Raw genomic sequence first — 72,089 nt, 5'->3', positions numbered from 1 at the left:
ATAATTACTACATGGCAGCACAGAAACCTATGCAATTAGCATCAGAATTTAACAATCAGTCCTGTAGCATCAGCTTATATTATAGGTCAATCTAATTTCTGATGGATAATTAGTGATGACCCCTAAGCTTAGCTTCTCAACAGCTGCTCAGAGCCCACTCAGAGCCCTTTTCAAGATGGTGACCCCCTGTGACAAGTTTGAAGTCCTGGATCATTGCTGCTATTGACAAGCTGAAACTTTAGGCTGGTGCAATAAGTGTAGTATATAAAATATGGCATTTTTAGCCACATTCATTTTTAGGCTCATTTTACTTCTCCTTTAAATATTATGCCCCCTAAGACAGTGCCATGTCACCTGGAGTTTACATGTATTGGCATCATTCCTTATACAAAAGCTATTATGTAGATTATACAGGTATGGAACCTGTTATCCAGAATGGTCAGGAGCTTGGATTTTCTGGAAAATTGATCTTTCCATAATTTGGATCTTCATACCTTAAGTCTACTAGAAAATCATGTAAACATTAAACAACCCCAGTTTTTTTGGCTTTTCCTCCAATAAGGATTAATTAAGGATCTTAGTTTGGATCAAATACAAGATACTGTTTTATTATTATAGAAAAAAGGGAATCAATAAAATGGGAGATGGCCTTTCCATAATTCCGAGCTTTCTGGATAATGGTTTTGCAGATAAAGCATCTCATACCTATGTCAGGAAAGACAGTCTTGTTTTCATGAAATTAAGGTTGCATCTACATGTAGCTTATCACTGAACACTTATCTAGAATGTCATACTTATTGTGCTGAATACTGCAGAAGAGGATGTTAAAGGGATACTGTAGTGGGAAAACATGTTTTTTTTCTCAAAATGCATAAGTTAATGGTGCTGTTCCAGCAGAATTCTGCACTGAAATCTGTTTCTCAAAAGATCAAACACATTTTTTTTATATTTAATTTTGAAATCTGACATGGGGCTAGACATATTGTCAGTTTCCCAGCTGCCCCAATTCATGTGACCTGTGCTGTGATAAACTTCAGTCACTCTTTACTGCTGTACTGCAAGTTGGAATGGAGTAGATCTAGATCTAGAACAGCACTCAGAAGTCAATGGTAGTGGTCCTATTTGCAATTTGAAGACATCATTATCTGAGCTGGGTTTTGTATGATAATCCAAACTTTTCGAGCGTCAAATCAGAAAAATTCATATTTTTGGTGCAACAATCTGAAAAAGTTGTGGTTTTCCCCAATTCGCTTTTTTCGTGTTTTTTTTTATGATAAATAAGGGTAAAGGTTTCTTGTTTGGTTGGACTTTTGTTTATTTAAAACATGAGCAAAATTCAGATTTTGATAAATAACCCCTTAAATGTACTGCTTATCTTTTCATGCATTCAGAATTTGCTTCTTTGTACAACATGTTTGTGCCCTATATATTATGTCCTTTTTCTTCTTCTGTTTGCCATCCTCCCTTCTAATAGCAAACATATTTATATTGTAAATTATTCTACTTGGTTTCCTTGGTAACAAATTACTGTCCCTACATGGCACAGATCCAAGAGTAGGAGTCAAGGAATTCAGATCAGTGTTCAGATTCTTCCTCCATCATATTAACCAGCAAGCTCCAGTGTTCATACAGTCCTCTTTTGTCAAGATGCCCCACACTATCAAAACAAAACCACAACGTTCCATTAATATGCACTTATTCATGGCACTCCTAGGGCTATAAAATCATTTATTTGCCACTACAATTCTCTTTATTGTTTGTATTTTATTCTCCAATAGAATTCTCAATATAAATGATAAATCCTAAGGTAGTGAGAACCATTAAAGCTGCAAAGGATGTGAACAGAGAGAGGTATAAGAGTAGGAATCCTAATACAAAGGCTGGCTACCTGTAGTAATCAAGAATCACTTTACTTTCAACTCAGAAGAATGATGTAATGTGATCATATTATGCCCTTAACCCAACTGTATTTTATATTCACCAGAAAGATTAGCATGGCACAGACCAATATCCGCTGAGAATGTGCAAGATAATGTTGAAAAAGCATTTGAACATTTCATTTAGTAAAAGCAAGTCAGAGACGAGGGATTTTTTTTTTTTTTAGCTATTGCCGACTTCACAATCACCCACAAGATAACAATGATTAAGGTTTATTTCACACGTGGAGATTGGGGGAGATTTTGTCGCCTGGCGACTAATCGCCTCGACTTCTGAGCGACAATCTCCCCGAACTGCCTCCTCGTGTCTTCCCATCCGCTATGATGAAAAGTTTCCTCGAGAGGCAACTTCGGGCGACTTCGGAAAACGCAGCGCCGTGTGTGCTATTGCGCAGGCGACTTTTCATTATAGCGGATGGGAAGACACGAGGAGGCAGTTCGGCGCCCAGAAGTCAAGGCGATTAGTCGCCAGGTGAAAAATCTCCCCGAATCTCCTCGTGTGAACTAACCCTTAAAATTGTCCTGCATTCATGAGAGTATTTGTTTTATTACAAAGACAGGGACAGGATAAATCATGTTCAGAGACTCTATTTGTCCATAAAGCGGGTTATTTATCAAGCTCCGAATATCCGAACCTCAAATAATTCCTACAAATGATTAGATATTTATTATTATAATCCGAAACCCTGGCATCTAAAAGCTCTCGAGGTCCTGTATAAGTCAACGGGGAAGGTCCCAGTGTCTACGCTGTTGTCCGTTATGATATCCGATGATTTCGGGGATTCGGAGCTAAAAAACTCTGAAAACTCGTAGTTTTCTTAGAATTGTTCAGAAGTTTTTGGAGTTTTGCCCGACCCAATTTTTTCAGGCTTTTTTCTTCATAAATAAGGTCCATTCGGGAATTCGGAGTTGCTCGAAGTTGGATATTAGGAATACTGAGATAAATTCGGACCTTGATAAATAACCCCCAAAAAGTTAAGTACAAAAGAAAACTGAAATAATGGAAAAGATGACCCTGCTCCAAATTAGTTACCATCTGTCAGCATAGATACACAAAAACAACAGAGAATTGAGATGAGAAACTAAATTTGCAGTGTTTTGTGCTTTGCTGAATGAAGAATCATTGAAAATGACAGTGAATGAATGCTTTCCCTAGATCCTAATGATAGTGCCCTCTAGTGACAGAAATCCTCATGAAGGTGAAGGTTTAGTACATGGTGAACACATCTCTCATATATATATAAAATGAAGTATTTTATCCTGCAGTAATAGGATATATTTCTTAAAGAAAAGTCCCTCATTGGTCAGTAATGTCCTTTTTTAAAAAAGTCGTTGTTTTCTTTGATGTAGTTATTTTACCAGCGAGAACCCATGGGTTTGTGCAGTTTATTCACCTTACTAATTTTTGGGTTGGCTAATTAGCACCTGTACTGTGTAAATAGTAGTTTGTTAATGACACCGTTATTAATACTATCTTTTATTTAGTTATAATAATATCCTGCAGTGCTGTATAATATAAACAAATCATTTTATAAAAATGTGTGTGCTACGTACAGTATAATGTGAGCTGGTGGGGTGTCTGAGGTTCTGTTGCATTTTATAAACCAGTAGGTGGTGCAGACAGTGTATGGTTCAAATATTACATTTATTTAGCAACATGTAGAGGTCCATTTATCAGGTTGAATTTTTTTACTCTAATAAATTCGAATATACTCAAAATTCGATTGGGAGGTTATTTGAGGAAAAAACTCAAACTAATATTACCGACTCGAAAACTCGAATCAAATTCGATTAAGCTCGAATCGAGTTTTTTTTCCAAAAAAACTCAAATGTCAGGGAGGCTGTTAACATCTTCAAATGGGTCACTGGACCTCTCCCATTGACTTATACATGAACTCGGCAGGTTTTAGGTGGCGAATAATCAAATTCAAATTGTTTCATGGGTCAAGGTTTGACAAATCTCGATTTTCTAAAAAAAAAAATTTGCCCGTAGTGTTTCATTATTACAGAAGTCAGTTTGTGTTCTGCATTACCACCTAGGTAACAAAGGTGCTGTAACTTTTAGGTGCAATGCACTGTAGCGTTATAATTATAGGTCATTTACTAAAAAAATTTTGATTTTTCCCAAGAGACCTCCTCTCTCTAAGGGCTCTTACTGACGAGCGGTTGAAGCTGCGATCCCCTGCGTTCTGCTCTGCTGTTTTTCTGCATTCAGCCGCAGTGGAGCGCAGGAATAGACGCATTAAGCTTTTTTCAATGGGGCTGTACTCACACACGCGCGTGTAGGTGCCGAACGCAGGAAAAATGCAGCATGTTGCGTCTCAACCTGCGTTCGGCACCTACACAAGCCTGTGTGAGACAGCCCCATTGAAAAAAGCTTAATGCGTCTATTCCTGCGATCCCCTGCGGCTGAACGCAGAAAAACGGAACGCAGGGGAGCGCAGCTTCAACTGCTCGTCAGTAAGAGCCCTAAAACTGTTACAAAAGTATCTAAGTATCTATTCTGGGCTCTCTGCCAAAACCCAATTAAGTTAGAAAATTTGTATCATTTTCTGGCTGTTCAGTGCAGGAGATGAAAGAGAAAGTAATCAAACACAAATAAGGGAGCACCACCCATCAATTGAGAGAAACAATAGATAGTGTGCAGGGTTAAGGAGATAAGTGGTAATTCAAAAGAAAGAAAGGGTTAACCCTTGAAATTGCACCACCCCATCATAGAACCCGATAACTCAGGGAACAGAATTAAAACTTAACTTTTACCAATAAATTAGATAAAATCGTGAGTCCAGGAGAACATTTAAAATAAAGTTAGGAACAGGGAGACGAAGAACCTAGATTAGGTTAAGCGATATATGCAAGACATAAGATGAGTATTAGGCTGATTCTGTAGTAAAACACTACAGTGATAACGTGGTGGCAATAAAGACAAATATATCATAGTCTATAGAAAATGGGTATCCAACCCAACTGCCAGACTTGGCAGAAGCTCATTTGTGAATCCCAATTGGTCCGCCACCCCTTCACCCTTGTTTAAACGCTCCCAGTTTCCTGGTACAAAAGACAGGTAAGTAAAGTGGCAACTACACGGATCGGTTGCACACAACCTGCCAATGAGGGTCATAGATTCTATTACACATTCCACCACCAATACACTTTCCAGCCTTAGTAATTCCACCACCCCTTCACCCTCAGGCACACCCTCCCAATTCCATAGAAGAGAAAGATGAAAGAGAAAGTCGGGACATTTCAGTAACAAGCTGGGACTGCGGGTTGAGCTGTCAAAAGCAGGACTGTCTTGCTCAAAAAGGGGACAGTTGGGAGGTATGTCAAACTCGTTTTTTAGCTTACACTCTTTTGTTGCCCTGCTAGAGAGGTTTCAAAACATGCCAGAATGTTCTATATTGTGGCATCCAGCCTGAGATAGAGTGCACATTATCGTACTTGTGTAATAAAGAATAGGACAAACAAACTGAGATATTTAGGTATCCTTGAGATGGCTGTATTAGTAGATTGGGGATGTTTAGTCTAATTCAGGCCTGCAGCAGATGTATGGTTATCGTTAGAGTATATTCACTCATCCTTTCTCCTAGCATTTTAATAAATTGTGGTGCTGTTTGTGAAGACAGCAAATTAGCCCTGGAATAATAGTGTTTGCTATCAAAGATGCAAAGCATCAAAAGAAATATACACAAAATTGCACTGGTGCTTTTCTCTACGAGACCGACATCTCTGGCTGTTCATTATGTTTTCTACCTTATAATCTGAAAAAAAGCGAGCAGTGCAGAATGTTAACCTGTTATGAACATGAGCTGATCTTAGAGCACTGTGGTCGATCAGCAACAACACAAAAACATTTTATTCCCATAAACGCTGTATACTAAGGGAGATGTAGAAGCGTGGATATGAAAAGCTCACTTTGTAGTTGCCATAATTTGACCATGGATAACGGAGCGATACAAAGCTTTACAGGGATGGGAGGAAATACATACTTTCCCTTAATAAATACATACTTTCCCTTAATAAATACATACTTTCCCTTATAAGATTTTGGGGTAATTCCAAGCCCCTCTATACACATGGAAGTAGAATCCACAATAAAGCAGCTATGGCCTCTGTTCTCTCCAGGCCTATTAATTATGAATAGTCACTGTTCTGTATTAATCCAATACTTACGAAAATAAACTGAATTCTAACATTGGTAACAGCTTTGGAAAATACCCCAAAGTGTGTATAAAAATCCCAGTAGGTGTTATAAAGGGTAAGTGCTTTGCATGTGTTTGGTTAACTTTGGGGTATGTTTATAAAGAAATATATAAATCAAAGGATAGGGTCTCCAAATAGTAAGTGATTACTCACCACATAGAGGAAGAGGCCCAGGTGCACCGCCATGAGCCCTCAGCACGGGGAGCGGACAAACCGAAAATTCTTTGGAGCAGGCACTCAATAAAGGCAATCTTCCACCAGGCAATTGGTTCAAAGTGAAAAGATAGTTGATTGTGTCCACAGCCTTACTAGTTTCGTGTTACAAACACTTAGGGGGTTATTTACTAAACTCCGAATGCAAAATCAGCAAAAACTCGTGAATTTTTTTTATATAAAATCGGACTTTTAAAAAAATCACGAATTTTTCGGAATTTATCAAACCCTGAGGATGGAAAAGTCAGAATCAGAAAATCAGGCATCTCAGACCTGTCGAGGTTGCATATAAGTCAATGGGAGAAGTCCCAATGATTTTTTGATGTGCGCTGGGTTTCGTGCAAAACCCCAAAGTTTTTGGGTGAAAATTCTGAAAAAATCGTGAAATTCGTATGAAAAAATCTGAAAAAAATTAAAATCTGATTTTTTTCCCGCAAAGCTAATTTTCGGGAAAATGTAATAATAAATAAGCGGAAAAAACCCAAACAGATTTGATTGGCGTTTGTAGCAGAAATTATTGAGATAAATTCAGACTTTGATAAATAACCCCCCTAATCATAGAGCCTATGATGGAGGGGGTTATTTCTGATTTCATCTCAACATTTTCTGCTGCAAACTCCGATCAAATCTGCTCAGGTTTTTTACCCTTATTTATTATGACATTTATTTATTATGACATTTTCCCAAAAATTTGCTCTGCGGGAAAAAATCCTATTTTCGCGATTTTTACGGATTTTTCACTCGAAAACTCCGATTTTTTCTGATTTTTCCCTCAAAAACCTCGGGGTATTGCACAAAACCCAGCGCACATCAAAAAATCATTGGGATTTCTCCCATTGACTTATATGCAGCCTCGACAGGTCTGAGATGCCGGATTTTCAGATTCAGACTTTTCCATCCTCTGGGTTTAATAAATTCCAATAAAATTGGGATTTTTTTCACAAAACACACATTTTTCGGGTTTTTGGCATTCGGAGTTTAGTAAATAACCCCTTTGTAACGTGTTTGTAACATGAAACGCGTAAGGCTGTGGACACAGTAAACTATTTTTTTCACTTTGAACCAGTTGCCTGGTGGAAGATTGGCTTTATAGAGTTCCTGCTCCAAAGAATTTTCATATTTATTGTGCACCTCTTTATATAGAATTTATGCCACATACACTTCAATGGTAAAGTTCACTGCAGTGAATGGGAGCAAAGCTCTGAAATTCTCATAAACTTTTAAATATTGTTAGTATTTTTGCATAAAAATGATTGTTTTTAAATGTGCCACTTTCAAATATGGCTTTTCCTAATGAATCTGAAATCAGAATGCGTTGAACAACAGCCGTATATCATTTGCTTGTCCCTATAACATAAGATGGAATTGAAATTCTGCAGTGTACTCTGAACACTTACTTCTATGAACTGTCACATTAATGAATGAACGTTTCTCTGTACATTATCATTTTATAATGTATTTAGAGCTGTTGGTTTTACATCAGGACCTTTTGCTGATTTTAACAGCTGAGACATCATTAAACCTAGGATGTTTTGTGTCTTTCTTGCATATTATGTTTATCGTTATAATGCCCACTTTAACTATTTAAGGCTCAGAGGGAAGTCATAAACATTGTACGGCAAAAGCCTTAGGCAACACTCCGGGTCACAAACAGTTAAACACTTTAATTGTTTTTGCAAATCATTATACTTAATGAAATGCACGGTCACTATTTGGCTTGCATATATAAGACAGAGTAATTAATTAGGTATTAAATGTCCTGATGAAGTGCCAAATTCATTGTAGAAATCTACTGAGACAGAGGTACATTTTGCAAAGCAGGGAAATTCTGCCCCACTGTGGACACCAAGGGAATATATTTTGCTCTGTGTATCTGTCTATTCAGCAAACTTGTAAAGATCTGTTGTGCTAACTACTCTGGAAAGCCTGGGTGTCATTAGCAATTAAAATGATTTCTTTAAGGTTAATGACACACGGGAAGATTTGTCATTTTTTAGGTTAAGGGCATATGGGGAGATTTAGTCGACTGGCGACTAATTGTCTCTTCTTCTGGGCGACAATCTCCCCGATCTGCCTTGCCCTAACTTCCCGCCGGCTATAATGAAAAATCGCCAGCGAGGAAACTTCGGAAAACGAAGTGCCGCGAGTGCCATACCGCTAGTGATTTTTCATTATAGCCGGCGAGAAGTTAGGGGAAGATTGTCGCCCCTTGAAGAAGAGGCAATTAGTCGCCAGCCGACTAAATCTCCCCGAATCTCCCCATGTGCCCTTACCCTAGAAAGCGACAAGTTGTTAGTTTTGTCGTCCCATAGAGGAATAAGCAAAACGTACATCCCTTTTTGGAGTGATTTATCAGAAATAGCATGGCCATTGAAAATATGCTCTAGCAAAACACACGAGGAGATTAGTAGCTGCGATAGTATGACAATTTGGTCGTACGAGGCATGTCGTCAGCACGTAAAAATGCTGAACGTAATCTCTTTGAGTTGTGCGGTGAAGAACACAGAATGTAGATTCTACCGCGTCAAGTACGTATTTTTTGAGGGCGCGAATTTTATTATGTTTCTCCAAGCAAAATAATAATAGAGGTATATAAGAACAAATAAAACAGCCAGATCACTATTTGCCATTTTGCCAAGAACCACAAGGAAACACGCCGAGACAAGAAGCCAGATATTTGCAGGAAATTAGCTTTGCGGGAAAAAATCAGATTTTCAATTTTTTTTTAGCTTTTTCACCCGAAAACTCAGATTTTTTGATTTTTCACCCGAAAACTCCGATTTTTTCGGATTTTTCACCTGAAAACTTCAGGGTATTGCACGAAACCCAGCGCACATCAAAAAATCATTGGGACTTCTCCCATTGACTTATATACAACCTTGAATGACGTATGCCGCCAGATATTTCTGCTTCCGATTTATTTCCCATGGAGCATTGCAGTACTCCCCGGTGGGCCCCTACAATGCACTATGGGATATAATTCACTTGGAAGCCAAAGTCGCCTGGAATCTTCACTTGCAAAATGACAATTGACTTGTCGGCAAAAGTCGCTTTTTAAAAAACGTGTGTCACTACCCTAAGACCCTGAAAACACTAGGGATGCACCGAATTCAGGATTCGGTTCGGTATTCTGCCTTTTTCAGCAGGATTCAGCCTAATCCTTCTGCCTGGTCGAACCAAATTCGAATCCTAATTTGCATATTCAAATTAGGGGTCGGGGAGGGAAATCTTGTGACTTTTTGTCACAAAACAAAGAAGTAAAAAATGTTTTCCCCTTCCAACCCCTAATTTGCATATGCAAATTCGAATTCGGCTCTCGGACGAATCTTGCGCGAAGGATTCGGGGGTTTGGCCGAATCCAAAATAGTGGATTCGGTGCATCCCTAGAAAACACTGGTCGATGACCAGCAACAAGTGCAATGGAAGCTAATATTGTCGTGGTTGGAAACCATGCTACACAGCTGTGCAGAATGGTGTTCAGGTAATCAGGCACCTTGTAGTGGTAGCTCTTAGGGCTCTTACAGACAAACGGTTTTACCTGCGCTTTTTTTTTACCTGTAGGCGCCGAACGCAGGTTGCGACGCAACATGCTGCATTTTTCCTGCGTTCGGCGCCTACACGCGCCTGTGTGAGTACAGCCCCATTGGAAAAAATTTAATGCGTCTATTCCTGCACTCCCCTGCGGCTGAACGCAGAAAAACGGAACGCAGGGGAGCGCAGGTAAAAACGCTCGTCTGTAAGAGCCCTTAATATCATTTTGTTTTACCCTAGAGTCACAGTATTGCATGTAACAGGTATTGCTTTAGGAAAGAGGATAATAAGACTTTCTGAATACATCTGCAATTGAAGAAGAACTAGCATGCACAATATGCTCGTCATAAGAGACTGAGGTATCCTACTTCTCAGTGCTTCGTTTAGAGCCACATATAATTATTACTCTGAATTCAGTGAAAAAAAAATGCACACCATGATGGAGCCCAAAGGGTTACCCATTAAAGAGAGAAGACAAGTAGCGGTCACGCTCACACCGCATCTATACACTCAAGTGTTTCTCAAAAAAGAAAAGAAATGAAAACACATTTTGTGGATCTGAAGCTTCTGCTGTGTAAATGGACTGACAATGTTCTTCATGCCAAATTAAAAATATCCACACCTGCCTCTTCCCAGGGATGTACAGCAATTAAACAATACAGTTTATCTCAGTGGGTTCTGTTGCTAAACCCTCTTCAAAATGTAGAGTGTTTCATATTCTATAACAGCTCCCAAATGTTTTGCTCCTCTTTCTGCACTTACAGATTCATTGGACAACTATTAATGTTCTTTTTTTCACTTTTGTAAAGCAGCACTCGCAGCAAGGAGAAAGCTGCACTTGCCAGGACATTTTTTTAATTAGAAAATGTTTTTATGGTAAATCAGTTATGTCTGCCTCGGATTACATACATGCTTGTGAATTACATACCTCCCCACATTTTGGAAACAGAAAGAGGGACATAAAAATTTGCCATTTTTTTGGACATGCTTATTTTTGAGGCCACACCCCCTAATTACCATGTCCAAAATTTGTCAGGTTATGAAAGTTTGAACACATTTCTGTGGTTTTTATATGTTATTTCAGTTTTGCTGATGAAGGTGAATTGCCCTTTAAGCTGTGAGTCTTAAGTCTTATCTTATCTAAAACGGTTATAAAAGTATCTTAAATTTGTATTGTGGGCTCTCTGCCAAGAGCCAGTTAAGTTAGAAACTTTTCTGGCTGTTCAGTGCAGCAGATCAAAGAGAAACTGGGGAAATGTCAGTACAAATCTGGGACTGCGGGTTGAGCTGTCAAAAGCGGGACTGTCCAGCTCAAAACAGGACAGTTGGGAGGTATGGAATTACATTGTATCAATATGCTCTGGCTGTGCTCTTTGTAGAAAGGGATACTTCTGTTTTGGCTTTCCTCTTTTTGTTGTAGCTACTAAAGGGCTCTTGTCTCCCTGTAGAAGCAATTGATCAGTTATACTAGGACAAAGCCAGAACTTTTTCAGCTAGGGATTATCAGCACCAGGTCCAGTCTTTTAATTAATGTTATTTATAGGTTTTAATCTATTCCAATTTTTACTGGGACACCTGTAGGGTCAAGGAGATATTAAGATGGCCACATTTTTTGATTATTGGTTTATGAGTGTTACTCCCACTATTCAGATTGGATGATCAAATTACTGGCCACACATTTGATAGGCCAAAGGCAAAACCAGGCAGTATTCAGTTTGTATGTACATTTACTTCTATCTGTATAATAGAACATGGTTCACAGCGCATGTCAGTAAGGAACTCATTAAAATGTCAATAATTAATCATCCTGTACATTTTAACTTAGTATTACTTCCTACATGAAATGACAATCATATATATTGTGAATTAATTAGGTATGAAATGTGGTATACAATTAAAATTACTATTTTTATTGATATAATAACATTTTCATTGATGACTGCAGGTAATTTTTAACAGGACTAATGAATACCAGTGGTACACTTAGGGGGTTATTTACTAAACTCCGAATGCAAAAATCACGAAAAATGTGTGATTTTTTTTTAAATAAAATCGGACTTTTAAAAAATCACCAAATTTTTCGGAATTTTTTAAACCCTGAGGATGGAAAAGTCCGAATCTGAAAATCCGGCATCTCAAACTTGTCAAGGTTGCATATAAGTCAATGGGAGAAGTCCCAATGATTTTTTGATGTGCGCTGGGTTTTGTGCAATACCCCAAAGTTTACTGAGTTTTCGGGTGAAAATACCGAAAAAAAATCATAAAATTCGTGAAAATTGAATGGAAAAATCCGAAAAAATCGTGAAAATCTGATTTTTTCCGATAAACCACATTTTCGGGAAAATGTAATAATAAATAAGCATAAAAACCCGTGCGGATTTGATCGGCGTTTGTAGCAGAAAATATTGAGATAAATCCGGAATTTGATAAATAACCTCTTTAGGTCACAGTGCGTGATTGTGATCAAAACCTCGAAATTGACCCACCATTACCATTTATCATAATTACTTTCAGGTAATTCTCATAAAGGGTTATGGGAAATAATTTCAGAAATTTTAGCCCCATATCTTTGGCCTCTTAAATAGCATGGTAGGCAAAAACAAATTTCCTATGTGTCATTGCCCTTACAGTGATGCTAACAGTTTTCAACTGAATTCATTGGCCCCAAATACATATACTTAGATGCTGCATTCTAAGTACAGTTATGGGACCTGTTATCCAGAATGCTTGGGACTTGAGATTTTCTGCATAATGGATCTTTCTGTAATCTGGATCTTTATACCTTAAGTCTACTAGAAAATCATTTATACATTAAATAAACAAAATAGGCTGGTTTTGCTTCCAATAAGGATTAATTATATCTTAGTTTGGATCAAGTACAAGCTACTGTTTTACTATTACAGAGAAAAGGGAAATTATTTTTTTAAAAATTGGATTATTTGGATAAAATTGAGTTTATGGGACACGGTCTGTAATTCGGAGCTTTCTGAAGAAATGGGTTTCCGGATAATAGATCCCACACCTGTACATGAAGGGGGCAGATTTATCAAGGGTCGAATTTAGAGTTTTTTAAACTCTCATGAACTTGAAATTAAAGCAAAATTCGACCAACTGCAATTAATCGAAAAACAAAATTCAAACTCGGGTGAATGGGATCGACCCGCAAACACGAATCGAAGACGATTAGAGTTTCGATTTTCAGGAAGGCTGCAAACGACTCCAAATTGATCCCAGGATGTCCCTCATAGGCTAAAACAGCAATTCGGGAGGTTTAAGTTGGCGAATAGTTGAATTTGAATTCTTAAAGGGCCAGTTGTACATGATAAATTTTGAAAATCAAATTTGAATTTTTTTTAAAACTCAAATTGAATTTTAACTATTCCCTAGTTGAATTTCACAAAAAAACCTTGAAAATTCGAATTTCAACATTCAAATTATTGCTTTGACTCTTGATAAATCTGCCCCGAAATGTTAGAGGCATAATAATAGGCACTAAAAAATGGTATCTGTGGCTACATTCTCCTGTGGTGGGTGTGGGACTAATTGTTCTATCCCTCTTCTGCTTTATGCTTAATAACAAACACGTCATATATAGGGGGAATGTTCAAATCCTGGGGCAACTATTGAGAATATGCATGTAAAAACGGCTATAATGGGGATAAATTTGCCACCATGAAACAGGATTGTAGGCAGTTTACAAAATCCTGAAACTTGAGAACCTGATGTATTGGCAAACCATTTAAACAAAATCCAATATAATTCCTCGGGGCCGCTGCAGTCTTTCAGCCTTTGCCAGTGAAGATGTGCACTAAAGGGAACTATTTACCATGCACCAGTGAATGCTTTCTTGAGTGGGGAATATGCACCAGTGGATACTTGCTCCGTTGATGTTAATGTGCTTTAACTTTTCTTACTCTATTAGTATGCATTAGATAAATAAAAGCACAATGTAGCTGAGCTGACAAAAGATTGTCCTTTAGTCACAGGGGCTCATTTACAAACTTTGCCTAGTGCAGAATGATTTGCACAGTAAACACATTTACCCTGCACTTCTTTATATTTATAAAGCTGGTGCATCTATTGTGCAAGCATTATTGTGAATTTGTATTCGCACTGCAATTGTCCTTATAGGCCTTATACATATACTATAATAGCAAATTGCGAAAATCTATGCCTACACCCTGTGTATGAGTTTGGTGGGGGAAAAAATATTCAAACAGATTTGGCAAATCGCAAATTTATATTCACAAAATTACCTCCAACTCAAGATATTTCTGCTGATAGGAACACCAGACCAGGGTTTCAGGTAAGTAAATACAATCACTTGGGGGTGCCTAACATTTGCGTCTCCCCACGCCTTTCCGTCTCCTTTAATATCACATTGTGAGTTCCTTCTCCTTTGATGGAGAGCTTGATCATGAGGACTGCAAAGGCATTCATCTTTCCATAAAGCAGGCCGGAAATTATGTGACCTGTTGCAGATATAGACAGAATTTTGTTAACTTATAAGCAGATGTTTGTTAGAGACCAACGGAAACCTTTTTTTCTGGTTACCTTATATACTCGAGTATAAGCCGAGTTTTTCAGCATCCAAAATGTGCTGAAAAAGTCTACCTCGGCTTATACTCGAGTCAACGGGCGCTAGCTGAGATTGCAGTCACTGCTAATCATTCCTATACCAACAGAAGATGCTTGGGGAGAGACTGCAATATCACACAGCACCCTCTGTTGGTTATATGAAACATTAACAGTGACTGCAATATCACACAGCGCCCTCTTTTGGTTATATGAAAGATTAACAGTGACTGCAATATCACACAGCTCCCTCTGTTGGTTAAATCAAAGAATAACAGTGACTGCAATATCACACAGCACCTTCTGTTGGTTATATCAAAGAATAACAGTGACTGCAATATCACACAGCGCCCTCTGTTGGTTATATGAAAGAATAACAGTGACTGCAATATCACACAGCGCCCTCTGTTGGTTATATGAGAGATTAACAGTGATGGCAATATCACACAGCACCCTCTGCACATGGTAGTGGCAATGCACACAGTAATCCGTTTGGCAATTCTCTGTCACCATCAACTTTTCAAAGAAGCCCGGTTGATCGCTGGGGGGGGTCACTTTGGCGGAATGTGCGCTGCTGGGAGACAGGGCTGTAGTTGTGTCTAGGCTTATACTGGAGTCAATAAGTTTGCCCAGTTTTCTTAGGTAAAGTTAGGTACCTCGGCTTATACTCGGGTCGGCTTATACTCGAATATATACGGTAGTTATAAGATATATTAGAAAAGGATTTCATTATAAATGTTAATTACACCATTATTTGAATATTTATATAGAAAATAAAACCAAAATGTGCTCAAGTTATAATAAAAAACATGTTTTGAAACATGAGTCATTCTTTAAGAGAAACAGAATTAATAGAGATATGCAAACACTTTATCTCATAGATTCATGCAACATAGAGCCCGTTAAAGATATCGCTGCAGATGCTACAAGTGTACCTATTAAAATATTGTTTTCAATTAATTTGTTATTATGGCAAAATTAATTAAAATATGATCCTTCGACTTCGATATTCGAACAATTTAACTTCGAGGGTTGAATATCGAGGGTTAATTAACCCTCGATATTCGACCATTTGTAAATGTGCCCCATAATGATTTGCGGTCCAGAACCTTTAGAATCTCCGCACGTTTCTATGTGATCTGAGCTAATAGCTGTGTAAGAAGCATTTTATCTCAACTGTTCAGGATCACAAAAAATAGAAATAATTTAAATTAATACTATTTATGCTATACATGTAATATTTTTTTTGAGGGAGAAATAAAGATTTTCACTCATTTTAATGTGAAATACACCAATGATTTTTTTACACTAAGGGGCCGATTCATTAACTTCGAGTGAAGGATTCGAAGTAAAAAAACTTCGAATTTCGAAGTGTTTTTTGGGCTACTTCGACCATCGAATGGGCTACTTCGACCTTCGACTACTACTACGAATCGAACGATTCGAACTAAAAATCTTTTGACTATTCGACCATTCGATAGTCGAAGTACTGCCTCTTTAAAAAAAACTTCGACCCCCTACTTCGGCAGCTAAAAGCTACCGAAGTCAATGTTAGCCTATGGGGAAGGTCCCCATAGGCTTGCCTAAGTTTTTTTGATCGAAGGATATTCCTTCGATCGTTGTATTAAAATCCTTCGAATCGTTCGATTCGAAGGATTTAATCGTTCGATCGGAGGAATAATCCTTTGATCGTTCGATCGCAGCATTTGGGCTAAATCCTTCGACTTCGATATTCGAAGTCGAAGGATTTTAGTTCCTAGTCGAATATCGAGGGTTAATTAACCCTCGATATTCGACCCTTCATACATCTGCCCCTAAAACTAGACTTTTTTTTTTAACTTAAACTAAACTAGCACTATTTCTTAGGATGACAGGTCCCCTTTAAATATGCAGAATCAGATGATACATGGCAGCAGTATTAGCAAGAATACTGTCACACAATGTTTTTTTCAGACTATGATGCAACAAGCTATCTTGTAAGGATTGCTTACAAATCTGGTTTCAACAGGCACCTACCTTTCACAGCTGGATAAGATATTTTATACTAGTTTCTTGGCTGCTAGGGTCAGCGACCACCATTTGAAAGCTGGAAAGAATCAGAAGAAGAAGGCAAATAATTCCAAAACTATAAAAGATAAAAAAATGAAGATCAAATGTGATTTTGCTTAGAATTTACCATTCTAAAAAATATATACAAAAAGTTAACCCAAAGGTGAACAACCCATAAATTTTACCCACATTGTAACTCAACCCATTAGATGCTCAGCTGATCAGTAAATGCTACCTGATATGAGTTTCTATGCAAGTGGCAAATGTATGACCTTTATTACATTATAAGGGGGTCTACATAGGGTAGGGGGGGAGGGTTCTTTTTTGTTAAGGTGTGAATTCTCCTTTAAACCTCAGACATTAAGTTTGGTGTACTCCCGAGTGTTGAGGTGAGAGTGAACACCATGGTGAGATCAAAAGAGCTGTCTGATGGCTTCAGAAAGAAGGTAAGGGATTTAAAACAATCTCAAAAGAATTTGAAATCAGCCATTATACTTTCTGGAAAATAGTCTACAAATGAAGGTCTTTCAAAACAACTGTCAATATGCCCAGGTCTGGCCGTCCAAGAAAGTTCACCCTGAGAGCAGACTGCCAGATGCTAAAAGAAGTCTCCAGAAATCCTAAAATGTCATCACGGGACCTACAGCAGGCTCTTGCTACTGTGGATGTGAAAGTGCCTCTACAATCAGAAAAAGACTGCACAACTTTAACTTGCATGGGAAGTGTGCAAGGAGGAAACCGTTGCTCTTTAAGAGAAACATCAAGGCCAGACTGAAGTTTGCCAGAAAGAACATAGACAACATAGACCAGGACTTTTTGAATAATGTTCTTTGAACAGATGAGTCTAAAATTTAATTATTTGGACACCAGAACAGAGGATGTTTGGCTTAACCAAATACAGCATAGTCATCTTTTAACATGCATGATATTAAGGTTCAATTTAAATGCCGCTAAACCCTAAAAATATCTTGAAATATAGATCTGAGCCATAATATCAATAAATGTTGTTTAAATAATATTCATGGATGGTGCTTTGACTCCAATTACCAGGTCTAATATGGAGTCCATGGCAAGGAAAACTGATTAACTGAAACAAGTGCCAGACAAGTCACCGAGATCATAGAGGCCCATTTATCAAAGTGCGTATTTGTGTGTTTTTTTAAACCATAAAATGTCATTATTTATGTCTTTGTTTATGTCATTATTTATTATAAGTTCCTAAAATAAAAAGCGAGAATGAATAAAAACGCAGAACAAATTTGAATTATAACAAATAATTATTTGTTTTTGTAAGAATTGGACAGCACTTCCTTAAAGCAATAACCAGCCCCTCATAAGAGCATATAAATATAAATAACACAGTCATAAAAAGTGTGAATGTCACAATAGAAATTTTTTTTAGAAAGGAGAAAATACTTTTCTTACTTCTCTTTTTTCCTATTGTTTCCTGCTTACATCACCTCTTAATTAAAGATACTCTAGAAAACAACAAATTTTTGAACTGACCATCGAATGGCAATACATCTCCTGTTTGGACTTGAGCTATGGGGTCTCTAAGGTTCTGGCAGGGACAGGAGCCCTTATGTCTGTGCAGCATGCCCGATACCAGAGGATGTCACTAGGTGTCGCTGCTGCACCACTTGACTATAAATGGGAGAGCCATGTGCTCACACAGCCATTACAGATTTCTGCCATCTTACTGCTAGATACTAATTCACAAAGGAGATAGTGATTCGAGCTGGCAAGATGTAGAAGCAGGAGGCCTCTGAGGCTGGAGTGGCAGCCCCATGCCTGGGAGCTAGACCAGGAGGGACTAGAGCTCTGGATTTTCCAAACTGGATTGTGTATGCTCGCGCTATAGACAGTGCTGGAGTCTGGAGGGAAAGGTATTTGGGCAATAGCGCTACCTGGGACCATTTGTACTTTTGTTGGGAAAAGGGACAGAGACTCTTTGTCACCAAAGGAATAGTGCGGGACTTTGCCTGGCAGGGAATTACCAGGATAGGACTGTCACAGGTTCCCCAGGGTAGTGGGTCATGCTTTTAAATGCATATTTGTATTATGACAGTTTTACTTACCCTTTAATCTGCACTTTATTAGTATAAAGTTGGTTTTGTTATAAAACAAAGTGTGTGTTGAATGTTTTCCTAATAGGGCCACCTGCAGGTGTATTCCCAGATCCCATTAGGTGGAGGCACTGCCAGAGAGGAGTTCCCAGTACCTTTCACTTAGCAAAGGGGACTCAGGACCTGCTTTGGTAAGAAATATGTGATGTACAACCTTGGCATCAGGGGGGTGGCCAAAAAGGGTGCTACATATAAATATATATATATATATATATATATATATATATATATATATATATATATATATATATATATATCTATTAGGCATAGTAGAAATGACCTGCACAAACAACAAGCTATACTCTCATGCTTTACTGACAATACAGTATAATACACTATAATAATCTCTATTTTATGTAGATCATCTTTTCCCTTTAACATTATCTGAATTTAATCCTAAAAAGAAAATACCTGTTCTGATTCAAGCAATATGAGAATCAGCTTTCCACGGCATAGGCATCTGAATTTGATTAATTTAGTCTGTGCAGTACACAATTTACTAATAATGAAATGAAAATAAAAAAACAGAACTACAACTCTAATTCCTTTTGGAAAAGGGTTAAATTTAGCAGACACATTTTATATTAGTGGATTTCATGCAATGAAGCATAAATTATTTAAAATAACACAACCTTTTATCCTGCACCTTTTGAAGGAAGCAAATTAAAAATGTAAATTGGGAGCTAATTAATATGCAAATGTATTCATTTGCAGTTAACAGTTAGCAATTAAACCTGCAGTGTCTACAAAGAGCACGGACAAAATTAGTAACTTAATTTATCATTAAAAACTGAAAACGTACACAAAATTTTAATTGACTTTCAAAATATTTCCCTAGCATTTTCTTTTTTCGTGTTCTTATATGAAATAGAATTTTCTTGTTTGATATTTTCAAAGACTTAAAATCTATAGCTGTACATTTAGCATTATTTAACACTTCTGCATCACCACTGATGTAAATGTTTCAATATAAATGATATATGATGAATTTAATGGATTTATATAAATGTACTTATTGATATATGCAGGAAAGCCGGTAGTATACAAGCTAATTAGAAAATTAAGTATACATTTGCTTTTAGAATGATGTGGGCTAGTGTGTGGCCCACAAAAATGGTCCATTTTTATTATGACTATTCAGATTATTTTCTAAAACTCAACAATTATTTCTACTTCTCAGTGCCCATCTCATCATTGCACTTTCTGAGCATACGATCTACTTGTATTTCAAACATTTTCGGTTTCACTTACCTTACTAGATATTGAAAGAAAAATATTTGCTATAGAAATTGAGATGCACTATTTCAAAGTGAGATTCTTTCTGATGTTGCATTTGAAGAAAATGTCATATAGATATTTCCAAACATTGTAATAATGCATAGCACTACTAACAAGGGACATTTGGAGAAATAATCAAGCCCACCCATTGGAAGGTTATAGAGATAATGAAAATGGCCAGGGGTGCTTCGCCAATGAGGCGAGTTGAGGCTGTCGCCTCAGGCGGCAGCTCCCCACTAGGTACCAGGGGCAGCAAAAATGCTGCTCCTGGTACTTTAAGAGTGAATTTCTGGAGGAGGGGGGGCAGAAGCAACTGCTGCTGCCTCAGGCGGCGGAGGGGCCAGGATCGCCCCTGAAAATGGCACTAGGTTGCTGTAGATGACGAACAATGGGGCAGAAGCATTTCAGCAAATCCTATATGTAGCTCATAGTCTATCATGTGAAAATGCTAAGAAATATGGAACTAGATACAAGAAATGGTTGTTTTCATAAATTTAGGGGCCCATTTACTATTTTTACTGATGAATTTTGAAGAATTTGTGGTCTTTCTTTATTTCTTAAAAGCTCTAAAAATGTAAGATTTGTCATGGGGCAGATTTATCAAAGGTCGAGGTGAATTTTCTAATTCGACTAGGGAATAGTCCAAATTCGATTCCATTTTGAAAGAAATTTAAAAAATGTAATATCGAAATCTATCATGTACTGTCTCTTTAAAAATTGGACTTCGACCATTCGCCATCTAAAACCTGCCGAATTGCTGTTTTAGCCTATGGGGGACCACCTAGAACCTACTTGGAGTCAATTAGTGAACTTTGAAAAATCAAAGTTTTTTTGGGTTAAAACGTTGAATCGAATTCGATCAAATGCGATATTCCTTCGATTGGTACGATTCGAATACTGCTGGATACAGACCTATTCAATCGAAAAACTGACTTATTTGACCAAAAAAAAACTTCAACTTGATTTCGGTTGGTGTTTTTAAATTTAAATTTCAAAGTTTTTTCAATACGAAATTTGACCCTTGATAAATATGCCCCTAAGTGTAAAAACCACGAAAACCTCTTGTAAAAAAAATCTGCCAAGTAAGGGGTCCATTTACTAACAATCAAATTTATATTTTTTCCAGGAACCTCAAAAAATGTGGATTTTCCTATATTTCTTAAAAGCTGTCTAAACATTCAAAATGTATTGAGTGAAAAAAACACAAAACCTTTAATTCCAAAACTTTGCCAAGTAAAAGCTGCCAGGGTGCTATAGAAGTCAATGGGAGTTGTTCAGATTTTATTGGACTGCTTTTAATCAAATCAGACTTTTAAAAGGTTTTCATATTCTTTTCCAATAGGAATTGTCCAAAAAAAAACTTTTTTAGAGGATTTGAGGCATTTGCACTTTTAAGTGCATCGTTCAGCGCTTTTCTCATTTGCACTTTTTTAATTCTGATGTTTTAATAAATTCAATGACATTTTAGGTTTTAGAGTTTGCAAGTTTAGTAGTGATTACAAAACCTCTAAAACCACAAAAATTCGACTTTTAATAAATAAGCCTCTACAAGTTGTCGAGGTGGTTTAAAAGTCAGTGGCAGTTATAGAGGTTTTCTGGGTTTTTTTTCACTAGGAAGCCTAAAAATTTGAATTTTAAGGTATTCATATTTTTTAGCACATTGTTCAGTGCTTTTCTTTATTCATACTTTTTGTATTCGGATCTTTAAAAGGAAAACTATACCCCCCGAACAATGTAGGCCTCTATAAAAAAATATTGCATAAAACAGCTCATGTGTAAAACACTGCTTCATGTAAATAAACCATTTTTATAATGATATATTTTTTAGTAGTATGTGCCATTGGGTAATCAAAAATAGGAAAAAAAAATAAGGGCCGCCCCCTGGGATCGTATGATTCATGGTGCACACAAACAAACCATACATGTTAGGTCACAGACAGAGTTGTGTATTTTGCTTCCACACTTCTTCCTGTTACAGTTAGAGCTGCAGTATTTCTGGTCAGGTGATATCTGAGGCAGCCCAGAGACCATCACGAAATGGTGGCTCAAGGCAAGAGATGTAAAAGGGCAATATTTAACTCTATATATATATATATATATATATATATATATATATATATATATATATATATATATATATATATATATATATATATATATATATACCAGTTTGGTAAGATTCTTTAATATGCCAATTAATTTGATATAAACTATATGTTGTTTAAATGTTCATTTGGGGGGTATAGTTTTCCTTTAAGTGCCACAAAACATTGCAAACAGTTAAAGGTAGCATTACCTGAATTACCATGATGTCATAGATAAGACCTGGGGTTTTCCAGTCTACTAAAACATCAATTAAACATGAATCAAACCCAGTAGGATTGTTTTGCATCCAATAAGGATTAATTAGATCTTAGTTGGGAAGAAGAACAAGGTGCTATTTTATTATTACAATGAAGAAAATTACGTTTTTAAACCTGAATTATTGGATTATAATAGAGTCTATGGGAGATGGCCTTTCATAATTCGGACTTTCTGGATAACAGGTTTCCGGATAATGGATCCTATACCGTTACTCCTTCTTTGACAAAGATTTCTGTCGTAGAAAATATTCATCCATGCCTCAGTTTGGAATATCACCATCACCATAGTTTTTTTTATATTTTTATTATTTTATGTTATTTTTATATGTTTTTAAATATTTTATATTATCAATACCTGGTTTAATATGCCACATGATTTACTTGATACTGGGGGTGATTTATAAACACTAGACCTACTGCCACCTGGGCAATAACTCATGATAAACAATCAGATGTTTGTTTTTAGTTGTTCTATCCGCATTTGGCTAAAGAAAGTTAATCACTGATTGGTTGCTATGGGTTTCTGCCCAAGTGCAAATTTGCCCAGTGATCTGAAATTTTGAACAAAGGAAAAAAAAAAAAACATATAGGGGAGTCTTGAAACTACCAATTTTCCATTATCCATTTTTTTTTAATCTCAGAAACTTTACTTCAGCAAAACTACAAAATATTCTATTTTAAAAGTATAAGTAAAAAAGATGTCTCTTTATCTCTGGAAACAGCTGTGATATTGAAGTTTAGTGCCAGTTGGCACACAGAAAGCAGATTTCCAATTGTAACATATTGAACTCAAAGTTCTATCAAGCAGTGCAGTCTTTTAAGAAAAATTAAGGAAAAGTTCACAGCATGTTATCAGATTGTTACTTTAAAATAGATTTTGCCAAATGGTTATTAAATTCAAATAAGAAACTGTGCATTAATTAAAATGCATTGTTTCACATTGTTACTAGAGTGCAAGCTCTATGGGATAAATGTATGTGTTTATATATAATATATACAATCTACAGTTTGGCCCCTATGGTCCAAACTACAAATTATATGTTTACAATGCACAGGATCCCTGAATATGAAATCCTTATAAATGGTTCTTAGTGATGTCATCAGTAATAAATGGTGCTTAGTGATGTCATTTCTGTCACAACTCTTGTATATTATAATAAATAAAGTACCCCCTGTTGTAAAATAAGGATATTAGAAGTGACCTGGTGTGCTATGAGCTGAGTGACTTATAATATCCTTATATTTTACAGTATGGGATACGTTATTCACCACATAAATAGTGCCATAAAACTATTAATCGTCCAGTCTGCTTGGTTACTAGAGTAAATTGGATGCTAGAAACCAGATAGATGTGAATTTCAAATTTAAGGGCTGCAGGACAAAGAGCTAAATAATTTAAAAAAATTTTTAAAACCAACTGCAAAATGTCACAGAATATCACTGTCTAAGGGGCATATTTATCAAGGGTCGAATTTCAAATTCAAAAAGACCAACCGAAATTAAGTCAAAGTTAATTCGAGTTTATTTTAGTGTAATTTGACTAGGGAATAGTCCAAATTCGAGTCGAAATTTTAAAAAAAAAATTTGAAATTAGAGTTTTTAGATTTATCATGTACTGTCCCTTTATGACTATTTGCCGTCTAAAACCTGCTGAATTGGGTTTTTTTTTTTTTAGGTCAGTTTTTGATCCGTATTCGGCTGAATTCGAATCGTACGATTGGAAGGAAAAGCGCATTCAATCGAATTAGATTCAAAGTTCAACAATTGACTCCAAATAGTTTCTAGGAGGTCCCCCATAGGCTAAAGCAGCAATTCGGCAGGTTTTAGATGGCCGAATTCTTGAAGAGACAGTACATGATACATTTCGATATTCGAATTTCTGAATTTTTTTCAAATTCGAATCGAATTTGTACTATTCCCTTGCCGAAGTACACAAAAAATTGCTTGAAATTTGAATTTTTTTCATTCGAAAATTCACCTCGACCATTGATAAATCTGCCCCTTAGTGTTTATCAACGGCTCCTTGTGGTCTTTGTAAAGGATCCCTAATGTATTTTAATTCCTTTAATATATTAATATAGGTGAATGCAGAGGGTCCTGTTATCTGTCTGTAAATAGGGTTGCCACTTTTTTCTAGTAAAATACGGCCAGGTGGCAACCCTATCGGTAGAGTAGATATAGACAAAGGTCCACAAAAAAGAAAACAATGGAAAGCTGCTTAGGTGAGACACAAGGCTATCCTCTGCATGTAATAATGGCTTGAAGCAAATAATTCTGGAGTAATGAAGTTGATAAGAAAGGAATCTGACAATGTATGTTTTTACCTTCCATCAACCTTATATTTCTTGTGTTTTACAGGTTTCCTGCACTCCTACACTTCTTATCTACTCTTTTTTTTATATAAATGTGACAGTAAGTGCACTTTAAACTTAAGATAATATAATATATGCCACATTAGTTTGCCCTTTGTAATGCAGGGATAATATGCTCAGCTCTGATGGCAGAGTGCTTTAGTAATCAATGGCAACACTTCTAAATTGAGCTTTTGTTATTTTACAAGAGATGTGATGCTTTACCTCTGTGCATTCGCATGCTCAACTAACTGCTTTCCACACTCAGGATTCTGTACAACTTTATCAGATAAGGTTTTTTTTTTTACCATTTGACAATATTTCTCTTAATGGAAGAAAATGCATGATTAATTATAAAATGCAGAATTAAGTTAACACAGGGAACAAATGCAAGCAGGTGTTGAAACAATGCTACATTTTAATTTCATTTATTAGTAAAATCTACAGTTTACTTTCAAGCATTTACCTGAATATTGTATATTTTTTTCCCCTTAAATAGTTGAATTGATTTTTTTCAGGTTAACCCCTGAATGCCAGAAAGGTCCACAAGACTTAGCAGTTACCTGTCAGCAAAAAGGGGTGGATGCTCATAGCAGTTCAGAGAGAAATTATTAGAAGTAATATTGTATAAAAGACCTGTTAGAGGCTGAATCTAAAAGGTTTAGCAGAATAATCTACTTGAGAAAGGCCCTTCTATAGGTACCGGTAGTATGTACCCTTACTACCGAAAATACTATGTTCATTGGTTACATTAAATCAAATCAAATCAAATTCTGAAAATGAAAGGTTGTTCACAAGACTGGAAAATCTCTTCAGATTTGGGTATCACTTTAAAGGGCATATTTATCAAGGGTCGAATTTCGAATTGAAAAAAACTTTGAAATTCGAATTCAAAAAGACCAACCGAAATTAAGTTGAAATTTGTTTTCTTTTGGTCGAATAGGTTCATTTTTGTCTGAATAGGTCCGTATTCGGAATTGTACGAATCGAAGGAGTAGCGCATTCGATCAAATTCGATTCAAAGTTTTTCCCCCATAAAACTTCGATTTCTCAAAATCCACCAATTGACTCCAGATAGGTTCTAGGAGGTCCCCCATAGGCTAAAACAGCAATTTAGCAGGTTTTAGATGGCTAATTTTCGAAGTCGAAATTTTTAAAGAGACAGCACATGATAAATTTCAATAATCTAATTTTTAATTTTTTTTCAAATTCAAATCAAATTTGGACTATTCCCTAGTTGAAGTACACAAATAGTAGGTTGAAATTCGAATTTTTTTCATTCGAACATTCACCTTGACCTTTGATAAATCTGCCCCTAAATCTGGGCTCAAGTCTATGGCCATTTATCCCAGTCTTTATTATACCGATACTGTTCTCTGTTCCAATTTTCTATTTACCTTTCAGTACATATTTGTAATTAGCATTTTTCCAGAGCACTGTGATACTCAAGCTGCATTGTTTCTGTTTAACTTCATCATTAATCCGCTGTAGGTAAACAAGTTAGGTATTTGTATTTATCTTGAATTAATGCATTTTGATGGAGTCTGATGCAGCTAATATCAGTGAAAGTAGTTCACCTTATCATACATACACGGTTTACATTATTTCTTTTTACTTGAGTGTCATAACATTTTAGGAATGCCTCTTAAAGAAGAAGGAAAGCTACTGAGGCAGATAATTGCCAATAGATTAACTGCAATAGTGCAAGCTAGAACACTAAATTAATTCTGTAGAATACGTTACCATACCAGAGTAAACAGCTCTAAAAGTTCTCACAGTTTGTTTAGGATAGCAACTGCCATATTAGCTTGGTGTGACATCACTTCCTGCCTGAGTCTCTCCGTGCTCACTCATAGCTCTGAACTCAGATTACATCAGGGAGGGGAGGAGGAGCAAACTGAGCATGCTTATGCCATGCCCTGGAGGTTTGAGCTGAAAACAGGAAGTCTGATAGAGAAGCCCATGTGTACACAATGGAAGGAAAGAAATGCTGTGTTTCTTTTTACAGAGGACTCAGAGCAGCATTACCTTAAGGGTTTACTGGTGTATTTATATAGATCTTTCTGATAAAGCTTACTTGGTTTTAACCTTTTCTTCTCCTTTAAAGGAGAATTCAACTGTTAACTAAAAAAACCCTACCCCCAACCCTACGTAGAACCTGCTCCCTCCTCGCCTGGCTGCCCCCCCCCGGGAAATGCCCCTAACTTTTTACTTACCCCTTGGTGCAAATTCAGGGATCGCAGTTCATGGCATCCATCTTCCGGGTCTTCACCTCTTCTTCCGGCGATTCGACAACTTTTGTCCATTTCGGCGCATGCGCAGTTGAAATTGCTCCAACTGCGCAAGCGCCGCTTTGCCGGTCTCAGTCCCAGATTACCCAGAAGATGGCTGCCATGAACTGCGATCCTTGAATCTGCACAGAGCGGTAAGTAAAAATTTAGGGGCATTTCCCCGGGGTGGGAGGGAGTGGGGTCTACGTAGGGTAAGGGGGTAGGATTTTTTTAGTTAACAGTTTAATTCTCCTTTGAGGCAGAAACTGCTTCTGCTCCCCCTAGTGCACATTTACTGTAAATACAACTTCTTTCCTACAAAGGGCTGTAGATTAAAAGAATTATTTTAATTCTGCACCCATAAAAATTACTTTCAATCTATTCTTAACTCAAAATGTTGCTTGTTTTTGCAATGCATCGGCCATTCCCCATACCTCCTCTCCAGTCAGTTGTTAACTAACTAGTAGCAGTGGATCAGTGTCTAAGGACTGGCAGTGCTTTCTTCCTGTTAGCAGTTAATGGGTGCATAATAGACATTTTTAATTTACATATCACTGTGCCTTAATACATAGCAGCCTCTCCCTCACAGACTAATACTTGCTTAAGATAGATGTATTATCACATTCTAACCTGCTGTGCTGTGTCCTTGTTTCTTACTGGCTTGACTTTACTTCTGAGTATTAACTGACAGAGACACGCACATCCTCCCATGCTGCGTACAAGCCGCCTGCCTTGGTCACTTCTTACACAAAATCATGTCCACTTTGTCTTAGTTTTTGTACATGGAAATTTCGGTTTTTAAAAGTTTTTTTTAGCACTATCCTTACAGTCAGCAATGTATTTAACTAACTGATATTTATCAATCAATGTGTTAATTTGTCAGAATGGGCTCATCTGCTTTGAAAGCTAAACAATCTGGCCTGTATGTTGGGAAAAGAAGGAAAATGCGAGAAAATGTGAGTCTAGTAACTGTAAACTGGACAGATTGTCCAATGATGGGCAAATCTTTTGAAGTACTAATCAGTACTAATCAGAATATCAGAGTCACTTTATAACGGGAAACATTAAGCAGAGGAGCAATAAAAGGGCTCAAAGAGATAATTTATATTTTTATACTAAATTTATAAAATTATACTAATTTTTATACTAAAAGTTAACTTAAAGGAGAAACAAACCCTTAATAAAAAAACCCTACCCTACATAGACCCCTCCCCCAGCCTAGCTGCCCCCTGGGAAAATGCCCCTAACTGTTTACTTACCCCTCCGTGCAGATTCTGTCCAGCGGCGTTCATGGCAGCCAACGTCTTTTCTCTGGTAATCCTCGGAATGAGACCAGCGAAGCGGCACATGCGCAGTTAGAACAATTTTCTGTTTTGCAACAACTGCGCATGCGCCGAAACTCATGAAAATTGCCAAAGCACCGGTCTCATTCCGAAGATTAGCGAAGCGGCTGAAGATGGCGCCCGTGAACTCCGCTGGACAGAATCTGCACGGAGGGGTAAGTCAAGAGTTAGGGGCATTTGCCTTGGGGGGCAGCTAGCCTGGGGAGGAAGAGGATGGAGGGGGGTCTATGTAGGGTAGGGTTTTTTTTATTAAGGGTTTGTTTATCCTTTAAGTTAACTTTTAGTATGTTATAGAATATCCTTTTCTTACCAACTTTTTAATTGGTCTACATTTTTTCTATTTTGTATAATATATGACTTATGTGCCTTCTTATGACTCTTTTCAGAACTTAAATTCCGCCAGCCACAAAACAGTTGCTCTATGATGCTACAATTTTATTGTTATTGCCACTGTTTATTGCTTGTCTTTATGTTCAGACCCTCTTCTACTCACCTTGCAGTCTCTTATTCATACCACTGCCTGGTTGCTAGGGTAATCTGGATGTCCAAGCACAAGATTGGGTTCAAAAATAAAAAAAAACTTCCAAACAAAACAAATTAGAAGTCCACTAAGAAGGTCTCTGTACAATTAGTTGCTGCTTATTTTATAGCCTACTGCTAGGGGAAAACATTAGTCAATTTATATAGAGGCCTTCTTAATGGGCTGCTGATTCATTTTGACAGGGCTCTAATATTGAAAAGAGGTTATTCTGTTCCTCTATTAACACCAGGGATGCACCGAATCCAGGATTTGGTTCTGTTCGGTTTTTCAGCAGGATTCGGATTCTGCCGAATCCTTGTGCCTGGTCGAACTGAATCCGAATCTTTGCATATGTAAACTAGGAGCGGGTAGGGAAATCACGTGACTTTTCGTCACAAAACAAGACTTTTTTTCACTTTTTCCTTTCCTGACCCTAATTTTCATATACAAATTAAGATTCAGATTGGTATTTGGCTGAATATTTCACCAAGGATCTGAGGATTCGGCCAAATTCTAACTAACTTCGCTAGAGGTCTTCGCTCAAGCTAATTTGCATACAGTGGGAAATTTAAAGTTGAATGGACGTATGTGTTACAGCAAATACATTACACAAGTCCAGGGAACCTTAATAAAGAAAATAGAGTTGTTATAATGCCCTACACATGAGCCCACTGTATAGATTATGTTCCATATGTTAGAAAATGTATGGGGGAACCCGATTACTTGCAGCCTATCACTCTGAAAAAAAGAAAAGACGCCAGCGTTTTTCGGATTTCCACTAAAAAATATGAAGTAAGTAACAGAAGACTGGGGAAGATCTATGCACTCCAGTGTACTTCGCCTGGTCTGAGCTGGCGAAGGCAAGTCTGGCGAAAGATGTAACTTTCAGTAAAATCCGCATCTTAGTGAATTTGCGGAGAAAGATGCATTCGCCAGAGTGAAAATTCGCCTGGCGATAAAGCACGAATCACTACTAGCGTCTGTCTCCTTCGCTAGCGAAGTGACGCCTGTGCCCGTTAGTAAATCGGTGTAGTCCCTGATAACGGTAACGCTGGCGAATCTTCGCCAGCATTAGTCACTTCGCCCTTCCCCAAGGTCTCAGTTTCTCACTGCTCTGGATCTTAGCATATACAAGCTGAATGCATAATAATGCTGTCATTTGCATAGAATTTAGCATGACACAATATATACAGTATCACAGCAAGGAATAAGTAATCACTTGAATAACAACATGAAAATTGTTGATACATTTTTCCCTTTCCAAGTACACAAACTGACTGATTGCTTCCACTTTGTCATTTATCGGCATGTCTCAATCACACCTCCCTGGAATCATTACCCTATAGAACATTAATTCAAATTCTAGGAAAAGGGAGAGTGCATTTGGCAATAAAAGGGTTCAGAAACTTAGAGAGTCCTTGTGCTTGGCAACATGCACGCTCAATGCTGATTTCTAACGGCCATATTACAGTTCACATAGAACTTAAGTGCCAAATAAAACCACTGTAATTGCAGTAATCTGAAAAAGAACATGCCCATTTAGAAGAAGAGAAGTTTGCAGCTTGAAATGAGTGAAAAGTGGCTTTATGAAAAGAAATGTACTTGTTAGGTGAGGTAATTTGATCTTTATACAAGTAACTGCTTCTTCTATAGCCTTCTAAAGTTATCAAACACAGTGCTCCGCAGGCATTAATTTGGGGGTCTGCTGATAAATTATACATTAGAAAATATTGCTACGTCTTTAATGATCATTCTCAAAAGGCTCAGAAATGTGAAAAAAAAGCAAAGTGTATGGTGGTCAAAGATACAGCAGGGCATGATTGCAGCTACAGATCTTTAGAATATGAAAAGCTGTATAAATATATATGTAGCTGGAAATGTAACCTTGCAAGAACTCCTAGGCATAATCTTTTCTCTGGAGCTGTAGGAGAGTACTTTATACCCCCATAGCCTTGTCATGGAATTAGATTTTTCATTTACAGAAATACAGTTTAGTCCCTACTTAGGAGACATTTTACATAAGCCCTGGAGTCCAGCTGTGTGTTTTTCTCTGTCTGTTTATGATAACCAGAATAATTTAACCCATTTGCAGATCAGTACACCACATTAAAATTAAACAAAACACAGAGGTATTGAGACAATACTGAAATGTCTACAGTCAGTGCCTCATGCCCCTTGTAGTGTATCACTCACCAACTAGCTTGTAGTTCTGTGTATGTGTCCAAAACATGTCCAGCATGAAGTACAAAATTTTCTCCAAACTGAATCTTTGAGGGGCTTACAGTCTTGTTCCCATTTTATTTGGTATCTGTAATGCACCTGCAGTCTTCCAAGACTTCAAAAGTTATGTCCACCGGAACCTTCTTCATTCTCTTTTTAGATTATATCAAGATCTATTTCTCCTCTACAAATGTAAAAAGTGTATAGTTTGTACTACTGCCACATTTTATTTCTAACCAATCTGAAACAATGTTACATCAGTCAGCTAACTTACTAATTAAAGGTATAGTATCCAAAATCCTTTGGATCTGGGGATCTCCAGAGGATCTGTTTTTATTTGAATCACTATGACTTCATTCCACTACAAAACACTGAATAAACCCAATAGGATTGATTTGTCAAAATTTATTCAGCTTAATGTAGCTCAAAAACGAGATACTATTTTATCATCATAAAGATAAAGGTAATAATTTTAAGTTGAATTCTTTTCTTAAACATGGGCTTTATGGGAGATGAGCCTTCCTGTAATGCGGTGCTTTGTGATGTTCTTTTCTGGATGAATCTTCTAGCATGCCCAAGTAAGGAATATTCTATATGGGTGTAGAACTACTAAGAAATTTAGAATTAGCATACTAGAAATTGTTTTGTACAGCATAACATGTCTGAACATTTTGCCAAGTGTCATGACAGAGCTACAAGCCTATTGTGGTTTGTGGGGATCAGTCCTAAAATAAGGCACTGAAAGGGGGATAATAATAATGATAACAACAGAAGAAACTGGATAGATTATTAGCTACCAAAAGTTTTAAACACTGTAGTAGATCTAGGCTGCTGTTTTTAATAGCTACATACCCCGGTCTCATATGTTATACCAAATGGATGAAGTATTTGAACAGCAGCTCCAATCTCCTGGCAGAATAGGCGAGGATGCTGCTTCAGATGGCTCCATGTGCGTTTGATATAGTTTAAAATGTATGTGCATTCCATCAAGCATTGCTCTATATTTTTTTCTACTTACTTATTTGCCATCATGCTATAGTGCAGAGATATTTCAGGCATTTTGCCCATGCAAGAGACGATTTTATATGGCCAACAACATACGCACTGTGCCCCTTATAAAGCAACAGTTACTTAATTTTCTGTTCTCTTGTATGTAGACATTAACACAAATGCAGCTACAATGCAAGAATGCAGGGCCGCCATCAGGGGGGGACAGGGGGGATAGTTGTAGGGGGCCCGAGGGTAAGGGCGGCCCGACCACGACGCACTTACTTGATTAGCTGGGCCCCTCTGCTTTCTGAGAGCTGCCGACTTTGGGAAGGCAGGGCAGGAGCACAGGGGGAGGTATCTTCTGTCCATTACTTTCCCTTATTGGTCACAGAGTTTAACTCCCGGCTGAGCTGCTCAGGGATTGGATAGCTGAGGTTTGAACTTCCCCTCCAGCTCATCCAATCACCATACAGCTTTACCTGGACTTGAAATTCTGTGACCATTAAGAGAAGAAAATGCTGTCACTAGAAGAACATGCAGCCACCTGTGCTCCCCTCCTTCCTTCTGAAGTTGGCAGCTCACTTACAGCAGTTGGGCCACACTAATGAAGTAAGTGCAACATAAAGGTAACCCTTTGTGGTTCCTGTTGTGTGGTGGGACCCTGACCACCAATATTTTTTTTTTCATGGGGGGGCCTGACCACCAATATATTTTTATTTTTTATTAACATGTGGGAACCCTAACCACCAATGTTTTTTTTTTACTGTGTGGTGGGGTGGACCTGTGGGGTGGGAAGGGCGGACTTGTAGGTGGGGCCCAGGAAATCTTGTCGTATGGGGCCCTGCAATTTCTGATGACGGCCCTGCAAGAATGTACCAGGTCACCAACACCAAACTTCTAAGGGTACTGGTATATGGAGACAGTTTTTGCTGTTTTTGAGCAGTACTGTGGTGGCCTGCCTGGGGTTGAACTGGGGATCTGGTGTTTCTGTGCTGCTCTATGTGAGCTGACAACTACGGCCACTGGTTCACTCCTATTGCTTTCCATGTAATTGAAAGTAGGCTTGGCTTGTTTCACCCGTTTCCAATCTGGCCACAGGTGATCTGTGTAAGCCATTAGGCTGGCTATAAACCCCCTACACTGCACTGATTCGTTGCCCAATATGTGCTATCCCCCTTGGGGGATTGAAGAACAGTTTTTAGAGAAGCAAAACAATGGCCCTGGACAAAGGGTAGTTTTTATGCTCACTGGCAGTGGCTCAATTAATAACCCCCAGTGTTCTAAAGTTTTATTCTACTTTAAACATTTTGCAGGGTGTTGAATACTTGGTTAAAGGTAAAGCCGTGGACTGGCTGCACTATTTAAAATGTGTTTAGTTCAAGCAAATGCAATTTAAATGTTTAAAATGGTTTCTAATGCGTCTATTACACTTTTTTTTTACAGCGAAAAAATATATACAGTACATCAACTTAATACTGAATTCACCTCAATCCATTATTTAGCATTGCAAAGAAACAGGTGTAATTTTCTGACCTCTGCATGTAAATGTATCCCATTAGGAGACAGAACCCCTTCCACATTTTATCAGAGAACTGTTTTAGGGGTTATGCTAATGGGCACAAAAAATGTGAAACTTCCATCATGTGGTTTAATCACCAGCTGGAGATCAAAAGCCACCATGTGCTTTTATATGCAATGGGAAGCTTCCAAAATATCCTTACATGGAATGAGATCAATGTCAAAATTGGTAGATACAGCAAAGCGCCTGCAATAAAAAGCTTTTTATGTGTCTTGTTCAAAGCATTTAAGTGCCTTTTAGATCACTGATTGAACCATACTCTCTGTAAAGCCGAACCTTATAATACCAAAATACATTTCCAAAATAGAATTCCATTATAGGAGAAAGGGTTTTGCTGCAACAGGAAAGATAATAATTCTTTCACAATGTAATGGGATAAATGAAATGTTTGGTGATAAACAGAATATGTTTGTATTGTTATAGAAGCATTCCAATGATCTTTATGGGTGTCTGTGTGTGTTTACAAATTATATACAGAATAATGCGTGGACAACAGCTCATTACAAAGCTATGAGTCTATTGAAGGGACATGGATGATATGCAATCAACTGCACAGCTCTGACTTTTAGCAAAATAGACTGTTCTATTCTACTAATTTTCTTCAAATGCAGCATAACAGTTGCAATCTATATTTATGTCTAGAGCCTATCATGTAAATTAGCTGAAATATCAGGAAAAATAACATTTTGGTATATTTTATTTTCTTTACTTACAGCAAACCACCAAGGACTGGGCTTTCTGACCACAAAAATATGGCCTGGTGAAATAGTTGAAGATAGCTTTGACCTGAAACTGACCTGTAGTCAGTATGAGTAGCATGTACATTGTATTCCATACGACTAAACAGAATCATATTAATGTGCATTTTCAGGTGTATTAAATGGTTATGGGATACCAACCTGCATACATCAAAAAGTTCCTTTTGCAATAGGCTTTACGGGGCCACTACACCTTAATTCATTTTATATTCCTCTCATGTTTGTCGAATGGAAATATTAAAGGAAAGCTATACCCCCAAAAGGAATACTTAAGCAACAGTAACAAGTTTGTATGCACCGTGAATCCTAGAATCCCAGGGGGCGGCCCTTATTTTTTAAAATGGCAATTTTCTATTTAGGATTACCCAATAGCAAAAAATACTAAAAAAGTTTATTATTATGAAAATGGTTTATTTACAAGAAGCAGGGTTGCACATACGAGCTGTTTTATGCAATCTATTTTTATAGAGACATACATTGTTTGGGGGGTATAGTTTTATAGTTATAGATTTTATTCAACTCCCCATATAATAAAACCCACTACCCCCCCTACCCTATATAGTCCCCCCTCCTTGCTCCTGCCCGCACATTTAATAACTCCAGTAATTGCCCCTAATCCTGTAATCACCCCTCGTTGCAGAGTAAAGGTGGCCATACACGGATAGATCCGCTCGTTTGGCGATGTCGCCAAACGAGCGGATCTCCCTCCGATATGCCCACCTTGAGGTGGGCAATATCGGGCTGATCCGAACGTGGGCCCTAGGGCCCAACGATCGGATCCTAGCGTTCGCCAAACGGGCGGTCGGATTGCGGGACCGCATCAACTAACAGATGCGGCCGCGATCCGACGGGATTTTTAATCCCATCCGTTCGAGATCTGGCCGACTTTCGGCCAGATCTCGATCGGGGAAGCCCGTCGGGGGCCCCCATACACGGGCCAATAAGCTGCCGACACGGTCTGTCGGCAGCTTTTATCGGCCCGTGTATGGCCACCTTAAGTGTAGCGGAGCTCACTGGCACCATCTTCTTCGCTTCGGTAATCTTCGGGTCTTCTTCCTCCCCTTCGGCTATCTACGTTACTTTGAGCACATGCGCAGTTGTCCGGAACCGGAAGATTGCTTCAACTGCGCATGTGCCGATATGGCGCTTACATTCCGAAGATTACCAAAGACAATTAGATGGCGCCCGTGAGCTCTGATGTGCTTACTCTGCAACGAGGGGTAATTACAAGATTAGGGGCAATTACTTGAGTTATTACCTGTGCAGGCAGGAGCAGGAAGGGGGCACCATATATATTGAGGGGGTAGTGGGCTTTAATATATGGGGGGTTGAATTCTCCTTTAAGCAGTGAATAGTTATTTTTCTCATACTTTATTTTCCCAAGCTTCTGTGAAAGTGTTATATGCTTAGCCTTTAGTTTTGATTAAGATTTCATCTTCACACAATGGCAGTCTAGAGCCCCTTGGTTACCTCTCAATCCCTCTCATTATAATTTAGCAGGCAGTATGCGTTTCTCGGAAGACTAGGAATGCTACACAGCCCATATCTTGGATAGGCAAAATAAATGTAATCAAAATAAATGTCATGCTTCACCAACTCTTTATACTTCAATTCCTTATTATGCCTTTCCCTGCCTCTTGGTTACATTCCTTCCAACCAGCAATCTTGTAAGAGGTGGGGGGCCACCACCTACGTTTTTTTTGGGGCCCCAATTTTTTTTAATTTGAAAGTGGGGCCCTGGAGCCAATGTTTTTTTTTAACTTATAAGGGGACCCTGACCATCAATAGCTTTTTATAATTTGTGTCTGTGTGGTCTTTGATGGGATGGAGTGGGGCTTGGGTGGAGTGGGCGGGATCTTGGGTGGGGCTTGGGTGGAGTGGGCGGGATCTTGGGTGGGGCTTTGGCGCTAGTGTGGGCGGGACCCCAAACATTTTATTGTACGCCGTGATTTCTAATGGCGGCGCTGTGGGCAAATATAGAGAACTGAGAATCTGATGGCAACGGCCACAGCCGGCACCTGTCACGAAAAATATTATGTTCCCTGACAAAAGTAGGAGTTGCGAGCACAGCAGGCGCCCGCAGATTTTTATTGTATAACTAACCCACCACTCTGACCAATTCAATTCCCACAGAGTGACTAAGGGCTCTTACACACGGCCGTTCCGACCTGCGCTCCCCTGCGTTCCGTTTTTTGGCGTTCAGCCGCAGGGGAGCGCAGGAATAGACGCAAGTAATGATTTGAAATGGGGCTGTACTCACTCAGGCGCGTGTAGGCGCCGAACGCAGGAAAAATGCAGCATGTTGCGTCTGAACCTGCGTTCGGCGCCTACACGCGCCTGAGTGAGTACAGCCCCATTTCAAATCATTACTTGCGTCTATTCCTGCGCTCCCCTGCGGCTGAACGCCAAAAAACAGAACGCAGGGGAGCGCAGGTCGGAACGGCCGTGTGTAAGAGCCCTAAGGGCTATATCCCGCGTCACTGCGCTTATATACTGTAATGGGACACTGCGGTCTCGCGAGATGAGACTTGTGACGTCGCGATAAGGCGATTAGTTGACGGCGGGAGCGAAGGTGTTGGACATTAGGGTTTGCGGGAAGTTTAAGCAGCGACTTAGAAGCGCGGTCTGTGCCCAGAAAAGTCGGAACAGTTGGGCGGTAAGTTATAAGTAGAAGTGACAGAATAAACGCCGTGTAGCAGGTTGTTTTGCGATGGCTGCTGGTACCTGCGCTCTGGAACGCCTATAACATTTGCGTAGTGCGGTTCTGATGCACCATTTTTATTCCATTTCTGGTTTTGCCCCTTTCAACGTGTGGATTTTAGATGGGAGCTGTTTAATGGTTTGGCCAGTTCGATCTACTGCATTTAAGGAGGTTCATATGTTTGTGTGTCCTGTTCTTATCCACTTGTTGTATGAATTAATCCTTTTTATTACGTTGTTTACAATGATTATTAGACTGCTGGCGGGGGTCATTGAACCCAGGCAATAATGGTGAATACTCTGAGTCTATCATTTCTATTGTTTCTTTTTATAACATAGTGACATTTTCTGTTCAGGCCAGATCCTGTGTTAGGGTTTCCACCTGTTCGCTTTTTATAAGGCCTGTTTGGGTCTGAACTTTCTGTTCTGGTTTCAGCCTTATGGAACCCAAACAATTATCTGGCCAATAGTGTACATGAAAAACCTTAAAATACAAAGATACTCCCCTAAATATGCAGGGTCGCCATTAGAAATCACGGAGCCCCACCCACTCCACCCAAGCCCCACCCAGATCCCGCCCACTCCACCCAAGCCCCACCCCACTCCGCCCAAAGACCACACAGACATCAGACCTAAAAAAGTAACCAACCAGACACAAGTTATAAAAAGCTATTGTTGGTCAGGGACCCTTTATAAGTTAAACGAAAAATTGGGGGCCCAAACATTTTTTAAAAAAAAAAAACCAAAACGTTCGTGGCAGGGCCCCCTTTACAAGTTTAAAAAAAAATTGGGGCCCCAAACAATATTTTTTTTTTTTAAAAAAAAACATTTGCACCAGGGCCCCCCCTTACAAGTTAAAAAAAAATTGGGGCCCCAAAAAATATTTTTTTAAAAAAACAGTGGCGCCAGGGCCCCCATTACAAGTTTAAAAAAAAAATTGGGCCCTCAAAATTTAAAAAAAATAAAAACGGTGGTGGCAGGACCCCCTTTACAAGTTAAAAAAAAATTTGGGCCCCCAAATTTTTTTTTTTTTTTTAAAAGAAAACATTGGTGCCAGGGGCCTATAGAATATTAAAATAATACATTGGTGGCCAGGGAATTAAAAAAAACGAAAAAAACCCACATTGGTGTTCAGTAGAATTGAACTCGTGGCTTCAGCATTTCAACTTCGCCTCCTTTCGTGACTTTGGGTCTTTTTCAAAAGCTGCAGCACTGCCGGGCCCCCCCTTCATGTCCGGGCCACTTGTCCCCCCCTGATGGCGGCCCTGTAAATATGGCTCACTATCAAGTACAGTTCATTTCTTATTATTACAGATACAAAAAAAAGCAAATCAATGAAAAATAAGTGTATTTTAGAGCTTTCTGGATAATTGATTTCCGTATAATACATCTCATACCTGTAATTAAATGATTGGGTTTAATTATCAAGCAGAATATAGCTAGAGATAGGGTGTGTGGGTTTTGAACTTGGCATCAATGCTTTAAAACATTGAGAATACTGGATAGAAATCCAGCCAGTTGCATCTAAGTGATGCAATAACCTTGCCCTTGTGTCATAACTCCACCAACATCATTTTGCCCTCCTCTGATGTCATCATGCCTGTTCCTATATCACTGCCCCACCCCCAATGTTCGGGTTTAGCCTTCAGCAAGGGTGCTAACCCTATCTCCTGTACATTTTCCATTCTGTCATTCAAGCAGGGTTGCCAGGTCTAATTTTCAAAACCAGCCAAAGTCGGCTACAAAACCAGCCCAAAACTAGCCAAGAGGCCCTTCAACAGTAGCCCAAAAACAGCACAATATGTGCAATGAAAAAAGTCTAAAAAAAATAAATGTGAAAATACGCCGTTTTCACTGATTTGCAAATTTTTCCATGAAGCAAAATGGGACAGATTCGCCCGTCACCAGGGGTTTAACTACAGAGGGGGCCCAGGAGGTATAGTTGCCTCATAAGGCCCTAATATATATATATACAATTTCAATAAATATTAGTAAATCAGCTCAACCTGTAGACATTTTGCTGGCTAGTAGATTTTTTTGCCCCAAAATCGTCTGAAATCGGGGAAAGTCACCGGAAAATATGAGTGCTTAAATGGGTGGTTCACCTTTAAGTTAACTTTTGGTATCTTACAGACTGGCCACTCTTAAGCAACTTTTCAATTGGTCTTCATGATTTATTTCTTATTGCTTTTGAATTATTTGCAGCCTTCTTCTGGCTCATTCCAGCTTTCAAATGAGGGTCACTGACCCCCATTTAAAAAAATGCTCTCTAAGGCTAACATATTGTTATTGCTTGTCTTGCTATTCAGGCCTTCTCCTATTGATATTCCAGTCTCTAATTCAAATCTGTGCATGGTTGCTAGGGTATATTGGGCCATAGCAACAAGATTGCTGAAAGTGCAAACTGGAGAGCAGCTAAATAAGATAATGAATAACTTAAAAACTACAGATAAAAAATTAAAACTAATTACAAGTTGTCTCAGAAAATCACTCTCTACATCATATTAAAAGTGAATTTAAAGGTGAACAACCCCTTTAAGAGGGACAGGAGACTGGGGTACTTACATTAAACTTGGCAGCTGGCAAGTACTAGGAGACACAGGCTTGGCACATTAGGGCAAACAACTTTGGCTGGTTTCCAAAGTACAAACTAGCCAAAGGCCCAAAAAGTAGCCCAAATCCGTACCTTGACTAGTTTGTACTTTCAAAACCCGCATGGGCTTTAAATAAGTAGCCCAATTTTGCTGTAAACCCGCCAACCTGGTAACCCTGCATTCAAGCCTCTCTGGTTGCTAGGGTAAATTGGGGGAGGGGGGGGGTCTAACCAATAACCAACAATTTAACAGCTTAAATTCCAAGCAAGAGCTGCTGAGTAAAAAGCCAAATAATTAAAAAAAGACTAACTTTACTAATAGTGAACTTGCCCCTTTAACATGCCAGACTGTCCTGTCTCGGGCCACTCATTGCACCCTTCTCTTGTACTGGCATGCAGATAATCTTAATGGTTCCAGTTCCCTGTTGATTTGAGAGCAGAGAGACCTAATCACTTACCCGTTTTTTGGGACCCAACAGATCAGCTTTAGTTAAGTGACTAGGCACTAAGACCTTATGAAGGGGTTTGTTTGGGGATTTTCAGATTGCATCTGAACTGTCTATAATTAGTGTTACAGAGAATAAGATTAAAATTTTGTATTTTATTTCTTAGGATGAGCCTATGTTTAAAGGAACAGTTCAGTGTAAAAATAAAAACTGGGTAATTAGGCTGTGCAAAAGAAAAAAATGTTTCTAATATAGTTAGCCAAAATGTAATGTATAAAGGCTGGAGTGATTGGTTGTCTAACAGAATAGAGCACTACTTCCTGTTTTTTAGCTCTCTAACTCTGTTAGTCAGTGACTTGAAGGGGGGCCACATGGACATAACTGTTCCGTGAGTTTGTAATTGATCTTCAGCATTCAGCTCAGATTCAAAAGCAACAGTTATGACCCATGTGGCCCCCCCTCAAGTCACTGATTGGTTACTGCCTGGTAACCAATCAGTGAAAGCCAAGAGAGCTGAAAAGCAGGAAGTAGTGTTCTGACTATTTTTGTATTTTTGGCTAACTATATTAGAAACATTTTTTATTTCGCACAGCCTCTATTTACCCACTTTTTATTTTTACACTGTTGCTTTTGAATCTGAGCTGAATGCTAAGGATCAATTACAAACTCACTGAACAGTTGTGTCCCATGTGGCTCCTCTTCAAGTCGCTGACTAACTCAGATTTAAAGAGCTGCAAAGCAGGAAGTTGTGTTCTATTCTGTTAGACAACCAATCCCTCCAGCCTTTATACATTACATTTTTGGCTAACTATATTAGAAACATGTTTTTATTTTGCACAGCCTATCTATTTACACTTTTTTTGTTTTTACATTGAACTGTCCTTTTAAGTGCTGTGGCGGACAGAATTAACCCTTAGCTGTGGCAGTGATCAGAACACCTCTACTGGCTGCAGATTGTTTTCAATTTTGTTTAAATGGAACTGCTGTGTATTGGCTTGTGGCCACTTCTTATGCTACATTCTTATATTTGCTGGTGTGATTTAAAGTGCTAATAATATGTGCTTGAACACTCTTAGCTCTTCCAAGCTTAGATGATAACACAAGGGAAAAACTACTGTCACGAGTCACATGAAGCCACTGAGAGGTGCATTACAGTCTTGTGAGTGCACAGACCTTATGACAGAACTTATGAGAACAGAACTTGACATTAGCCTGAAGAGATAATATTGACATATGCTATTGTTTGTTTTCTTTCCAACCACTTCATAATTCTATATCTAAAATCACTTTAGAATTCTACTTTTAATGTGTGTCTAAACTTCATATTTAAATACAGCAAAAATGCCACCCAAAAAAACCGCCACAGGAGCCAGAAAGGCCCCAACTAAAAGAAAACTGGCAGAAGAGTTTCCCGCAGGAGAGGTTCTAACTGATTCGGCAAAAAAGCAATGGAAATTGGGATTACCGATTGGACAGGGTGGATTTGGCCGTCTTTATCTGGGTTTGTAGTATTTACTCTGTCAATTTAATTTTACTCTTGAATGTTTTCTTTATGGATAGCACACACACACTTAGAGGCACCATGAATATAACCCCAAACAATGCACATTTTAGCCTGTTTAAATTAAATTACTATTAAAGTGGACCTGTCATCTACATGTAAAAAGCTTTATAACAAAAGTTGTTTGGAACTCATATTTTTTTCATTAAAGCATACATACCTGTTTTAAAGGTGTTTAAATATCTGAGCTGTCAATCAAATATTACCTGCCCCACCTCTATGCCTGAGGCATAGAGGTGGGGCAGTCAATTACATTTACTTTCCATTCAGCAATTCCTAGATGTCACTGCTCTCCACACATTCCCCCTTCCCTCCTCAGGCTCTATAATTGTGTAGGGCAATATGTATGGGCATTAGGTCCCCCATTCGGCACATACACTAGATTTCGGGATTATACGCTACTTGTCTTAATAACAGTGTCTACAAAATGACTCCTGCCTGCGTGCTGTGATTGTGTAATTCCAAGACTGAAGGTAACAAAATTTAAATAATAAATTTAGTGTAAGTAAGTTTTATTTTGCTGAACTAACCTGATGAAAAATAATTTGGAATCATTTCTTAGGGTGACAGGTCCCCTTTAAGCTTTAATTTTACATACCCTGATTTTAGATTTTCCCTCATTTTGCCATGCGTTTTCTGGTAGTCCCACAAATTTATAATGCATTTCTCTGATTTTACGTTTTGATTTGACACCCTTATTTTCTCCTGAGAAACCTCAAATGGGACTTCTAATGTATATATCATATAGAGTTAACTAAATTCAAACTCAAAATGTCAATAATGAAGGGTATTATTTTTCAGCGGATGAAAATTCTTCTAGAACTATAGGGCCAGATGCTCCATATGTCATTAAAGTAGTAAGTGTGTTTTTGCCTACTATTACTTTCCAGCATAATAGTTACTTACAGGTTATGATTTCATTGCAACTTCACGAACTAGTAGTGTGCAGAGCTAAATAGAATTCAGTGTTAGGAATATTTTCAGATAATATAGATTTGTCTAGTTACAGAGCTGTCCAATGCTATATTAGCACTAAGCATCATGGGTCCTTTCTCAAGTCACACACTTGAGAACTGTCCCATGATGCCTGAAACATGTCCTGTGAACCCACCGTAAACCACAAACGTAAATTTTTCCCATCATCTGTAATATCTAAAGGAAATTTCTTTGGATATGCATGACAGAACATCTAGGAAACGGCCACATTAGGACAATCCAAAAGCATAAACTATAGTGTTACCCATTTATTCCACTTTTAGTATTGTGTTTGGCCAGACTGACTAAAACGCTACAATCTCGAGCTCATTTAAAGGTGTAACCCGATGATGCTTTTGATCAACCTTTGGATGGATATCATGTCTTTTTAGTAATCCAAGCAGAGGTAAAGTTTGCACAAAGCAGTAACCCACAACAATAAATACGTTTTTTTTCCCCTCTATTTTCTATAACCACTTGACCAGCTAGTACATGTTATAACATATAAACATGCATATCATTTATTTAATTAAAAAAATATATATTCTCTCCCCCCACTATTTCCCTTTTATAAGTAAATCTATTTAATTTACATATATTTTAACAGGACATCTATTTGTTAAAAATGCCATATTTTAAAACAACTGGAATAGTTCCTTTTGCTTTGTTTAGGTTTCTTGTGATCATTCTGCTAATTAAATTTGTTTATTACTCATGGGATCTCGGACTACTATTCACTGTATACTGTTGCATAGCCCATATGCGTTTATAGTTTTTACGTGACTGTAGTTTTAATAGGATACAGTTCTATGATAAGCCATGTTTTCAATCTCTAGGAACCAAGTGAGAATGGGCCACTTTTCTCTGAACTTAAATTCTACATGCGTGCTGCAAAACCTGACCAAAGTAAGTTGAGCCTGAATATTGTCTGATTGTGCCTTCTCAATACATCATTTTTAAACAGATTGCTAAGTAGTTGCAACTTTTAGCAAGGTAACATCTCTGCAGTCCATAATTTTTATGTACAGATTTATCAAAACGTACGATTAGTGTTCACTACAAAAAACTTTGCTCACTTTTTGTTCATTCCTATAGGATTTTTAGATTTGTATTTATCAGTGGTTGAAAGTAAGATTTACCATCTGATATAATTCTACAAATCCCATAGAAATTAATAGAAAGTGCATTTTTTTTGTAGTTAGATCTAATCTGCTGCTTATTGTTTTAAAACACTAAAAGAAGTATCACAGCCATTCTGGGTATATTTTGAGCAGCTCCAATGGTGTAACGGGTGAAGTTCCATACTGTGGTGACAATATCCCAGAAATACTGTGTGTTGCCTTAAAGGAGAAGGAAAGGTTAAAACTAAGTAAGCCTTATCAGTAAGGTCCATCGAAATATACCAGTAAACCCCCAAAGTAGTGCTGCTCTGAGTCCCCTGTCAAAAGAAACACCACATTTCTTTCCTTCTATTGTGTACACATGGGCTTCTGTATCAGACTTCCTATTTTCAGCTTAAACCTCATTGCCCTGGGCAAGAGCATGCTCAGTTTGCTCCTCTTCCCCCCTCCCTCCCTTCTCTACTGTAATCTGAGCCCAGAGCAGGGAGAGACTCAGGCAGGAAGTGATGTCAAACCATGTTAATACTGCAGCTCCTATCCTAAACAAACAGAGATCTTCTAGAGCTTTTTACTCAGGTATGGTAAAACATTCTACAGAATAAATATAGCATTCTAGCTTGCACTATTGCAGCTAATCTATTGGCAATAAAATGCCTCTGTAGCTTTCCTTCTCCTTTAAGGCAAGCGTTCCCAACTTTTTTTTATTTAATTTTTTTACCCATAGGCCACATTTAATGTGTAATGATTTGTGGAGAAACGCAAGCATGGAAAAAAGTTCCTAGGTGTGCCAAATAAGCACCGTGATTGGCTATTTGGTAGCCCCTATGTGCATTGGCATTGTAAAGGAGGCTCTTTTTGGCAGTCTGGTTTTATGCAATGAAACTTTAGAAAATACTGCATGCCACAGCTTACTTATTGTAATACAAATGTTGCATTCACATTACTATATGTTTCAGTTCAGAAGTGGAGCACCTCTCATAAACTGAAGTATTTGGGTGTGCCCAGATACTGGGGCTCTGGTCTGCATACCAAAAATGGAAACAGGTGATTTATTAAAGCAGGGATTTGGATGTAGGCACTTTTTTTTTATATGTTGAAAGGTAACCTATTATATTCTGGTTCTCAGTTACAGGTTTATGGTAATAGATCGTTTTGGTCAGGACCTACAGAAGATTTTCGAAAACAAAGGAAAAATCTTTGGACGTACAACTGTTTTGAAGTTGAGTTTAAGACTGGTACGAACTTTGTCATTGCTTTGGTTTTTTTTTTTGTTACATCCTTTTGGCATTACATTTTTATTTTTGTCTCTTGTAGATATAGTGGTCTTTCATAACTTAAGATTTGAGTAGTACGTTCCATTCCTTAAGTGACACAATTTTTATTTTTTTTTTTCTCCATGGTAAACATAGCACTTTGTTGTAATTCTTCCTGCTGGAACCTTGTGGTGTGACACCCAGCCTGCTGTCAGCCACTTCCCATTTATATCAATAGGTGATGTTCTGTCTGTGGCAGATGCTTGCTCTGTCATGCACAGCTTGGTCATTCCAGAGAGATCTCTCACATATGAGCATCTGCCATAGGAGTTGATTTTCCTAGTTAAACGAAACTGAAAGTGGCTTCCTGTTGGTAGTAATATTTTGATTGCCACGGTTCCCCATAGGACTGTAATACTTAAAAATACAGCATTGGCCACAACCCTCATACTTAAGATATGGGTTTGGAACTTGGCAATGAATTTATAATAAGCAACCCAATTTCTTTTGGGGTGACAGCTTACTTAAAATGTAATGCATGCATAGTTGCATTATAGACCTGATAGAATTTGCCCTGAAAGTATAAAAAGTTTGAAAACCCTAAGTGATGTGCACACAAAAGGTCCCTTTTATGTCAGTGTATGAACACTGAAGCCTTTTCTTTGAGATGGGGAAACGAGTATTTATGGGCAACTGTAAAGTGTTGTCTAGTGTCTCTGTTTAAGGCAACCCTAGATCAACAGGCAGTCAGATTGCTAGGGCATGCTAGACATTAACGTTTCAATAAATAAAGAGATATAGCCAATGTGCTTATGTTAAAATAAGATTCGGGACTATGGTGAGTCTTGATGTACCTGTCTTATTTATATTAAACTTTGTTATACACGTAGTTTCTCTAAAGCAGCGATCCCTGACCTCTCTTACCTGTGAGCCGCATTCAAATGTAAAAAAAGTTGGGGAACAACACAAGCATGCAAGAAGTTCCTGGTGGTGCCAGTTGTGGGCTGTGATTCACCATTTGGTAGCCCCTATGTGTACTGGCAGCCTACAGAACTGCTACTAATACAAGGCATGGCACAGTTCTTTAACGCCAAACATGGCAGAAATATGCAGTCCTAATGTACGAGTAGGTAATTCTTCCCCAGTCATAGTGTTTGTCTAAAGATGGTACACCCTCATAGTTTAGCAGGCAGGGAGAAAGGTTGGCTCATCCTGAAGGAAATGTAGTCCACTACTTATTTCATTTAATACACTCCGCTTATTCTCTTACATAGGCGGAGGGTGGTTTTCCCTTTTTTTTTTTTTTTTTTTTTTTTTGAGTAGGCTAAGTCTAATGTTACATCAACCGTTTCTTCAGCAGCGATTTTCCTAATGGCGGAGAAACCACAGTTTTAGTCTCATGTTATATGCATTGGCAAAAGTTGCAATTCGCCAGTTTGTCTATACAGGGTGGGTTTTTGGATAAAAGTGCACTACAATCAGAAATCTGTCCCATGCATGGGCTGACTTAAAAGATACATGCTGATGAGCCCACAGGCTGTCCAGGCAACTTTTTCACTCGACATGGATGAAACCCAGACTATTTTGAAAGTAATATGCATAGCGCTCTTATTATCTGGATTATAGAAAATGTTCTGTTCATCCGCATTACTAGAAATGAGGACTAATGCTTGGATTGTTTAACTTTAAACCATGTTTATTGGTCTACTTTCACATAAAATACAATGGATATGCTAACTGTCATTCATTGGAGATCTTGCATATAAAACTATAATGTAGATATATTTTCTTTCCCTTGCAAAAAAACCAAAACAGTAGCTGCCTTTTTACTGCAGTTTCGAAGTAGTATAGTATAATAGTAGATGAGATTAAAAAAAACTTGCATTCAACCATCAACACAAAATTTATGTCTAAGTGAAAGTAGCTTAAAGGAAAACTATACCCCCAAAATGAACACTTAAGCAACTGATAGTTCATATCATATTAAGTGGCATATTAAAGAATCTTACCAAACTGGAATATATATTAAAGTAAATATTGCCCTTTTACATCTCTTGCCTTGAGCCACCATTTTGTGATGGTCTGTGTGCTGCCTCAGAGATCACCTGACCAGAAATACTTCAACTCTAACTGTAACAGGAAGAAGTGAGGAAGCAAAAGACACAACTCTGTCTGTTAATTGGCTCATGTGACCTAACATGTATGGTTTGTTTGAGTGTACAGTGAATCCTACGATCCCAGGGGGCGGCCCTTATTTTTTTAAAATGGCAATTTTCTATTTATGATTACCCAATGGCACATACTACTAGAAAAGTATATTATGAAAATGGTTTATTTACATGAAGCAGGATTTTACATATGAGCTGTTTTATGCAATATCTTTTTATAGAGACCTACGTTGTTTGGGGGGTATAGTTTTCCTTTAACTGATCTATCTGATCCAGAGTAAGGGTGCCCATTCATGGAGAGATCCGCTCATTTGGCGATGTCGCCAAACGAGCGGATCTCCCGTCCGATATGGCCACCTTGAGGTGGGCCCTAGGGCCCAACGATCGGATCCTAGTGAACGCAAACGGGCGGTCGGATCGCGGGCCGGCATCAACGAACATCAATGCAGCTGCGATCCGACGGGATTTTTGATCCCATCCCAACGAGTCGGCCAGATCTCGATCGGGGAAGCCCGTTGGGGGGGCCCCCATACACGGGCCAATAAGCTAGTAAGAAGAAGTAATGGCATATTGATTTGCCAGACATCTAAGGATACAAGGTCTTTAACCTCTTAAGGAAACAGACACCAATAGGCAATCACAATGGTTCCATTGAAGTATTCAGGTTGGTGTTCGCTTAAACTTACAAAGTTGTGAAAGTGGAAACTGGTCACAATGGTCCCATAACAACTGCATCACATCTTCACACTTGGTTTCAGCCAATGGAACTACCATTGAGAATGGTATTTAAATTTTGTGCCAATAATTCATTTCAAAACTACCTATCTAGGATGAGTTGAGATGAGTAATACAAGTATTAAACAATCCCCACATACCAGACAAGCAGGTGGGGATGAGCAGCTGCTTTGTCTCTTGGCCCTATTCTCTAGCTCAAACAACCATCCTTGGTAAAGCTCAGTTGCAGGTTGGGATTTTTTTCTAAAGACACCAGTGAGCAGCACCCTTTGCCCCCTCCCCTCAGACAAGCTGCAATAGATTATTTTTTTTTTTTTTGTCTTCACATTTTTTTTTTTAAAAATCGGTTTGGGGGAGCCTTAATGAAATCCACCTATGTTCTCCTAGCAGACAAGGTAAAACCGCTACAGCCTCCCAAATTCATTAGAATTTATATTGTACATGCATACAATCCCTATTGCATTACACTATTCTACTCCATCTGTTCTTCTAGACCAGGGGTCCCCAACCTTTTTTTGACCAGTGAGTCACATTCAAATGCAAAAAGAGTTGGGAAGCAACACAAGCATGAAAAAGTTCCCGTAGTTGACCAAAAAGGGCTGTGATTGGCTATTTGGTAGCCCCTTTGTGGACTGGCAGCCTACAAGAAACCCTGTTTGGTAGTACACCTGGTTTTTATGCAACCAAAACTTGCCTAATAAACAGGAATTCGAAAATAAGCACCTGCTTTGAGGCCACTGAGTGCAACATCCAAGGGGTTGGTGAGCAACATGTTGCCCGTGAGCTACTGGTTGGGGATCATTGTTCTAGACAATAAAACTATAGCTTTTCAGACTAATTATTACGGTTTAAAGGAGCAGCTCAGTGTAAAAATAAAACTGGGTTAGTAGGCTGCAAATTCTAAACTGTTTTCAATATAGTTTGTTAGCCAAAAATGTAATCTATAAAGGTTAGAGCAAACGGAAATCTAACATAATATCCGTGACCCAACTTCCTCCTTTGCATCTCTCTAACATGTTGGCTAATTGAAAGGCAGCCACATAGGACATAACTCTTTAGTTAGATCATAAGCATGCAGGTCAAAAGCAAACTAACTGAACCTCTATGTCCCCTAACTAAACCTTTTTACTTTTTTCACAGCCTCTCTTTACCTAGTCTTTATTTTTACACTAAACAGTTCCTTTAAGAAAAGTCATTTGCAGCTTATCAACTGGCAATTTGGCTACAGCAACTGTTTATTTTTTAACCCAAAGTTGAGACTGTTACAAATTCCTTCAGAGCTCGAAGAGAGAGACAAAAAGAAAGGAGTACGTGGCGTTGCACATTATCTATTTGCAAATTTGTGTTTGATTGTGTCTTCCAAAAACGTTGTGATCAGCTAATTCATCGTGATTGTACAAACATCAATTGTGTTAAAAATTCACCTCTAACCCTAATATCTGTCTCTTAACTCCATTATACTTTGTAGATCTACATTATTTGATTGCTACACTGTTTAGATTATTTTGCTTACATGTACAAGCTATAGGAATGTCTGTAACCCCCCTCTTATGCTTGGAGTGTCATGCAACTCCCCTTCAATTTTTTCTATTTGGAAAGGGATGGAGTCCAGGACTTGATGTCCCTCTGCCTGACCTAAAAATGGAAAAAGTCGAGGGAGAGAAAACATATTATTGTGAGTCTAAGAGGGGTAAAGGGTGGGAATACGTATGAAAATCATAGTTCCTTTTAGCTTGTGGAATCGGATCCCTCTTTGAACTTCCAAAAATTTATTTTTTCAGACAGTGCTTGTGCACTTTTTTTAGCCCAACTGAATGAGCTTATGTCAAAAAGTGGGAAATTTATTTTCCCATTAATATATTATTATACGGTTTATTGTATGAAATAAAATGTGATTTTGCTAGCAATGTGTCTGCCTTGCCTTTCAAGGGTTTAACATACCAAACCACTGTAGTTAATGGCTTTTTTTTTCTTTCAGATTGACATTCTGGAGTATATTCACGAACATGAATATGTACATGGAGATATTAAAGCATCAAATATTTTGGTTCACCATAAAAATCCAGATCAGGTATGTTTAAGTAGTATAGTATTGAGAGATACTCTGTTATGAATGAATTATAGTGGTCTACATACTAGTGAAGTTGGTTGGGGTGTTGGGTAATTTGTCTTCTAGGTACATTGAGACGAAAGCCCTCTGTGCCTTTCTGATTAAGGAGGTCTATTTAAATAATGATAGTCTTTTTTTTATTTTCAACCCAATCCTACCTCCTGAACAAAATTACTGGTTGTTTCAGTATCTGGTAGCTATCTCCTCATCTGCCCATTGTGCTTTCCAGCTTTAGGAAGGCATCTGTGTAGATGCATGGTGGGTGCCATCACAGCCCTTACAGGATTAGGGAGACAAACATGCACATGTGAGTTATTGCTTGCCTCTACTGTCCGAATGTTTGGCTGGCATATATTAAAGGAAATCTAAACCCAAATGAAAAATGAATATAAATGTATTCAGAGTGCTCCTCTGAGCACTTCTGAGATTTTCTTTTTGTAAAGGCTTTCTTAGACTTTTAATACCAGACCTTTGGCTCAGCAGCTGTCTTTCATAGGTCTTGTGACAGCAGCCTTACCCCCATATGCAATATAAGGCACTAAGTTTGCCCAGGAGCAGTAACCCATGACAACCAATAATATCCTTGCATTTAAACAGGTGACCAGTAAATGCTTCCTGTTTGGTTGCTATGGGTTACTGCTCCTGGGCAAACTTAGTTCCTTTTATTACATAACCCCATAAATGTTAACTGAGTGCTAATATCTTAGAAAGCACTATACATAGGAAGTAAATGTAAATTGCGGATGTGCTCATAGGAGCACTCTTGAGTATGCGTAACATTTTATCTGTTTGTGTTTTAGATCCCCCTTAATATGACCTATAGCTACTTCAGTCTAGGTTCACTTTAAATAAGTGCAATGCAATGGAAAACTGCAGAGAATAATACCTGCAGTATATTTGGTTGCTTACTTTAATAAACGCACTATGCAGTTACACTTGGTAAAGTTAAATGCACATCTACTATATCATATTTGTGTTTCATCATGGCTGGTTTTGGGAAAACTGAACCTTTTTGTGTTGGACTTTTGCAGGTGTTTTTGGTAGATTATGGTCTTACCTACAGGTATTGCCCAGACGGTGTTCACAAAGAGTACAAAGAAGACCCCAGAAAATGTCATAATGGCACAATTGAATTTACAAGTATTGATGCCCACAAAGGAGTCAGTAAGAATTGAACTTATTCATCAACAATTTCTGAATACTGCCAGAAAGCTTCTTAACATTGTGTTATCAAAAAATCCCTAATTGGGATCTGTCTAAAATTCATAATTCATTTTTCACTTAGCATTAATTGAAAACTGGGTTTGAGGAATCTATATGATTTGCTCATAATGTTTGTCATTTTAGAAGACTTTGAGACTTTCTTTTAACAAACATCATATTTTTTTGCATACTGGCTCAGCTGTTAATTTACTGTTTTAAGGGGTGCTGTTTTTGAAGAATTAATTTGTATTTCTGTCCAAACAACTTGTTAGGCCACCTACATAAAGTATGCAAATTACTTGGCGCTCTACTGAAATGTGACATCCTGGGGAAAAAAAAAAACCTCGGAATTTAGACTAGGCATATGGGATGAAAGATATATTCTTAATAATTGAACTTAAAAATAAACACTTAATAGGTCATCAAGTCTCTTCAATAGGAGCAAAAGTTAAAAGGAAGAAATAACCTGCTCTTTGCCATAAGGTATTATGTACAGAAAGGTACAAAAATATACTCTGAACTGCCTCCAAAACAATATCTATCTATCCAATATCTATCCATACCTACACTTGTTTTACATAAGCCCAAGTAAATTAATTATTCTGTTAGAAAAAATAAAACCAAAAAACTAAATTGCAAATAAGAGGTTATATAATTTCTAGACATACCTGTATGATTCCTCAGATTAAGAGGAAAGGCCCAATTCTCACAGGAACCATTTGTCCATCCGCCCGGGCAGTGTCAACCAACCCTTCCATTGCCATGTTGCATGCTGAAGTGATGGATTGTGAGTTCTGAAATCCCTCTGCTTTCCAAAGAGTCTGCACTACTTACCATGCAAAACAAGGGATCTGTCTGAGGAATCGAACAAGTCTGTGAAAATAAATATTATTTTTCATAGGCATACGCAATTCTTTCAATGGATTCAGAATAAACCAATATAAAAATTTAGGTTTTTTTTTTCTTTTAAATTAAGGGAGTCGTGCCATTAAAACCTATAGTTATGCTATGCAATTTAGGCCCTGTGGCCAAAGCAACCTAGTTTTAGTATTTAGACTGTGTTTGAGGGTCTGAACCAACACAAATTTTCCATTGCAGGTTATTGGCATTTATAAAATTAACTTATCCCATTACTTGCTGTTTGTGTACTGTTAGCGTAACACCCCCGTGTCAATGTGTACCTTTAACCTCACAAATGCAGACTAAGCTGCATTTGTTATATAAAATCATATACATATTCTGAAGCACTTTTCAGAGACTTTATATACAGGTATGGGACCTGTTATCCAGAATGCTTGGAGCCTTGGGTTGTTCCTATAACAGATATTTCCTTAATTTGGATCTTCATACCATAGCTCTATCAAAAATTCATGTTAATTATTAATAAACCCATTAGGCTGGTTTTCCGTCCAATAAGGTTTAATGAGATCTTAGTTTGGCCAAAGTACAAGGTACTGTTCTATTACAGATAAAAAGGAAATCATTTTAAAAAAATTGGCTCATTTATAAAATGGAGACTATGGGAGATGGCCTTTCCGTTATAGATATATAGCTATATATATAAATAATACATAATGTTTTCCATCAGTCCCTTGCCCATTGCAGCTTACATTCTAGAGTCCCTAAAACACACGGGCGATCCCTTTACTTGTGTCACAATATTTTATCCTAAGATTGAAGCAGAGGTCTGGCCTAAGTCAGTACTTAATAATTCAAAAAAAACAGAACGAAAAGCGGGGTACTTTTCCTTTCTGTTTTTTTGATTCTAGAGTCCCTATCACATTCGCACACGCAGTTTTCTCGGCAGCTAATTAATTTGCCTTTGTCTTTTGAATGTAAGAGGGAAGAAATGGACCATTTACCTATGTTTCCCTGCTTGAAATTGAACTTGGGACCCCAGCACTGTTTAGCGTCATTGCATCACACTGCACCACCGTACTGCCCATATTGGTGACCTAGTCCACTGATGAATGTCCAACAAATCAGCTTGCCCCATGATGTAAAACAATCCATGCTCTAAAATTATCATTTGGGTTAATTTGCAGGTCCTTCAAGAAGAGGAGACTTGGAAATACTTGGTTATTGCATGATTCAGTGGTTATGTGGCAAGCTGCCGTGGGAAAATAAACTGAGTGATCCTGGTTATGTTTCCAGTTCGAAAATAAGGTATATATCTTTTATATTTATTTTTTAATTAAACTGCCAGCTTTAGCATTTGAAATACTTATTTATTGCCCGTTATTAGCCTTGAGTAACCTGATTGCCACTCAATTTCATGACATAAAATTAGCATTTGAATGATGAGTATGTGGATGTCTAATATTACAGCTACATTATGATGCAATGACCAAGTTCAAAAACGTATTGGTTGTCATACTTGACAGCATTTCCAATCTTAATATGTATTTTAGACACGCCTCTGATCTTTCTTACTCTATCATCCCTAACTTTCTCTTTTCTGGAAACATGCGTTTTTCATTCACCATGAAAATCTGCGTATATTTTAATTGTGTAACATTATTTTTTCCTAATGGGTAGACTAAAATAATAATTCATGTAAATAAGTGTGTTCCTGTTCATTTTAACCGATTTTGATGTGTAATGTTCTCTCTAGGTATGGTGATAATATCTCAGAACTTATGGAAACATGTTTTCCTGGGAAAAATAAGCCAGGTAGGAAAAATATATTTTCATTATGGTACAATTAGCTATTTAGTCATTTTCTGTTTTCATTTAGAATTATGATTGAAATTCTATATATAGAATAATAATTTTTATTTTTTTCCAGAGGAAATTGGCAAGTTCATGGAAGCAGTTAAAGAACTGTCTTATTCTGAAAAACCTCCATATCTGCACTTACGAGACATACTTTTGCAAGGCCTTAAATCCATAGGGAGTAAAGATGATGGAAAACTTGACTTCTCCCTTTGCGAGAATGGAGTTGTTACTCACAATGGACGAAAGGTAGTACCACAGTTAGGTAGAAGTTCGCCATTGCTTTTAGGGCAATGGCACATGGAACCGTTTTGGTTGTTTTCCGTGTGTGAGATTTTTAGTAGCTTGGTAATAACCCACTGTTGCCCTCCATTGCCTAGCTAATTTAAAACAAGTTGCTTTGGGATAGTAGAATGTAGGATTCCTACACCCTGGTTTCTTAAGCACTCCATCAAAGACCGTTCCCTGTCCTATTGTAATAGAATTAATGCAGAATTTGAGACATAAGTGGCAAAAAAAGCAGCTCAAATCCAACCACATAGTTTTAAAGGAGAACTAAAGCTTAACTAAAGTAGGCTAGAAATGTTATGATTTGGGCTTCTGTACCAGCCCAAGGCAACCACAGCCTTTTAACAGTAAAGATCTGTGTCTCCAAAGATGCCCCAGTAGCTCTACATCTTTTTCTGATGATTCACTTCACATGCTCTGTGCTGCTGTCATTTGCTGAGCTTAGGGACCGACTCACAATATACAGGAGATATAGAAATGTCGCAATATAAGGCTGATTAATCATTAATACAGATAATTACTACATGACCGCACAGAAACCAGAGCAGTTAGCATCAGAATTTAATAGTCAGCCCTGTAGCATCCACTTACATTATACAAATCTATGTTTCTGCTTGATAATTTGTGACGACCCCTAAGCTTAGCTTCTCAACAGCTGCTCAGAGCCCACTGAGCATTTGAGTGTCAGACACTTTCCAAGATGGTGACCCCCTGTGACAAGTTTGAAGTCCCGGATCATTGCTGCTATTGACAAATCTGAAACTCTAGGCTGGTGCAATAAGTGCAGTATATACAGTGTGACATTTTTAGCCACATTTATTTTTAGGGTTTAGTTCTCTAACATTGATGTTTGAAAGCTGAGCCCATGGCAACTGGCAAACTTCTTAAGGGGCACAGCTAGGGTTGCCACCTTTTCTGGACAAAAATACCAGCCTTCCTATATATTTCTTTTTTTCCCTATGAATAACATTGGGATCAGCCACCATTTTTACCGGCGAGGCCTGTAAAATACCGGCCAGGTGGCAACCCTAGGCATAGCCAGCCTACACCTGTGTCTATCCATTCAGAGGTTTGTTTGAAGGTAGTATAGCTCACTATCTAATCTTCATTTGTGTCTATAGCATTACACAGGGATAGGTGTTGTCTTTAAATGGGAACCATTTTACAAACTCCCCCATCTGATCTTAAAATACAAAAGGGGGAGGGTGAGCGTGGCTTTCCACTGATTCAAGCAGTATTGGGAAGCATTACCTTTGCAGCCCTGGCCTCAGCTTGTGCTAGAAATTTAAATGAGGTTAGTAAGAAATGAGAAAATGTCTGTGTTATCCTTATGCAATCATTGTATGGTTCTGCTGATATACATAGAAGAATAATCTTCTCTTTGCATATTAGCTTAAAGCTTGTGACACCGTCACTTTTAGATCTATATTTTGGGTCAGGAAAAAAAGTGTCTGTGTATTTTTGACTGATGTATCCGAAATCTGCTGACATGCTAACCTTGAATTTCTGGCTGGCTTTAATCAGGCCTGTGCACCAGCAGAATACATGTATCTAATGCACTCCTTCAATACGTTTTGCATATGGAATCTCCCACGGGGAAGCTGCCCTGTACCAGCTGAGGGTTACCTGCCCATTGCAGTTATTGTATGTAATTATCAAACCAATCTGTTCAGCCCAGCAGGGTTTAGATGGTAATCTGGAAGCAGTGCTCCTTCAATGAGAAATGGATTGCACTCTCTACCCCCTAACCTCCTTTGCCCGGCGGCATTGAATCTATACAGCTGCTTTCTAAGCATCAAAGCTTGCGACCCATCTTAAGTATAGTTGTCAGAATTGTATAATATGTATAGCTCTTTGACACGAGCTTGGCTCCGGACGTTTCCATGCCATGTAAATCGGCAAACTATTCCTTCGGCGCATGCATTGAAAAATGCACGTTTGGTTCCATTTAATCATTGTCATTTTATTTTAATGTGGACCTGTCACCCAGACTTAAAAAGCTGTATAATAAAAGTCCTTTTCAAATTAAACCTGAAATCCAGATTTTTTTTATTTTATTCAAGCATTCATAGCTATTGTGAACTCATTTAAAAATCTCGGCTTTCAATCAAATATTGTCTGCCCCTCCTCTATGCCTTAGGCTTTCACTTTCCATTCAGCACTTCCTAGATGTCACTGCTCTCCCCACAGTCCCCCATTCTCTTTACCATCCAATTGTGCAGCCAGGGCACGAGGATGGAAATCAGGCCCCCCATTGTGCTGCACAAACAAGATTTTGAGACTTGCCTTAATAAGTGTCCACAAAATGGCTCCTGTCTGCTTACTATAATTATGAATTCCCAGACTGATGGAAACAAGGTCCAAATAATTTATACAGTGTAATTAAAGTTCATTTTGCTGACTAACATGATAAAATAGGATTCAGAATAATTTTTTTTGGGTGACTGGTCCCCTTTAAGGTAGCCTGCCATTTTCCTTCATGCTATTCTTTACCATGAATTTGTCAGCCCAGTGCTGAAGAGAGCACAACACAGGAGTAATTCATTCCACAGTAATGATCGGCGAAATATGCTAATTTTCGTTTTTAATACGCAAGCACAATGCTGATCTCTTAACAAGAATAAAGTGATTTATATGACACTTAATTCTCTGGGCATTATATTGTGCAGTAGTTGCATTTTTGATTGCTCATCCTGGTTTGTTACGTTTAATCCTATTGTACATATTACTGTACATTTATAGTCCATTTAATTTTTGATTACATGTTGCATGGGACGCTGCACCCAAAGCAAAAAACCTATACGTTTTTGTTTTTTAAGGTTATAGAGAAGGCATATGCCTTTGCTACTGTTCCTTGTATACCCATATTCTTGCACAGCAGGGCAAGGTACAATAGTGCTTTTTTTTTTCTTGGCTTTGTATGCACACACTCATACCGGACAAATGGGTGTTAAAGAGATTGCCACTTAACAACGGTTTGTATGTTTAAAAATGGAATTCTAAGCACCTTTCCAGTATACACTACACAAATTAGATATTTAATGTTTATTTGTAACTACTTAAAGGGATACTGTCATGGGGAAAATTTTTTTCAAAATTAATCCGTTAATAGTGCTGCTCCAGCAGAATTCTGCACTGAAATGCGTTTCTCAAAAGAGCAAACAGATTTTTTTTTTTATATTCAATTTTGAAATCTGACATGGGGCTAGACATTTTTTCAATTTCCCAGCTGCCCCAAGTCATGTGACTTGTGCTCTGATAAACTTCAATCACTCTTTACTGCCGTATTACAAGTTGGAGTGATATTACCCCCTCCCTTATACCCCAGCAGCGAAACAAATGAACAATGGGAAGGTAACCAGATAACAGCTCCCTAACACAAGATAACCGCTGCCTGGTAAAAACCCATGTCCCACTAAGACACATTCCGTTACATTGAGAAGGAAAAACAGCAGCCTGCCAGAAAGCATTTTTCTCCTAAAGTGCAGGCACAAGTCACAAGCTGGGAAATTGACAAAATGTCTAGCCCCATGTGAGATTTCAAAATTGAATATACAAAAATCTGTTTGCTCTTTTGAGAAATGGATTTCAGTGCAGAATTCTGCTGGATTAGCACTATTAACTTGTGTTTTGAAAAGTAATATATCCATTTATATTTTCTGCACTTGTGGTTTTGACTCTGATTGACAGACTTGGAGGTAGATCTGGCAGTTTCTGGGTTGATGTTTTGTTTTTTGTTTTTTAATGAACAAATAAAGCTGATGTTCTAAATGAAGCAGTGTCTCCGGTGCTCTGTGATTGTGACTTTGCTATATTTTCAAGAGTCTGAATGAGAGATCAATAAGAAAGAAGCTGCATCGCGTAGAAATGACATCATAATTCTCTAATTCAGAAGCTCAGGGTTCTATGGAGATACAGTAGTTACATATCAGTTGTATTTTGTGTGCTTTATTTCCTATACCTTCACTTCTACATTCTGTTTCTCTGCTTGTTTCCCTTATTAGAGAAAGCTGGCTAAGGTGAATGATAATCCTGCAGAAGAGTCCGAAGAACCAGAAGTTGCAGATAAAAAGAAAAAATCAAGAGGTTAGTGTCCAGTATTTGATATTTTATCTGTGCAAGCCACAAAACAGTACAGTTATGGCGTTATCCGGAAATTCCTTATCCAGAAAGCTCTGAATAATGAAAAACTTCTCTCCTATAAAATTTTAAAAAAATATTCCCTTCTTCTCAAATAATGAAACAGTGCCTTGTCTTTGATCCCAAATAAGATATAATTAATTTTTATTGGAAGCAAAACCAGCCTATTGGGTTTATTTAATGCTTTCATAATTTTCTAGTAGACTTAAGGTATGAAGATCCAAATTACAGAAAGATCCGTTTTGCAGAAAACCTAAAGTCCCAAGCATTCTGGATAACAGATCCCATACTTGTAATAGAAACATCTTTTATCTGGCACAAACCAGTGCATTTGTGAACTTAAGCCGGCTTGCTGTATAAAAAAAATCTGGATTCAGTGCATGCCTCGTAAATAGTAGTATACAAGAACCGTTACTTCTGTTGTCTTTTAACTGCCCAACGGACACCAAGATTTGATATACAAGCATTGCCACATGCTTACGTCTTGGCTGTTCTGTCACTGAGTCTGGGGCGGAAAAATATTTGGCTTGACGGTTTTTTTTTTTTCCTGAAAAAATCGGTGCACAATTAAAGATGTGTATATATAAGTATGAGATTGTTTACCATGCAGTATAAATTGAAAACTCTTGGCTAGCCCTAAAATTTTCCAAAAGCAATATGTGTGTAACATAGTAACATAGTTTTTTTTTTTTTTTTTTTTTTTTTAAATCTGCCATTTGATCCAGAGGAAGGACCAGTCCCTGGATCAACTTGTACTATGAGCTATCTCCAATAACCCTGTATTCCCTCACTTGCTAAAAAGCTATCCAACCCCTTCTTAAAGCTATCTAATGTATCAGCCAGAGAGAATTCCACATCTTCACAGCTCTCACTGTAAAAAAAACCCCTTCCGAATATTTAGGCGGAACCTCTTCTTCTAATCGGAATGGGTGACCTTGTGACAGCTGGAAAGACCTACTTGTAAATAAAGCATTAGAGAGATTATTATATGACCCCCTTATATATTTATACATAGTTATAATATCACCCCCTTAAGCGTGTAGTAATGTAGCACCATAAATCTATACAGTCCATTATAGAATGGAGAGTACAAAGTCTCTGGCAACTAATCCTCTCTTTTCTACAGGGCGTGCTGCAAAAGCCACTTCCAGTCCTACTGCACCAAAAGGAAGGGGGCGTGGAAGAGGGAAAAAAAAATAGCTCTTGAGCACCTTTGGGTTTTATATGATTTTATATGTTGTATCAAAATGTCTACACTGGTGTTAATTATCTTTCAATAAACATTTTGATTATTAATTTAACAAGTATAGCCCTATTTTATATTGTGACCAAAGTAAAACATCTGAAGGCATTAGTTAATGTGATAATCAGACTTTGCGGATGGAAGTGCTTCACATTTCTTCCTTTAGGGGTATTATTACATTTTGGTAGTTTTTAAAACCAGCTTCTATGTATTTATCTTATTGGTGATTGCCTTGTATTACTTTGTGTAGTTTAGAAAACAGTAGTGGCTGAATAAAGCCCCTACACCGCTAAACCTGGTAATTTTCCATATACAGCTATATTTGTTTTATTGCTTCTGTTATCCATGAATTGATGGTTTGCAATTTATTTACTATCTGGTTCAATGAATGTATGCTATAACCATGCAATTTCTTAAAGGAATTGTTCAGTATATAAATATAAAAACTGAGTAAATAGGCTGTGCAAAATAAAAAAAATTTCTAATATAGTTAGTCAAAAATAAAATCTATAAAGGCTGGAGTGACTGGATGTCGAACAGAACACTACTTCCTGCTTTTTTAGCTCTCATGGTTTTCACTGAGGTTACCAGGCAGTAACCAATCATAGACTTGAGGGGAGGCAATATGGGTCATAACTGTTTCTTTTGAATCTGAGCTGAATGCTGAGGATCAATTGCAAACTTACTAAACAGTTATGTCCCATGTGGTCCCCCTTCAAGTCACTGACTAACTCCGAGTTAGAGAGCTGAAAAGCAGGAAGTTGGATTCTGGCTGTTATATTAGACATCCAGTCACTCCAGTCTTTATATATTCCATTTTTTTTTGCCTAACGAACTATATTAGAAACATTTTTTATTTTGCACAGCCTATTTATTTACAGTTTTTTTTTTTTTCTTACAATCTTCCTTTAAAGGCACAGTATACGCCAAAAAAGGCACATTAAATAGGATTTGGGTTTTAAAAAAAAAAATTCTAACATTCATTTAATAGCACTGGGAAAATTTGCATCTGGGTTGTAACCAATGGCAATAAACCAGCCAATTGCGTATGGTGTGAGAAGAGTGGATAGTAGTGCTCCTATATCAGTGATCTGTTAAATCTAGGGAATGTTTTGAAGCCCCTCAATTGATGCCAGGGTTGAAGCCTGAAGGAGTAGGTTTGAATTAGTTGTGAAGCTAGAAAATAGAGACTGGTTTGGTAGAGCTAGGCCTACAAAACTGTATAGACCAGGTTGCAAACTTCTTTCTATCTAAATATAAAAATTGACCAAACTTCCCAACCCACATGTCCTCAATTTACCATTAAATCCGAACAAAAAAAACATGTGCAGGAAAAAGTTGCAAACAAAATAGTGTCAAAATGAATTGTGCAAACCTTTTTGGTTTGATGCCGGAAACATGACTTTTTCAGATTGAAACCAACCCAAAACCCTCGAAGATCGTGAAGTTACGAAACATCTTCCAATTGTTAGAGACCGTTTGATATTGCTTTTTACATGATTTCGACAGGTTTTAGCTGGAGTATTTAGAGATTAGTATTTTAAGCAGCTTTGGAGCATAATAAATCTTGAAAAATCTTAGTTTTTTCCCCCCTCTTAAACTAGTTTTCACCCTAGAAAACTCAACCAGAAAAAGCTTCATAAATAGGCCCAAGTGTGTCTTCATTGAGTCAGCCAGGGGTGAGTGGGAGCGGTGCTTCAATTCTGCATGCCGTCAATGTCTGTTGCCTGGTTCTGACAAGCCGGAGCACTGCTGCTTTAATACAGATGCCTCATCTACATAAGAGACTTGTGGCACCAATAGCCCATTATGTAGTGTTGGGTGCCAACCTGCATGGAAGAGGGGGAAATAAAATAAGAAATGATAGGGTGGGAGTGCCCATTTGTAAGTGGCTGTGGGCCATTTATTTTCTTTATAGTTTTATTTGCCCGCTCAATCTATTTTTTGTTTAAAGGTTGTTAATCTCGCTTACCGAATCAGTACATTGTGGATTTACTGGTTGGGTTTAAAATTTTTTAAAAAATTGACATTTCTTTAAAGAACAACATCGATAAGCCACAATTTCTGTAACATTGTAATTTATTTGAAGCTGTGCGTGGTTTATATAGTGCTGCATGTTTAACGGTATTTATACGGGAAACTTCAAAGCGTTGCCTGCAAATTATGCAGCACTCCTTTCTTCAGTTTGTAACGGGGTCATCAAATCTCATTGTATTCCATGAATATCTACTTCAAGAAGCCTTTACAGACCAGGTGTACACATGTAAGAGTATTTGTACGGTGTCTTTGCATTTGTATGTGGGTCTTTAACACAAAAGAAGAGAGCTGCCTTTAGACTGCATTTACAGCTCTTGATGACTCCAGTTGTGTGTAAATATTAGAAAACAGCAGGGTCCTGCATTCCAAGAATCACTTCAGCAGTGCCACAAAGACAAGTGTCCTTACTGGTATTGTAGTCGTACTCCCCAACTCTCCTGCTGTTTCTAATCAGTGCGCACAGCCGTGAAAAAACTGGACTGACATTTACAGGCGCAGCAGGGAGATCCTTCACTAGGGAATGTTAAAGATTCTACTACCTGCTTTTCAAAGTGGCCACTGTACATGATAAATCTTAACCGGGGATCTAGTCTGCTCTTCAGCTGATGACTTAATGAGCATATTGATAATGGTGCCAAGACTCCCACACAACCAAACGCTGTCGTACTTTTCAGTAAACTGAAATCTACGGCTCTATTCATTTACGCAGCAACTGCGCAGAGTAGTAATTTGCTTCAACCAACTAATAAAGCCATTGTTTATTCCATTCTGCTGTAAGGGAATAGCACCGAGATAATGTTCGACGTGGACCCTGGTATAACTGCTCATGAAGCATAAGTAATTGTAAGGCTGACTTGATTTTAAATTGTCCCAGTGAGCTGCCAGATTTGGGCTGCCATAATATCAGTAATACAATTAGGTTTTCTACACAGTGTCTGGTTGACTTCCCTGCTACGAGTTTCTTCCCCTTTGGGAATATGACTAGACAGACTGTCATTTGCTCTTACTAATTCTACTTAGCATTATTGCTAGAGCTATTTTGTAATTAGCTATCTTACTCGGCTCTAAAATTTTAATAGCCAATTGAAACTACGTTTTGCCTAGTCTATCTAATCTGTTCACTCCATTAACAAAGTTGGTTTTAGGTCTATTAAAACAGGAGGCCATATATGTGGGTTTGCTTATTTAAACAGCTCTTCGCCGATCTCTTCCATGTAGAAGTAGTAGTAGACCTTTCCAAACTTGTAATTTCTTTTTGAATGTTCCTTGTATAAGCGGTCATGAATAATTGGCATTCCGGATAAATTTGGCTAAACAGTGAGGTGTTGGCATGAGGGGAAGAGAGGACGCTGCAAACAAATGGCATAATTAGTCATGCTTTTGTCTGACTGATTTTAAAGGCAACTAAACAAAATGATGTTTAGCCTATCAAAATTATCAAAACCATCAGAGGCACTGTCTAATGAAGCTCTGATCTTACTTGGTTTAACTTGTTAAACATCCTGACACACACACACACACCCACCCATGCACACAAGTATTTCTGCCAGTATCCACAGGCTCAAGGTTCTCACACTAGCTTTATTAAAGGGGACCTGTAACCAGAAAAAAATATTCCAAATCCTATTTTATCACATTAGTCAAGCAAAATAAACTGAAATGACTCTGTATACAGTATTTGAATCTTGTTTCCTGCGGTCGGCGAATTCATAATTATAGCAAGCAGGCAGGAGCCATATTGTGGACACTGTTATTAAGGCAAGTCATGGATCATTTCAAAATCTTGTTTGTGCACCAGAATGGGAGACCTGATGTCCATTCCAATGCACTGGTTACACAATTAAATGGTAAAGAGGGCGGGGGAACGTGGGCAGAGTAGTGCTGAATGGAAAGTGAAAGTAAGTGCTTGCCCCGCCTATATGCCAAGGCATAGAGGAGGGGCAGACAATATTTGATTGACAGCTAAGAATTTTAAACACCGTTTACAACAGCTATGAATACATTAATAAAAAAAAGAATTTGGATTTCATGTTTAATTTGAAAAGGACTTATTATACAGATGTTTATGTCTGGGTGACAGGTCCACTTTAAAGCACAACAATTTCTTTTTGTTTCCTCTAAATTAAAATGTTTTTCAAAATCATGCCAGTTTGACTTTGGTAAATGCCCTCACAGACATAACCTACAGCTAACTTACAATACTCCCCTCTGGTCCTTTTATAATAGCCAGCTGACTGAACTGGCCATCCCTTCATCATGCTGGGCTAGAAGGCAGGTGCAGTATTACATTAGGAATGGAATACAAAGGAAAGTGGTTCAGGCTATTGGAGTATTCAACCGGCCAAAAGTACATTGTATGGCCAAATGTGACCATACATCTGCTTGTTTAACATCTCATTCCCAAACAAATGGTATAAATATGAAGTTACATGAAGAACACTATATTGGGCAGTCAGTGTTCCAGTTCATCCAACAGGTGTTCGTTCATTTGGGGGTAGATCAGGCCACTGTACAGGCCAGTCTAATTTTTTGATCTCAGAAACCACATTTTGTATGGACCTTGCTTTGCCCATTGGGGCATCATTGTGTTGAAGAAGGGAGCTCTCTCCAAAGTTTCAACTGAAATAACCAACAATGTATTAACACAAAGCAATGAACACACTGCTTCTATGACATGAGTACTATTTTGTAATTAAAAGTATTCGTCTGAAAAAAAGAGGCTTTCAAACTTTTGAGTTCAAGCCCCCTTTGCAGTCCCAGATTTGTTGGACCCCCTTTATTTATTACATGACTACACTTTTTTTGCATTTCACTGTCAAGTCACCCTGTTACACTGTAAATAATTCACTCTACCATGTACAATTGAATTCCTAACCCAACAGGTGTATTTTTTTTAGTTGTAATATTTGTGTGTAGACGACATCTCAGGTCATTTTACCTGGTCATATGCTTTCAGAAAGAACTAGTGCTGCACTATTGAACAGGCTATTGTTTCTCCTATCACTCCAACTTGCAGTGCATCGGTAAAGAGTGACAAGTCACATGACTGGGGGCGCCTGGGAAACTTACAATATGTCTAGCCCCATGTCAGATTTCAAAATTAATTATAAAAAAATCTCTTTTGAAAAATGTATTTCAGTGCAGAAGTCTGCTGGAGCAGCACTAGTAACTGATGCATTTTATTCCCATGACAGTATCCCTTTAAGGTGTACACCCCCAGTGATATGTAACTGAGCTGCAACTTGGTGGTTTAGAAAATAGGTTGCTGCTTTTATGAACTTGTTAGACTGGACACTCACACGCCTTTTAATTGCTGCTTTTATGTTCATAAAAGTGCCATTACTGTTTGGCTGCAAGCTATTGGCAGAAGGATAAGTGTCAGCAGGAAGATCTATGGAATAAAAATAACATTTGGTCACCTTGGCTTTGCACTTTGAAACTGTTGATTAATTTATGTAAGGCCTTGGTTATGAGGCATACTTCACAGAAGTTCATCTGGGTTTATTTTGAGAAGCACAACATATGTGCTGAAAAGTGTTCCTCAACTATCAAGATGTATTGACTGTAGTCTTTTGAATGAACATTTGAATCTATTACCTTAAATTCAAATTCAGATAAAAAGGTTATTGTACATTTTAAAAGCAAGAGATTCTCTTTTTGTGGTGTACCCCCCCCCCAATTTGTTATTGTATTCATAAAGGGAAACTATCGCGATAATATAAATTTAAAATAAGCTTCCTCATACTGAAGTAAGAAAATACAATCAATGAAAAATTCTGCATTGTTTCTGAAATAATCAAGTTTATTCTCACGAGTCCTCTCTCAGCGTCTGTTTCTCTTCAATCTGTCTTTATGCAGCAGTTGGGCGTCAGATGAATGATCCAATATATCTTATGGGGGGGGTCCTTTCCTAGCAGATGTATGAGAGCTCACTCAAATAACTGATTCCAGTACATACAAAATAACTGCCTTTTGCACAAATTCTGCATGTAGAGAGACAGGATTTCTGGTGGTTTTAATAGAGTGAGCTCTAATACATCTTCTAGGCAAAAGGAGCCCCCCTATAAGATATATTGGATCATTCATCTGACACCCAACTCCTGAATGAAAACAGAATGATGAGAAACATATGCTGAGAGAGGAATAGTGAAGATAAACTTGATTATTTCAGAAATGGTTCAGAAATTTTTGTTTGTATTTAGAAAGATACTGATTTCAGTATGCTGAAGCTAATATTACATTTTCATTTTCACGATAGTTCCCCTTTAAGAATATTGTTAGATGGGAATATAGTTAAATGTTAAGGTTATGCTCATGATTGCCTTTCTATTGTGAGAGAGTCTTATATAAGAGGACACAAAACCATTGAACATATTTTTAATTGAATTTTCATTTCAACACATTGAATTTGAAAGTGCCTTCTTTTGCCAGCTAATGTCAGCTGTTATTAATGAGAAATGTCTCTGTGTAAAAGTATACAAACTGGCACCAAGAACTGTTGCATAGAATAATTCAGCCCTTGCAGCCCAAGACTGGAAACAAAAGGAGGATTAACACTGGTAAAAAAATAAGTACATGGATAGTCAATACACCTGTGTCTGTATTTGTTTCATTCTCTAATACACAAAAAATGCCAGTCGGTGTATAGGGAAAATTGAATCTTGATAATTTAGCGAAATGTAAGGTCTTCTCCAGGGGTCCCCAACCTTTTTTACCCGTTTGCCACATTCAGAAGTAAAAGGAGTTGGGGAGCAATACAAGCATGAAAAAGTCCCTTGGGGGGCAAATAAGGGCTGTGATTGATTTGGTAGCCCCTATGTGGACTGGCAGTCTACAAGAGGCTCTACTTGACAATATACTTCGTTTTTATGCAATTAAAACTTTGGGGAAGAGATTGGTGTATTGGCGCATGCACAGTTGGAGCAGTTTTCCTGTTCACGACAACTGTGCATGCGCTGAAAGTGCCGGAAATTGCCGAAGCGTTGGAAGAAGACCCGAAGATAACCGAAGAGAAGAAGATCGTGCCCTTGAACTCCACTGCACAGAATCTGCACCGAGGGGTAAGTATAAAGGTAGGGGCATTTGCCGGGGGTAATACTTAGGCTGGGGGGGGGAACAGGGAGGGGGGATCTATGTAGGGTAGGGGTTTTTATAATTAAGTGTTTGATTCTCCTTTAAACCAGATTCCCCTAAATTCTGAAGGCTTGTACATCTGAGAAGTGTTTTGAGCTTTTGCAAGGGAGACCTAGTTCACTCAGTAAATTGATATGTAGAGATATTCAGGTTTTTTAAACAAAAAAAGCAAATAAAACAAAAACAATGAATAATGAACTGATGGGCACCGTAGTTCGATAGCAACTAAAAGCAGTGGGGTCATTTATCAACACTGGGCAAATTTGCCCATGGTCAGTAACCCATGGCAACTAATCAAATTGCTGCATTCATTGTTCTACTTGCACTGGCCAGTGTTGATAAATGAGCCCCAGTATATCTGTATCAGCTAAATGTGTATGTTTTGAAACACAATTTGAATGTCGCTATTCAGAAGGCCTTATTTTGTTTATCTCTGGATTAATAATAGCAGAGCTCTATGCTTAGTGTCTCGCAGAGACCCCCTTAGGCACTTGCAGTGTAAAAATAACAGAAATTAAATTTCAAACTGAACCCTCCCTTTAGTTTACCATGTGTTTAATTAAAAAACCAACATGCCGTTTATGATGCTTCAACAAATGGTTTAGCACATGGGCAGCTGTACTCTCACAGTCGCTGGCTGGAAATCATCTTTATTTCATGTCTTTCTTAGAAAATATTTGTGCTAGACAGGCGGCAAACCAAATGAATATAACCAGATTTGAAAGATGGGAGTTATTTAGCTAATTTTGCTGATTGTATTCCGACATGTGTGGAAAATCTGGAAAACCATGTAAAGGAAAAGTTAGAAGGGAGATGAATATTATAACAAGCTCTTAATAAGCTGTAATTGAATTGATTAAATATAGGGGTGTGACATTACTGTAGAGGACCTAATTGGGGACAGGAATCATCGAGGTGTGGTTTACACAGTTTGGGACTATGGACAAAACTGTTCCATCTTTTAAAACTGGGAACACAGAAATAAATACACCTAGGGGCATATTTATCAAGGGTCGAATTTCGAATTGAAAAAACGTTGAAATTCGAATTCAAAAAGACCAACCGAAATTAAGTTGAAGTGTTTTTTGGTCAAATAGGTCAGTTTTTGATCAAATAGGTCCAAATTCGAATCGTATGACTCAAAGGAATAGCGTATTCGTTCCAATTCGATTCAAAATTTTTCTCCTAAAAAAAATGTAATTTTTCAAAGTCCACCAATTGACTCCAATTAGGTTCTATGAGGTCCCCCATAGGCTAAAACAGCAATTCGGCAGGTTTTAGATGGCGAAGAGTTGAAGTCAAATTTTTAAACAGACGGTACATGATACATTTCTATATTGTCATTTTTTTTTAAAATTCAAATCGAATTTGGACTATTCCTGAGATGAAGTACACACAAACTAGCTCGAAATTCAAATTTTTTTCATTCGAAAATTCACCTCGACCTTTGACAAATATGCCCCCTAATTGTGATGTTTTAGTTATTTCATAGCAAACAAGGCATGTTTCCACCAGCAAATAATCTTCATAATCATCCTCATGACATTGATGGGAAACATCATAAGTGATATTGCTTTTCAGTTTGTTGCTTCAGTGAGTATTCTGGTGAATTTAAGGATGCAGGGTCGCTATCAGACCCCATGTACCATCAGCCTTTTTGATGTTTACCTTAGGGCTTACATTAACAAGTATTTAAAAGGGAACTCCACACAAACATAACAAGCTTTTTGAAAAGTAAACATCATTTCAAGTAACTTTGCAATATATATTAATTAAAAAATATGCAGACATTTCATGATTTTTAGTGGTTTCTGACAGTTCCCTAAGCCTAGCCCCCTGCTCTCCTGCTGATCTGTCTGACTACTTTGCTGAGCTGACTGACTACTGTTACTTTGTATCAACAGCCATCTGTCCTCTGCATCCTCCAAACCCCACAATTCCCTGCACATATGATTTCAATAAGGAAATGAACATCATAGTGCAATGCATTGTGGGTTATGTAGTTCCTACATGCTGTCTGTAAGCTGTGGAGAAGTTGTTACAATGTGTAACATCAGTGTTTAGTCCCTCCTTCCCTGCAAGGATTTCAAATGATGCAGAAAGAGAAGAACTGTTAAACAGCTGGATTTCAGCATAGAAAATGGCATTTATTCATACTTTTTGAAGAAACAGGTCTCTGTGATGGGAATATTAGGGGTTTCTGTGTTATGTGGGCCTCTTTGGTTTGGAAGCTGGAGTTCCCCTTTAAGGGTCTGACTACTGCTTGGTGTGCTTCTATGTGTTCCGCCACACTTTGCTACATAAACTTCATCTTTGTTACAACTTTAGACTCAATCAGGGGGATGTAATAAAAGTCGCAAAGAGCAAAACAATTCGCACCAATAAGACTAAAAATCCACATCTCGCAATTAATATTGTTCCTTAAACTGTTATTGCATTTCGAATTTTAATTGCGCATTGCGAATTTTAATTGCGCACTCATTGAAGGTTGAAGGTGTCGTAATCTTTTGGAGCAAACATAACGACTTTTTCAGTAAGAAGTTTTATTACATTGACTGCGCATTGGCGCAAACTATAAAATTCGCAAACGGAAGTGGTCTCTAAACAGTTTCCAGGCTCGCAAAAGCTATATTAAATTCGCACAAAGCAAAATTTGTTCGAGCAAAGGCATAACTTTTCGCATTGCGAATAGTTTTTCCGTTAGCAATTTTTATTACATTCCCCCGATGAAGTCTTGATCATTTTTTTCTGGGGATCAGCATTATTCTATGTCTCTGTTGGTACAGATCCTAACCTATAGTTTTATAAACTGCAACACATTTTTTTAGCGTTGTCTTGAGAGGATTCCATACTAATGTATACGTTTTTATTTAGAAGAACATTCTAGCTTTGCAGTTGTAGTTCCCAAGATGATACCAATGCAAGGAGTGCTTAAAGGAGAACTATCGCAAAATGTAAATTTAATATAAGCTTCACCATACTTAAATAAGAAACTTTTTAAATATAATCAATTAAAAAGTCTGCATCATCAAGATTGCTCCAACTGCGCATGCACCGATACGGCATGTACTTACCGAAGATTACCAAAGAGTAGGCATGGGCGAATTTGACCCGTTTAGTTTTGCCAAAAATTCACTGCCGGCGAAATGTTGCCGACGCCCATTAAAGTCTATGGGCGTCAAAAATTTTTTGTCGCGCAACGAATTTTTTTTGACGCACTACACCATACAAGTCTAAAAAATTCACCCATCCCCACCATAGAGAAGAAATTGGCACCCATGAACTCCGCTGAACAGAATCTGTACCGAGGGGTAAGTGAAGAGTTAGGGGCATTTGCCCGGGGTAGCAGCTAGGCTGGGGGGGGAGGAGGGGGGGTCTACGTAGGGTAGGGGGTAGGGCTTTTTTTACTTTAGGGTTGAATTCTCCTTTCATTCTGTCTTCATGCAGCAGTTGGGTGTCAGATATTCATTGACAGTTAGATCCAATATATCTTAAACGGAGAGCTTCCATTCCTAGCAGATGAATTAGAGCTCAACTGACTTCAGTACAAAATCTAACAAAATAAATGCCTTTTGAACAAATTCTGCATGTAGAGAGACAGGTCTCTCTGGTGATTTTAATAGAGTGAGCTCTAATATATCTTCTAGGCAAAAGGAGCCCCCTATAAAATATTTTGGCTCTAATTGTCAATGATAATCTGACCCAACTCTTGAATGAAAGAATGAAGAGAAACAGATGCTGAGAGAGATAGTGAAGATAAACTTGATTATTTCAGAAATTATACAGAATTTTTCATTGATTGTATTTAGAAAGTTTCTTATTTCAGTACGAGGAAGCTTATATTAAATTTTTCATTTTCGAAATAGTTCCCCTTTAAAGTGCTAATCGCTTCTGTCCTTGTATAAAGGACATTTGGATAATTTCTCATTTCAAGTTCTCCATAACCTACTTCAGCTTTGCCAAGATGATGGCTGATCACCGGAAAAGAGGTCACATATTAAATATAATTATTCCAAATTTGCCATAACTTTTCAGGTTCCGTGAATGTATGAAATTTGCCTTTCACGTCTGAAAATGTTGTTGCATTTTATCATATGATTTAAATGCCATGTTGTATGTTTTACCTTGGAGGATTGACGTTGGAGATTCTATCTTGGTTCTCATGGTTATGTACAATCTCAATCCACAAAGCCAACATCTGTTTTGTTGGTACACATGTACTATGAAGGGTCTGTATATCAAACCATTTGGTTTCATACACACTGAAGGATGAAAAAAAAAACCCTTAAAAAGAACCTGTCTACTGAAACACGAAATTATAAATGAGTCCAATTAAAAGAAAGCTTATTTTCAAGAAGTGTCTGGCTTCTTGCACAGATAGCAGGTGAGCTATGATCCACCGAAAAGTGCTTTAGGGAATTTTGCCAGTAAATAGGGTCAGCGGGAAAATAATGACTTCATAGTTGAATTTGTGAAGATTCCCCTTCTTGACTCATTTAATGCTCTTCTCTGATGCTAGCATACAAAACTAATATTTCAAGTTCAGTTACAAAAGTACCACAACCTGTATGAGGCCAGAGAAGAGTATTCTCAGATTACAATAGTCGGCTACAGAGAGAGGGTAAACAAACCACACCTAGTACAATACATTGGTTTTTATGGAGAAAAATAAAGGTACACAGATCTTGGTGTTCCAGCACACAGACAGTTAACTGTGCAGAAATGAAAGTATATATATATATATATATATAGGTAATGAAACTTAGGGTGGTGGCACATGTAGAGTTCCGGGGAGAATTGTCGCCCAGCGACAAATCTCCTCTTCTTTGGGCGACTAATCTCCCTGAAATGCCTTCCCATCGATTTGCCGGGGGGATGGCACTTGGATCGCTTTGGTTTTCAGAAGTCGCCCGAAGTTTACTTGTGAGGCAGCTTCGGAAAAACAAAGCGATCCGAGTGACATTCCGCTGGAAATTCACATTCTAGCTGGCGGGAAGGAATTTCGGGGAGAAGAAGATGCTACGTGTGCCACCACCCTTTAACGTTCTAACACTCTAAGGGGCATATTTATCAAGGGTCGAATTTTGAATTGAAAAAACGTCAAATTCGAATTCAAAAAGACCAACAAAAAAAACTTTGATTTTTCAAAGTCCACCAATTTACTCCAAATAGGTTCTAGGAGGTCCCCCATAGGCTAAAACAGCAATTCGGCAATTTTTTTCAAAATTCGAATCGAATTTGGACTATTCCCTAGTCAAAGTACACAAAAATTCAAATTTTTTTCATTCGAAAACTCACCTCAACCTTTGATAAATCTGCCTGTAATAGTTAAAAAAAAAAAAATGTTGAATGCGCTATATAA

At 38.0% G+C, this 72,089-nt stretch overlaps 1 protein-coding gene across 2 annotated transcripts; it reads left to right on the top strand.

The window, feature by feature from the left end:
• Window positions 1–36,795: 36,795 nt before the first annotated feature.
• Window positions 36,796–59,610, top strand: vrk1.S (VRK serine/threonine kinase 1 S homeolog). 2 transcript variants are annotated; one of them, XM_018232389.2, is made up of 13 exons: window positions 36,796–36,962; window positions 41,382–41,546; window positions 42,408–42,463; window positions 43,418–43,487; window positions 44,659–44,746; window positions 44,829–44,937; window positions 49,837–49,929; window positions 51,000–51,132; window positions 53,217–53,337; window positions 53,786–53,844; window positions 53,960–54,135; window positions 58,179–58,260; window positions 59,441–59,610. In XM_018232389.2, exons 2-13 carry the CDS (start codon window positions 41,387–41,389, stop codon window positions 59,512–59,514), a joined length of 1,221 nt encoding a protein of 406 aa, XP_018087878.1. In that variant the 5' UTR covers window positions 36,796–36,962; window positions 41,382–41,386; the 3' UTR covers window positions 59,515–59,610. The 2 variants fall into 2 exon arrangements, with proteins under 2 accessions (XP_018087878.1, XP_018087879.1); XM_018232390.2 differs by lacking the exon at window positions 36,796–36,962 and adding an exon at window positions 37,041–37,178.
• Window positions 59,611–72,089: the final 12,479 nt, after the last annotated feature.

Source organism: Xenopus laevis, chromosome 8S, assembly GCF_017654675.1.
Source record: "Xenopus laevis strain J_2021 chromosome 8S, Xenopus_laevis_v10.1, whole genome shotgun sequence".
Taxonomy (NCBI): domain Eukaryota; kingdom Metazoa; phylum Chordata; class Amphibia; order Anura; family Pipidae; genus Xenopus; species Xenopus laevis.
Note: the sequence above shows the minus strand (reverse complement) of the source record. Positions and strands in the feature narration are given on the sequence as shown.

Coding starts and splice junctions, on each gene's coding strand:
- vrk1.S (XM_018232389.2), top strand. CDS start 41,387: ATGCCACCCAAAAAAACCGCCACAGGAGCCAGAAAGGCCCCAACTAAA. Junction 53,338..53,785: donor GTTTCCAGTTCGAAAATAAG/GTATATATCTTT, acceptor TGTTCTCTCTAG/GTATGGTGATAATATCTCAG. Junction 53,845..53,959: donor TCCTGGGAAAAATAAGCCAG/GTAGGAAAAATA, acceptor ATTTTTTTCCAG/AGGAAATTGGCAAGTTCATG.